Source organism: Akebia trifoliata, chromosome 4 (assembly GCF_017979445.1).
Source record: "Akebia trifoliata isolate Shusen 1 chromosome 4, ASM1797944v1, whole genome shotgun sequence".
Taxonomy (NCBI): domain Eukaryota; kingdom Viridiplantae; phylum Streptophyta; class Magnoliopsida; order Ranunculales; family Lardizabalaceae; genus Akebia; species Akebia trifoliata.
In genome coordinates this window covers 30,235,361-30,307,449 of record NC_141378.1, presented here as the reverse complement: position 1 = coordinate 30,307,449, position 72,089 = coordinate 30,235,361, and the positions used below count along the sequence as shown (strand labels likewise).

Below are 72,089 nucleotides of genomic sequence, written 5' to 3'. Positions count from 1 at the left end.
TGGATTTTTACGACTATATCGTTCCTAATCGAGACATGATATTCCAATCCTTTATTAGTTCTAGTTCCTGATTTTGTGATTAGTCGATACAATACTACGGTGGGTTGACCATTTATCCAACTTAGGTTGGCCATTTGATGTGATCGTAAGTAGTGAGTCTCTTTTCAATTTGTCAGAACGTTCGACTACTCTAGATTGTTATTGATCACTGACTAATCAACTTCATCTATACTTATTAGGTGTGCATGTGATTCCCATTATACATCCCCATTCATGACTACCTTTACATTACAAGGTCATTGGTAAAAGTAAAGAGGAATAAACCCAGATTCCAGTTGTAATTCCACTCTCATATGCGTCCCATACCACATATGAGATTGGTTGTCCTTACCATACATCCCAGGATAACTCGTCACTTTTAATGACATGACAGACTATCCCTTTATGTATTCACAAGCTCTTTAACAACTCACAAAATAGCTATATATATGATTTTTTTAAGAACAAAAGAAATATTAACATTATAAGGTTGAAAATGGATATTTAGTTCCATACCATGCAACAATAGCCCACCGACCTAAATTAAATAATAGAACTGAAAGTAAACCAACACCATGCGCTAGCAGAAAGTAAATAAACATGCATCCAAAAGTAACTTATTTTGGATATCCATTCATCAATCCACACATAACAACACACTATAAAATGTAGACATCACCCCTCGGGTATGACTCTAACATTTTACCATTTCACACATTTTCCCATTTTTTCGGTATTCTCAATTTTTAACTTTTCGAAACACAAACTACTTTTTTGGTGTTTGTCAAAACAACGTAATTTCTTTAATATTAATCATTTTCAAACTTTAAAATTTATTTTTTCACAATTTAATTGAAAACTATTGCAATTAGTGTCAAACGGAGTTCTAAAAATGCTCAAAATTCAAAATGTCAAAATAGTGTTGTTAGTAGCTGGCAGTGGAACCGCCATTCCTGTCATCAAAACTAGTAGTCTGTGTGAAAATTTTGATTTTTATCCAATTTTTGGGTTTCTTCGTTGATTCTTTGATCCATTTTCCCACCCACAATTCAATTGTTAAAAATACGATAAAAAGACATCAAACATGAAAGTCTTGCATGAATTTGAAACAAATGAAAAGAAATCTACGATTTAGAATAACATTGAAATTTTGATAAAAGCCCTAAATACAATTTTTTAAATCTACGATTACCAATAAGAATTGAAAGTCCCCTACTGAAATTCATGATTGTCGAAAATGATAAGTAAACACGAAAGTTGATGATTGACAGTGCAGAACTCGAGGGTGGATGAACTTAGGTGGGAGACAAACGACGATTGGTAAAGATTTTGATGACATCACTTTTTTCCTTTTGATGATAGAGGATGAATCTAACTCTAACTCGATGAAGCCTTGAAGTAGGATGCGTTGGAGTCTACCTGAAGTATGTGACTGGTCTTTGATGGAGAATAGGGAAGAAGAAAGATAACGACGATCAAAGGCCGTGGAAATTTAGGGCTTGTCGTCGCCCACAACTTTCTCTTCTATGACGAGGCTCAATGACGGGTCGTTTGCGACGGATCTAGAAAAGAAGAGAGAAGAAATCCTGGGTTCTCAAATGGTTGGGGTTTGATTATTCGGAGAAGAAGAGAATGAAATAAAAGAAAGTCAACTTTCTTTTACAAAAGGCTAATGGCATTTTTGGTAATTTATTTTATTAGTTTCGATTTTTTATGGTAGCTCAACTTAGAAATCAACCAATAAGTACTCTATTCTTTATCGTTTTTCCTAGCAGATCTAATGATGCGGTCAGATTTTATAAATTCTCGATCTAATGAAAATTCACATTTTTAGGTCCGTCCGACACAAAAATCGAGGATTCTGTAACTTTTTTGTTGGAACTCGAATTTAAGTGTGCTTACAAGTTTAAGAATGTTTTTCGATCATTTTAAATCCAATGACAAAGTTAATTTTTGTCAAAAGTAAATAGAACAAAATTTGAGAATTTTTATCCTGAGTTCCACTTTCAGAATTTTCTCAAAATTTAACTATTAAAATTTTCTCAAGATACGAATTAAAAACTTGGGGTATTAGACACACATTTTTTTGTGAAAATTATTTTGAGATGTAGACAAGCTAGAATAATGCATAATGAAACAAATGATTGACTATTGGTTTTTGAAATATTTTGAAAAATATGGAAAAACGTTTTATACAAAAATGATAGAAAATCATTTCGCAATTTTTTTTGTTTGAAATATTTGTATTGGAGATATTTTGAAAATCATGTAAAATTTTTTTTATGAGAATTGTAATACCCCAAATTTTTAACTCGTATTTCAAATAAACAAATTGGTAATATTTTGAGAAAAATTCCAAAATAGAAACTTAGAGTAAAATACTCGGATATTATTATGTTCATTTTCAAGGAAAACTGACTTCGCCATTAGATTCAAAATGGTCAGAATATATACTTTAGCTTGTAAGCAAGTTCGAAAGAAAAAATTATAAAATCCTCGAATTTTGCATCGAGTGGTATCAAAAATAGTGAAATTTCATTAAAGTAAGAATCAGGAAAATTCGATGACACCGTTAGGTCCGCAATGAATAATTATTCGAAATGGAATACTCAATTGTCATTTTTCAAGTCTGAATAGTCAGGTTACCGTCGAAAATAAAAACTAAAGAAAAATACCATCCAGCTCTTTATAAAAGAACTAAACCCTTCTTTTATTTCATTTCCTTCTCTCCAACTCACAAAAAATCAGCCCATTTCCTTCACTAAGGGTTTCAACCCATTCTTACCGAGATCCCTCGTAATCAAGTCCGTGTTGATCACCGACAAAGAAGGAAAAGTTGTTGGCATTATCGAGCTCTACGTTCTCACCCCATTTAACCTTCATTTCCTTTTCTTTCTCTTGGGTCATCACCAAAGATCAGCAAAGGGATTTTTTATTCTACCCACTTAGAGTTCCATCCAATTTGAAGAAGAGTAGTTCATCGTTGTTGTCGAAGGAAGGACACCTCCATTGAGAGTTCGCAACCAATCCGATTCATTTTGCAGCCAAGTTCAACCAATTTCGAAGTCCCGAATCGCCGATCCTTGATTTTCAAGCTAGCTTATCATGTCCAATAACCACAACTAGTAAGGGACTCTCAATTCTTATTAGTAGCCATAGATTTTGAAAATGTGCATTTACGTTTTTAACAAAACTTATTATTTATTTTTAAATCGTAGAAATATTTTGTTTGATTTTTAATTCATGATTAGAATTAGAGATTTGATGTGTTTTTATCAAGTTTAAATGTTAAATTCGTGGGTGGGTCGAGAGATTTGAAGAATGGAAGAGAAAACCCCAAAAAAATGATTGAAAAATCAAAAGTTCCTACAATTGTTCAATGCTGTTGGCAGGAGCTGGCGGTGCCACCACCAGAATCAAGCTTTTACCACTGACAACCACTGTTAGAAATTTTTAATCAAAACTGACTTTTGACTTTTGGGTTGATTTCCTCAAAACTTATACACGTTTTCCATTTACTTTAAGTTCTTAGGTTTTATCCCCCATTTCAGAACAATGGGAATGGTTTCAAGATCCAAATCTTAAAGGATCAAAATCCGAATTTTGATTTCAAGAACAAAACGTAAATTTCGACGTTTTCGACAAATTTTCAAAAGTTAATATCTTTTACGTTACTTTGAATTGGGCTATAAAAATTATATGGTGTCAAATCTTGTGCTCAATGCTTTCTTTTCTAAAAACTTGTTTTTAATTTCGAAGACTTTGACAAATTGAGTTTTCGACACTTAGCCAAATTTTCACCAGTTTTTCCAATTTTGATAGTTTGACTTCGAACACTTATTGGGATCCCGTTTTAACAAAAATTTGATAGTTTTTCAATTGAAGGATTAAAGTAAATTTGAAAACTTGAAAAAGAAAGGTTTAGTTTGAAAAGATAAAAAATAAAAATATTGAAAAAATAGGTAAGGGATGAAATGGTAAAATGTTAGAATCACATCCGAGGGGTGATGTTTACATTTTACATTGTATATTGTGTGTAGGTTGGTGAAGGGATATCCAAGGATAATGATTGGTTGCATGTTTATTTAAATTTTGTCAACGCAAAAGCCCTAAGTTCTATTACTTATTTTAGGCTGGGTATTAATTCTTAACCTTGTATAATTAATTTCTCTTTTATTTTCAAATAAAAATGATATATATATATATATAGACGTAACTATTTTGAAAGTTGTTAAAGAGTCTGTGAATGCCTGAAGGGATAGTACATCATATCATTTAAAATGGTGTACTATCTAGGATGTACGGTAGGGACTACCAAGCTCATACGTGGTATGAGACACTTATGAGAATGGAGTCACAATTGGAATCCGGGTTCATTCCTCTCTATCTTTACCAGTGAACTTGTATTGCAAACGTGGTCGTATATGAATGAAGTTGTATATTTAGGAATCACATGCACGCCTGATAGGCATAGACGAATATGATTAATTAGTGATCACTAACAATCTAATAGTAGTCAACTCTCTAATTCTACTATTCCACCATCGTGTATAATGTAGCTATTATTTCATTTTGAAATATAAACTGAAAAACATGCTCGTCATTTCAATGTTGTTAATTATATTTGTATAAAAATGAAAAAGTATAGTGAGTATTGATGATTGATGTTATATGAACTTTTAAACTGTTTAGTTGTTCATCCCTAGCTATATGTACCAGTTCATATTTTATTTTGTAAAGCTTTGCATGTTTTAAAATATTCAGTATGCTTACTCGATCATGTTTAGGAAAAGTTCTTAGTAGGAATTGGTTGTGGACTTATTGGGTAACCATTGTTACTCACCCTTTCCTCTTTTTTTTTTTTTGTTTTAGAGCTTACAGTCATCGAGGCAGGCGCGGAGTCAGTAAGTATGGAGTACCTGGTCAGTTAGATCGACGATCATAGTCTGTTGCATGATGAATACTAGGGCTACACTCTTTAGTGTTGTCAGTTTCATCCAGGATGTATATAAATTTTAGGGTCAAGTGTTAGGTTTATGTTAGAGTGAGTATTTTTTATAATCCTGTTTATTATTAAACTTCCGCACTCTGATCTAGTCATGTGTTAGATATTTTAGTCTTCCGTTGTTATTTCGTGTTTGCGTTTTTATATGCAGGATTTGTTGTATATTAGATATTTAGGTTTTCGAGTTCCATGGAACACTAACATAAAAAGAGGGAACCATGTCCAAATTTCAAGGTGCCACCTAATACCTTGAGGTTTGACCTTAGGATTTGTGTTAGCATTTGGCGGGACGCCTCAAGAATGAACGATATTTATTTTTGTATTATTTCATTATTATTTTATTTTTTTGAAAAACCCCCCAGTAGAGTACGAAAAAAAAGTTGAAAAATCAATTAGAAAAGCAATGCTTTACCAGAAGCTGCTGCAACATGATGTTGCAGAATCACTATGCAACAAAAATTGGTAAAGCCGAGGTGTTCCAATATTTTTCTTAGAAGAAACATTTAAAAAAAAAAAACACACATTTTTTTTTGTTGAAGTTGACACTTTTTTTTCTAAAGCTCCCTAATGTTAAAAAATGCAAAAAATGCCACTTGAAGTTTCATTTTCGGTTCTAGTTGAAATTTTTTTAAAAATTAATCTTTTTTTAATTATTAATTTAACTAGATTTTTTTTGTTTAAAATAACTTCCCCAATATTATATCTGGTATTACATATCCTAATACCTTTAGTGCAATGTGTTCCTCCAAAATATCAATTTAAATTCACTCAATCTATAGTTTTTAGATCCTGACGCTTTATCATTTATAAATAACATTACTCAAGGGATCTCTAATTTAATATATATATATATATATATATATATATATATATAATATATATATATATATATGGATAATTAATCCATGGCTTGGGAAAACAAGATACGAATTGAATGCAGATCCATGATGAGTCATTCTTCATGAGTCAACGGATCCCAATTCTCTCATTATAATACCAGCATACTATAGTCTAACATGACATGTTGGGTTGAATATTATTTGCTTAATGGATCTGATTAAAAAGGATAGCATCAAATTTTTGTATCTATAAACACAGCAAATTTGCTCCTATTATAACGCGTGTGTTGGACCGTACCTTTTGTGTGTGCATATATTTTTTAAATAATGCAAGAGACCTCTAATAATCAAACTCATTTTCTTCTTTATGGCTTCGTTGAAACGACCGGATTAGTTGGGTCAAAAGCCACCTTGTTTGGCAACCTTACCATATTCATATAAACAATGGAGTTGTTCGTGTTCAAATTACTTACTAAGAAAAATTATTCATTGACGGAAAAAAATTATAATAAAAAATAATTTAAAAAATAAGTTGGATTGGGGAAGAGCCATCAAATTGGACTCATCAATATGTTAAGAAAGTTTGTGGTCCAGGCTCAAATCAAATAATATAACCATTAATGTGGCAAATTGCATTTCTTCTAGATCAAATAAATGTAAAGTTATACTAATTCATGCTATTTATTTTCTTTCTTTTTTTATTTGGAAAATTTTTCTTGTAAGCCTTCTAATACCTTCTTTTGAGGGAGGGGGGGTAGGGTATTAGACCACTCATTGTATTTGTGAGTGGGTTTTTTCTGATCTCTCACCATTGGATAAACCACGATCAAGCTAAGGTGCTCTGACCGTCCTATAAGGAAAACTCTCCGATGCTTAAATCAATTTTTAACCTAACAAAGTAACAATTTAAATTTTGTCTTTTACAATTTTTGAAATGCAATTTATAGACTGCAACTTCCTTTCCAACGTCTTATTAAATTTGAAATATTTCATTAATGGAATGCTATCCTTGCAATTGCATAACCACTTGCTAATTTAGGAAAGAAATCATTCAAAGATCCTCTTTTCTAAACTAAATATATTCACCCTCATTATACCAAAAATCACAATTAAGAATAATTATTAATCATTCTTAAAGAATTTGGAACAGTTATAAACAATTTTCAAATGGGGTATTCCTAATATTTAGGAACACTTAGTAATTGTTCCTCATTGCGGTTTTAAAACATTCCTAAATTTATTGTGGTAAGGTTTCCAACCTATTTTAAAATTATATCACACAAATAGTTTATTTGAAAATAAACCTATAAAAGATCGTCAAGAGAAAACACTCCATAAGCATTCAGCATTCTTACAAATATTATAAAAAAAAAAAAAAAAAAAAAAAAACTTATACAATCGAAGCAGGGCATTTAAAGTCTAATTGTTTAAATAATAACCAAGAAAAAAATTCTTGGACTTCCCATCACAACATCCATTCTTTCGTCAATCGTAAAAATAAACTTGAAAAGCAATGTAATAAAATCTAGTCAACACTTAAAACGAATAAAAGACAAATCACAAATTAATACATGAAAATTTTCAAGAGTTGTTGAGGACCTTACAATTTGTGTTCTAGACACATTCCCAATACCTCGAACAATCCCCCATATCAAGACAAAAAACCTGGGTCAATGAATCGTTGAGGATATCATAGGAATTGACTTCACCTTGGTTGGAAAGTAATGTTTTTTACTTTGTCCTGCAATATTATACAACTAATTAAGTAAGAATTTAAAGTTACTTTAAATTCCTAGAAACATAAATATAAGATGATGAACCCACCATATGTGAAGACATGCTCTACTCGGGATAGATCTATTATTTCTTGTATGGACTTCTATCCATACTGCAGCCCTAGTAGTCGTGGGGTGGGGGCATTATCCTTTCTTTCGCATTTCTATATTTGTATGAACTTCATATTATTAGATTAATGTGGACAAAAAATTGTAGTTTATGTTATAAACAAATACCAATTCGTACCAGTTTTTCTTCCACTCTTGTGTGGCCATGCCTGCCACTTGTATGATAAATCTTTAGAGGCTTCCACACCTCAACATTTTTTCCCATTGTACTATAGTCTTGGGATTCGAATTATGTTCCATAAAAGCTCCCCCAATTTTCAGGTCTAACTCTTGAAGGACGATTGTTCAATCTTTCATTACGAGTTTTACAACGATTGAGATACATTTTCCTCAATGTTGTGTTGTATTTTCTAAACCTTTCACACATGCTTTTAAGTATTTAGTTTTGTAGGTTTGAGGAATAATAAACTCATCCCGCAAGAAATGTTAAAATTAAATTATATCACCATAGGAAAATAAAATGAATCTATATGACAAATCCCTATAATAGTTCCCAAAGTTATTCATGTTACCAATAACTTATCTTACTATACATTACTACATGAAAAAATATTTTACCTGTAGGAGTTTCCAAAGTTCTTCTTTCTTTCTTTCTTTTTAGCACTGCACTCTAGTCCTTGACGGAAATAGGGACATGGGTGCAAACAAGTTCTCCATATCTTGTAGCTAACTTGTGGGAATGATCACTCACAGATAAACTAAAATCACTTAAGGTAATTAAAGGTTTGTCCAATGACATTGAGGAAGTTTTAACACATTCAAAATGCATGTTAGATAAATAATAATATTTAAACTAATGCATATAATTATTATAGTATGAAACAGTTGTATTTACTTGCATGTTCATAATTTCCAATATTTTTCTCAACCATTGAAACAACAATTCTTGCTCTTAACTCTTATATAGAAAATTCTGAACTCCAACTTGTTTATATGACCTTGGCTGAACTCAAGAACATAAATAAAATCAGGAGTAGAATGAATAAACTAAACTATAATAGGCAACTGAGAAGGTGATTACGATTTCTAAAGAGAGAAAATTTCTTGTAGAAAGAGAAATTGTTTTAGTAAGATAATCAATCAAAGAGAGACTTTCGAAGATGATTCAGATTGATTTCTGTTATTGAAAAAGATAAAATAATTATCTTGAGCAACCCGTGTCTTGATTCTCTTGATCTTTCGAATCTTTTAACCCTAATACGTATTTTGTGTTTATTGTTAGAGAGGGTTCTTATAACGTCATAAAATTTTATTACGTATATCGAGGATTTAAGTAAACTATATTGACCTATTTTTCTATTTAATTTTTATTAAAAATAAATTATGATATTGTCGATCTAAAATAAGAATTTTCTAGAAAGAGAATTTGACAAATGAAATGTACAATTCAATGAACCATATTATGATTATGATCGAAGAATTAGAACATTTAGTCAAAGTAGATAAAACTCAAATTTTATATGAAGCTTTTTGATCAAATGGATGTTACCATTGAGTTCAAAAGCATCGAAAAACATAATTTAAACTATTAGCATACTTAAATTCAAGTTTGATATGATAAGTTATGAAAATATTAATTTTATCAAGAAAACTTAGGGCTTAAGTATTTTGGTTAGTAAAAGAAAATCAATGAGGAATTTCAAAAATCCGAGATATACTATTTGAATTAGTCTAATGTAACAAACATAATGGAGAAAAGAAAAATATATGGAGAGAATAATATTATTTAATTAATTTTTTATATTATTAAAATGTTAAAAGAAATATTTTTTCAAAAATTGGGCTTAAATGTAATTATTTATATAATAGGGATTGATTTGATATTATTAAATTGTTAAAGGGTGATACATAATTAATATACATATAAATATTATATAATATAATATTCCAATATATTATAAATTATAAATGTGTTAACAATTTAGATGCCCAAGTATTCATTTTATATATTATAATATTATTATATATTATAACCTTACATGATGTTCATTCATACCTACGAGAGGAAAATAAAAATAGAGACGAGTGGGTTTTGATAGTGCATTCGTGTACATTACCTTTGATTGAGATTTAAATGTGTTTCGGATGTGAATTAAGATCCAACACTGAAGAAAAAAATATCTACGACGTCGAGATTTACTTAGTCACCAGATTATTTTGTCGAATCATTGAGAAAATTAATTACAAAAAATATTTAATGTCCTAGGGACGTATAAAACCCAGGTACGAAAGTAGAAAACTTATAATTTTAAATTCGTAGTATAGTTTTCGATGAAAACTATATTATTTTAATTTTGATAGTTAGCTTCAAATTTATTATGATTTAAATTCAAAATCCTTGCATCGAATTGCAGAATAATTCGTTTTATATATTTTCTCTGATATTTTAATATTGTTAAATAAAAATAAATGAATTTGGGAAAATATAACTAGAAAATCAATTTGTTTAACAAATTGATTTTCAAAGTAATTTTCGTAGTGTGTTCATTTTAAAAATTGTTAAGACCCCCTGTTTTGAAACTGTATTTCATTGAGTGATAATCTACTAAAATAATAAAATGTTTAAGTTTAAATTTGAAATCGAGAATGTAGGTCTCGATTGGTTGAAATCGAGAATGAGATTCTTAATTGTATTTACTTGTGTTGAGGAATTTCTAAGTTTAGGGTGCTTTTGAGCACAATGTAATAGAGCATGTGATGCAATTAGGATGATAACCATGAGAAGATGTACTTGCATGTTTTCTACTTTATGATTTACTACTTTCGATATACTGTTGCATGTTCTCGATTGGTTGAAATCGAGAATGTAGGTCTCGATTGGTTGAAATCGAGAATGAGATTCTTAATTGTATTTACTTGTGTTGAGGAATTTCTAAGTTTAGGGTGCTTTTGAGCACAATGTAATAGAGCATGTGATGCAATTAGGATGATAACCATGAGACGATGTACCTGCATGTTTTCTACTTTATGATTTACTACTTTCGATATACTGTTGCATGTTTATAATTCTAGAATACCTGGGAAGGTCTTCACACTTGCAAATTTATTTTAATTTATTATTTTTATTATCCATTAAATGTATAATGAATGACTACAAGATTAATTGGTAGTTCTTTTCGAAAGTAATTAATTAATTTAGAATAATATGAGTTTGATATTCTCTCTGATAGTATGAGATACCACTTTAGAATACTATTGTACCTACTATTCGGGAAATTCCTATCTTATCTTTATTAGAAAAAATTAAATTATATTGTAAAAATAATTTGTATATGACTAAATTGATTGAGGACACATGCATACCATAGAGATATGATGAAGTTGTCAAATAATCAGTTACAGTCTATAGTAGTCAAATTATTGATCTCCATTAAAGATTAACAGTCAACTTGAGTCGGAAAACACGACCAACTAATTATAGTAAATTGTCAAATCGACCATAAAATTAAGAAGTGACGGTGAGTTCCATACTAGTTAAGTACTAGAGTAGTGATATATAGATTGGTACTTTTGTATCTATCATGTGCTTCATCATTCTTATCAAATACACTACCAAGATTGATATTCTTAGACATGTTTGTGTTTCTTTTGTTTTATTATGAGATGGAGATATGTCGTTACTATTTTATCAAAGATTAGCCTATCTCGAGTGTTATTTATTTTTAATTATTTATTTAAAAAATTGAATTATTTATAATATATTAGATTATTTATCCATTCATATTAAGATTATTAATTTAAAATATGAGTTTACTATTGAGTAATTTCCTTATTACTTATCTTACCAATAAAACATTTCAGATATCCTAATTATTGAGATGCCTATTTCTTATAGGGAACATTATATAAAGGGATTGTAAGATCAAGATGATGAATATTATTTATGTTATATGTGAGCTACGATTAAAGTTTAGTATAGTTAATTCTGTATACATTTGGACTTTTTTATATTTATTAGCACCATGTATGTTGTGTATTCTTGTATGTATTTGTCTAGAGTGTGAGAGTTAATGTTTATGATATGCTAACTATCGATCGATATGAGATGTTTAGTTGATGAATGTATACTTTTGGGTTGTAACTATAGTTATGTTTTTTGAAGTGGTGTATATTCATTATGATATGATGGTTGGAATTGTGACGCCCCGCCAAACGCTAACACAAATCCCAAGGCCAAATCCCAAGGTACTAGGTGACACCTCGAAATTTCGACATGGTCTCCTCTGTTTATGTTAGCGTTTCACGGAACTCAAACCTGATAAACCAATTTATAACAAAACCTGTATATAAAAACGTAGATACAGGAAAATAACAGCGGAAGACTAATTACATCTAACATGTAAGTAGATCAGAGTGCAGAAGATTTATCAATATACAGGCTTACCAAAACACTCTCACTCTAACAGAGGCCTAAACTCTCAAATCCAAAAACTACACACATCCTGGATGAAACTGACAACGCTAAGGGATGTGGCCCTAGTGCTCACCAGGCAATAAACTCTGATCGTCGATCTGATCGACCAGATACTCCTCAATTACTGACTCGACGCCTGCCTCGGTAGCTGCAAGTACTGAAACTAAAAAAAATAGGAAGGAAAGGGTGAGTAACAATGGCTACTCAGTAAGTCCACAGCCAATTCCTACTAATAACCCTTCCTAAGTATGATCGAATAAAGCATACTGAACATTTTAATACATGCAAGGTTTTACAAGATAAAATACGACCAACTGGTACATATAGCCAGGGATGAGCAACTAAACAGTTTTAAAAATTACACATAGCATCAATCATCCATACTCATCATACATTTTTCACTTTATGCAAATACAGTTATTGACAACATTGAAATAATAGACATGCTTCTCATTTATAATTCGAAATATAACAACAGATACATAATACAAATGGTGGAGTATTGGAATTAAAGAGTTGGGATTCACGACTGGATCGCTCCCAGTCGGGACATGATGTTACAACATAAATCTGGCTTTTAGTTCCTGATTTTGTGGCCGGTCGCTGCGCTTACCACACTGGTGACCATTTATCCGGCTCAGGCTGGCCGTTTGACGTGACCGTAAGCAATGGGTCTCTTTTCGATGTGTCAGAACGTTCGACTACTACTAGATTGTTAGTGATCACTGACTAATCATCTTCGTCTATGCCTATCAGGCGTGCATGTGATTCCCAAATGACACTCCACTCGTATACGACCACCTTTACAATACACGTTCACTGGTAAAGATAAGAAAGGAATGAACCCGGATTCCAGTTGTGACTCCACTCTCATACGCGTCCCATACCACGTATGAGTTTGGTGGTCCCTACCGTACATCCCAGGATAGTGCACCCCTCCGGATGATGTGACACACTATCCCTTCAGGCATTCACAAACCCTTTAACAGCTCATAAATTAGTTACGCATGTATATAGTTTTTCATTTAAAATAAAAGAGAAATTAACAGAACAGGGTTGAGAACGGATATCCAGTTCCTACCATGCAACTGTGGCCACCCGGCCTAAAATAAACAACAGTACTCAGCGCAAGCGCTAACATAATCGGAAATAAACATGCAACCCTTTCATTAATAACCTGGATATCCTTTCACCAACCTACACACAACATACAATGTAAAAGGTAGACATCACCCCTCGGGTGTGATTCTGACAATTTACCGTTTCATCCCTTTCCCATTCTTTCAACATTCTCATTTTTCGTCTTTTCAAATCAACCATCCCTTTCCAATCTTTCAAAGTCATTCTTTTGGTCTTTCCATTAAAAACCCTCAAAGTTTATTTAAAAACAAAGTCCCCGATGATGCACGGGGCAAAAGTTGTTAAAAATCATGAAAGCTGGTGAAATTTGGCTAAGTGTCGGAAACTCAATTTTTCAAAGTTTTCGAAATTGAAAACGGGTTTTTCGAAATGAAAGTCTCGATCATGAGATTCGACACCATATAGTTTTTGTAATCTAATTCAAAGAAACGCGAAAGTTATTTCATTTTGAAAACTTGTCGAAAACGTCGAAAATTACGTTTTGTTCTTTAAACCAAAATTCGGATTTTGATCCTTTGAGATTTGGATCTTAAAACCATTCCCATTGTTCCGAAATGGGGGGTAAAACCTTAATTTCATTAAAGAACTTAAAGTAAATGGAAAGTAAAAATTAAATAGGACATTTACTTAAATGTTTTTAATGAAATAAAGGGTGAGAAATAGTGTATAAGGTGTGAGGAAGTCAAGCCAAGAGTCAGAACACTGTTCTGATCAAAACTGTGTCTGTCGGTGGCTGAACCAGGATTCTGTCGGTGGAACCGACAGAATATACATCGGCAGATGTCGATGGGACCGACGGTCCTGCCGACAGAACAAAATTTTCTCGCGTTATTTGGTTTCGTCAGCGGCAGAAGCAACATTCTGTCGGTGGGACCGACAGAATGCCTTCGGTAGGTGCCGGTGGCACCGACCCTTCCCACCTACAGCCTGAACCTTACTCGAACCTTCGAGTTTCCGATCCATGTTTCGGATTCTTCTTCCATTCTTCAAATCATTCAACCCACCCACGATTTTGTCATCAAAATTCGATAAAACATAAATAAAACACCTACTTCTACCATGAATTTGGAATCAAACACCAATTTCTACGATTTAAATGCAAACAATAAATTTTGTTTCAAAACCCTAAATGCACATTGAGAAATCTAAAGTTACCAATAGGAATTGAGAGTCCCCTACTTGTTTGTGAACGCCACGGGTACAAGCTAGCACTACAACTCAAGGTTGGATGGCTCAAGAGTCGAGGTTGGGCTGACTTGGATGCGAAACGAGCGAGGGTTTGCAAGCTATCCGACAATGACGTTCTCCTTCGCTTCTACAATGAAGTATAGACCTAGCTCCTAACTCGATGAAGCCCTCGGACGGAAGATGTGGAGGTTTACTCGAGCTACCCAGCTGGTTTTTGATGGAGGATGGGGAAAACGAACAAGAATGGGTAAGTAAAGATGGTGAAGTTGTAGCTCTCGACGTGGTCGACAACTTTGTCTTCTTCGTCGAGGTTCAACTCGGCTTCGTTCGGGCTAGAACTTGATGGGAATGGGTTGAAACCCTTGGGTTGAGAAGTGGCTACCGTTTGGTTTCCTTGGAAAAGAAGAGAAATGAAATGAAATAAAAGAAATAAGATTTCTTTTATAATAAAGCTGATGGCATACTTGTAATTTTCCCATCATTTCTAACTTCGTTCGTAACTTAACCATTCGGACTCGGAAATTGACAAGTGAATATACCATTTCGAATAATTTTTCACTACAGACCTAATGGTATCATCAAATCTTTCCGATTCTCGCTCTAACGAAATTCCACTATTTTGGGTCCCACTTAATGCGAAATTCGAGGATTTTATAACTTTTTCCTCCGAACTCGAATTCAAAGTTGCTTACAGGCTAATGTATATATTTCGATCCTTTTGAATTTAATGGCGAAGTCGATTTTCCTCAAAATTAATCATAGCAATATTCGAGTATTTTACTCTAAGTCTCTCATTCGATATTTCCCTCCGAATCTCACCATTTACTTTCCTCGAGATATGAGTTGAAAATCCGGGGTGTTACAGGAATGCAGTGGATATATGGATTTTGATTATATAGTTATATTTCTGCAGGTGAAAATTTTTCATAAGTTTAATTTTTAAGGGAAATTTTGTCGAACTTATTTAGAAGAAATTTGTATCGTATTTAAGCTTTGAAGGTCTTGATTTTAATTTTTTTTATTTTTCACTCCACCCTCGTGATTTGGGAAAGTCTAAATCCTAAATCGAGGACGTGACAATTCTCCATGACTGCGTATTTATCTATTTTTTCTTAGAAAAACCTTTTTAAGGATAACGATTTCTCTATTAAAAAGGATTTAAAGGTATTCTCTTAGGGGAAGGATAAGAAATTGGTCTTCATTCTAGAAGATCTTATTCATAAGGAAGTGATCTGTTGGCAGCATTCTTTGGTGGGTTACCTTTTAGGTAAACAACCTTATTTTATTTGTCTGAAATCTACGGTGGAAAGGATCTAGAAAATTAAGGGGCACATGGAGATGATGTCCTTGGAGGAGGATTTTTTCTTGTTCAAATTTAACAATGTGGAAGACTAAAATATGGTTTTAAATTCTATGATCTAGATGGCAGGGGAGAGACCATTGATTATTTGAAAGTGGACTTTGGATTCAAATCCAATTCGAAAGACGATGAAAACTATTCCGATCTGGATTTGACTTCCACATCTACCATTACAATTTTGGGCTTCTGATTCTCTTAGAAAGATTGGAAGTGTAATTGGAAATCACTTGCACATAGATGATGAGACGACCAAAAGATCAAGATTAGGTTATGCTCAACTGTGTAGAAATCGATACGAAATGTTCGTTTCCTTCAACCAATGGGCTAGGAAGGAAGAACAACAAAGTAATTTTTCAAAAGATTGTATTTGAATGGAAGTCGAAGCCGTGTAATCAATGTGAAACATTTTTCATTCGCTAGATTAATGCCCATGGTAGAAACCTGCAACTAAAGTGATAATGAGGGAAGAATGGAGGCAGAAACGAGGAGAAGAGGTGGTCGTGCCAACTACAATTAGGGTAGGTGAGGATCTTTCGAAGGTGATAATGATGGTTAGTAATGTTAATCCTTCTAAAGATTCTAAGGAAGGGAAGTGTGATGTACAAACTACTGATGTTAGTGAGAAGGGGAAAGAGGTGATTCAATGGGAATCTATTCCTCAAAAAGGGAATTCCAACAACATGAAAAAAGGTAAAGAAAAAGAAATTAAAATGAAGAGGAAAGATCTAGAGAACATATTGGAAGTAGAGCTACAAATTATGAAAATAACTAATGCTTTCCATGCCTTGGTGCATATCAGAGGGGTGTGGAAGAACTTGAAGATGATACTCAAGAGCCTTTGACCTCTAATCAGGTGCCATAAGAAGAGGAAGGAGAGATCACGAATCCTAGTATGCAATCTCAGAAAAAGAAGAAGAAAGGGGGAAAAATAAAAAGAATGAGGAGAGTTGATGAAGTTGTGACGAGGTCTACTCAATCTCAAATGACTACCCACGCGGAAGAGGAACCTTCAACCTAGTTATTATGTTAGTCTTAGCTTGAAATGTGCAGGGAATGAATGATTGGAGGAAGAGACAAACTATTTTAAACTTGCTAAGAAGGGAAAAGGTGGAGTTACTAGGATTTTGTGAGACTAAGGTTGAGTCAGCGCTAATACCAAAATATTAGAAAAAAATGTGTAACTTTTGGAAGTTTTTAGATAATTATTAGTCCCATCCATATGGACATATTTTGGTGGGATGGAATCCTCTAAAATTTAAAGTTGATAAACTATTTGAATCTAGATAAATGATACATTGTCAGGTTCAAAGAGTTAGAGATGGCTTCATTTTCCAAATATTTATAGTTTATGTTGATAATTCAAAATGAACCAGAAGAGAACTTTGGGATGATCTGAAGTTGTGGTTTTCTAATCAACCGTGGATAGTGATGGGTGACTTTAACATGGTTTGTTTTCAAAATGAAAAAATTGGAGGAAGACCAACGTCATGTAAAACTATGAGTGAATTCAACAGCTGTAATGATGTTACTAGCCTTCAAGATTTGAAGATAGTTGATAATTGGTTTTCTTGGACCAATAAATCTGTAAAACCTCGAATTTTCAATTCGTATCTCGAGGAAAAAATAAATAGTAGAATTTTAAGAAAATCTTAAAAGTGGGACTTAGGGGTAAAATTTTAGGATGTTTCTGATCATTTTTAATGGAATCTAACCTCACCATTAGATTCAAAATGATCGAAAAATATACTTTAGCCTGAAAGCATGCTCAAATGCGAGTCCGAATATAAAAGTTGCAAAATCCTCGATTACCGGGTCGGACCAGGCTAAAATAGTGACTTTTTGTTAGCGATAGAATTATTAAGATTCGATTATACCATTGGATTCGTAACAAAAAATTATTGAACATGGACTATTTATTTGTCATTTTTGGAGACCAGAAAGTCGAATTATCGTCAAAAATGAAAACGACATCAATTTTAGGGGTCACCTCAGGCAAAAAATGTAAATTTTTATTAGAGACAGAATTTGTAGAAATTGGCTACACCATTAGATCCGGAATGAAAAATTAGGCAAAATAGAGTATTCATTTGTCATTTTTGGAGTCCGGATGATCAAATTATCGTCGATCAAAACAATTAACAAAATACGGATTTTGTCTCAAATTTTATATAAATAAAATTTTAATAATTTCTTTTTCAATTCGTCTTCCCCAACCCGTCCAAACAGCCGAGACTTATAAAAAATAAAAAAATTATTTTTCTTCTTATCTTCCACATCAGATCTCTCACAAACGGTTCGTCGTCGACGACCGCCGCAAAAGGGAAAAAGATCTACAGCTTCGACATTTATAAAATCCACCCAAGAATTCTTCATTTCATCTTTTCTTTCACCCGGTATCATAAAAAAACAACCGTATTTATATACGAAAATTTTGAAACTTTGATCTCGGATTTCATCCTTTTCTGGGTCAAACCGTCTTTTGACGCAGAAGGGAGAAACGTTCGTAGTCTCGACATCTATAAAATCCACCCAACCTTTTTTCGTTTCACTTTCTTTTTCACCCGATATCGTCAAAAATTAGCCGTATTTATATACGGAAATTTTGTAAACTTCGACCTCAAATTTCATCGGTTTCGGGGTCAAACCGTCCTCCGTTGCAGAAGGGAGAAAGGACGATGGCATCGAGATCTTCGAAACCACCAGATCAGATTCAAAAATTAGCCACTTCAATGTTCGATCCGTCTCGATTTCTGTGTCGATCGCCTCGATTTCTACGCACACGCTTCGATCCTTTTGCCTAGACATTGTAAGGAACTCTCAATTTCTATTAGTAATCATAAATTGTGAAAATTGCATTTAGGATTTTATCGAAATTTTTTTTGATATATTTCCAAAATATAGAATTCTTTTGTTATTTAAAAATTCACGCTAGAAATTGCATGTTTGATATGTTTAATTGTAATTTTTAACAAATTATACGTGGGTAGGGTATTTTAACGGGTTATTTCCATCAATTGGGTCGTGTGCACTGCTCGGACCCCGTTTTGATATAAAATTTGTATTCTTTTTCAATATTATTGATAAAAATAAATTCTATTATTAGAAAATGTGATTTAATATTCAATGAACTCATATTGAGTTGATGAATAGCAAAAAATGGATATTTTATTGAAGAGATTGAAAATTGTAAAAATCGGAAAAAGGGAAAAAGGGTATGAAACGGTAAAATGTCAGTCACACCCGAGGGGTGATATCTGCATTTTACATTGTTGTGTTGTGTGTAGGTTGGTGAACAGATATCCAGGGATAATATTGTTGGTTGCATGTTTATTTAAATTTCTGTTAGCGCGAGGCGTTGTTTACCTTTCCGCTATGTTATTTATTTTAGGCCGGGTGGCCACACTTGCATGGTAGGAAACTCGATATCCATTCTCAACCTTGTATTGTTAATTTCTCTTTTGTTTTCAAATGAAAATAATATATATAAGTAACTATTTTGTGAGCTGTTAAAGAGTTTGTGAATACTTGAAGGGATAGTGCGTCATATCATCCGGAGTGGTGTACTATCCTGGGATGTACGGTAGGGACCACCAAACTCATACGTGGTATGGGACGCGTATGAGAGTGGAGTCACAACTGGAATCCAGGTTATTCCTCTCTATCTTTACCAGTGAACTTGTAATGTAAAGGTGGTCGTATACGAATGGTTTGTATATTTGGGAATCACATGCACGCCTGATAGGCATAGACGAAGATGATTAGTCAGTGATCACTAACAATCTATAGTAGTCGAACGTTCTGACACATCGAAAAGAGACCCATTGCTTACGGTTACGTCAAATGGCCAGCCTGAGCCAGATAAATGGTCAACCAAGCGTGGTAAGTGCAACGACCAACCACAAAATCAGGAACTAAAAGCCAGAAAAGAATTGTAACATCATGTCCCGACTGGGAGCGATCCAGTCGTGAATCCCAACTCTCTAATTCCAATACTCCACCATTGTGTATTTTGTATCTGTTGCTTATTTTGATATATAAAATGAAATACATGTTTGATGTTTCCATTTGATTAATTAGATTTATATAAAAAGAGAATGTTATAGTGAGTAATGCTGATTGATGAAATGTGAGTTTTAAAATGTTTAGTTGTTCATCCCTAGCTATATGTACCAGTTAATCGTAGTTCTTCTGTAAAATTTTGTATATTTTAAAATGATTTTAGTATGCTTATTCCTTCATGTTAGAAGAGGTTATTGGAAGAAAGTGTGTTATTCCTTACTGGGTAACCATTGTTACTCACCCTTTCCTTCTCCATTTTTTTAGTTTCAGATCCTAAGCTTGGCGAGGCAGGTATAGAGCACGAGTGAGAATCATCTGGTGGGTCAGATAGACAGTCAGAGTTCGTCACTTGGTGAGTATTGGGGTTATTACCCCTAGTGGTGTCGATTTGTCTGAGAGTAATATAGATTTTGTTCTGAGTGATAGGAATTTTGTTAGAGTGAGGAATTCCTGTATAATCCTGTATATAATTTTTCTTCTTCCGCACTCTGATCTATCGTACATGATTAGACGTATATAGGCTTCCGCTAGTATTATATTTTATTTGTTATATGCAGGATTGTATGTCGTTTATCAGGTGCAGGTTGAACGCCTTGGAATGCTAACATAAACAGAGGAGACCATGCCGAAATTTTGAGGTGCCACCTAGTACCTCGAGATCTGACATGGGGATTTGTGTTAGCGTTTGGCGGGGTGCCACAAAATCAATGGGTGGGCGACGGATTGCTAGTAGGTTGGATAGAGCACCAATAAATTTAGATTGGCTATTTAAATTCCCATTCATGAATTTATGTTATCTATAGGAGGAAGTTTTTGATTATGCACCTATTAAATTCATTTTTCCAGATGGATATGGTGCGCATCCAAATTTTGTTTAAAATTCTTTAACTTGTGGATTGGTCAACCAGTGGTCAAAGAATTGGTGGAGGAAGCATGGAGAATTCTAGTGGGATAGGAATCTGATGTAAAAAATTACAAACAAGTTGAGAACTGTTATGATTGCGTTGAGAGCATGGAACATGGATGTTATCGGGTCGATTAATGACAAGAAGGAAATAGCCAGATTATAGTTGAATGAAGTCCAAAGGGAACAAGAAAATAATCAAATAAATGGATCCTTAGTTGTTAAGGAAAAATAAGGCACTAAAGAAGCATAATGAAGAAATTGAAGATGAAAAGAAATTTTATAGACAAAAGTCTAGAGTGTGATGGCTGAAGGAAAAAGACAGAAATACCAAAAAGAAAGAAGGGATTTTATCAAGTTAGAAAGAATGAAGTTAATCTAAGTTATAATTTAAAATCTATGTTTGTATTTTTATGAAACAAAATGGAGAGTAGATGTTGCTGGAAAATAAAGTAATATAAGGGAAAATTATACTAGGAAAACAAAAGAGATAAAATTATTAGTGATTAAAGTAACCTAGGATTAGCAAATAAAACTGTATTTGAGTTTATCCTTCTTTGCACTCAACCTCAAGGGCTTGGTGTGAGCTTCTTGGGTTAGAAGATATGACATGAAGCTTTTTAAGAAAATACTATAGTTAGGACTCCTTCACTCATTAACATGTGAAGTTCCTACCATCAAATATCTAGTTTAATCATCTTCTATCTTAATCTTATCTAAAATATAAAACATCTAAGTTAATCATATGAGGTGTAGAGATTCATCTAAAGTTTTGATCCATTAGAATTGGATAAAACCTTGAAGTGAATCCTATAAATAATATAAAGAACATGGAAGGATAAAGAAATAATATAAAATTGAAGCTTGGTCCTAGGTTTCCTCCTCTCCCTAATGTGGGAGTTTAGTATATGGTCGTGACAAGGATACAAGAAAAAGTAAAAGAAAAAACACTTGTATTCATAGTAACCAAGATACACTATCTCCTTGAGAAATTACAGAAGTTGCTGAAATAAAACCTCACTAAAAATAAAAATTAATGAGAAAAAGCTAAGGACATTGCGGGTAGAAGAGAGAAAGGACAAGAGCCCAAAGACTTTTTCCTAATTGGAAAAATGATATATTTCTAGACTTGAGGTGTTCTCGAAGGATAAAAAAATAGTTGCCATCACTCTTGCGTATAATCACACGTGTGAAACAAACTAGAGTAATTCTAGGACAATCCAACCGAGGTGGACTATGCCACATTCATAGTTGACTGTGCCAGATTGATCTGGAAACATCCAGATCTCAATTTTTGACTGGCTGTTTGATTTGACTTCTTGATTGTAGTCCACTTTTACTTAGTGATTTCGTGTTCATTTGGATGAGTTGATCATTGACCTATATAGTGAATACACATGATCAGTGTTTCGATATTTACAATTATTTTGTATAATTAAAATTAATTAACATGGTGTAGCATGAAATGTGATAAATTGAGACTTAACATACTTATTTATCTAATCTAATGAAATAAGGATGAAAATTGAGATATATATCTGGAAAAAGTGTGGATAAATCAATGTTTTGAGTCACTAATCACATCTTAAAACTTATCTTTTTCTAGTCCTTTAGAAAATAAATTTGCCACTTTCATAGGCATTCAACTACATTTAGCGAATGCAGCAATCCCTTAAATCGATAGGTACTTCTAGTGGACGAGTTTGACTTATGAGGGGTTGTAGAAAATATACATACAAAATTCGAAATAACTTTTAAAGTAATAATGGTTAAAACAAAAACTTATATTTAAAAGTACAAGTTCTTTAAGATTTGTCAATCATTTGGAAGTAATAATTGGTATGGAGTCTCAACTCTTATTTCTCAATGAAAAAGCTTAGACTGATATTGATGGTTAAGATATGGTGATTTTAATTTAGAAACTTAAGAGATCCGGTTTCCTAAAGTGAGTTTCAACCTTCTAACTAATCTAGAATAATTGGATCACTTAGGGTTTAATTCTAAACTTTGCATCCTATCAAGGGTAGTGAGAAATGTGAATGTTCACTTTAATACCTCAAGGGGCTTTATCTGTGGTATTCCAGCACACTCATGTTTTTATACTTGATAGCTTTCACCTTATTGAAACTCTAAACTTTTCAACTTTGATTATTTTTAATCTTCTTTTATTTTTCATTTCAAGGGATATTTTTCTTTTTCTTACTCTTTTATTTTTTTCTTTTCCTTTATTTTTTCTACTCTTTTTAAGAAAAATAGGTAGTCCTTTTGTTTAATTAAATGATTGCTGCTCAAGACATATTCAACCCAATTTTGTTTTTTTTTTTTCTAATCAGCCAACCAGATGAACAAGGAAGTCAAAGTTCATCAAACCTAATTTTTTTTATATTCTAGATAGAAAGAATGTAACAACAAGCTCACTTAATTCAACCTAGACTCTTGGTAACCTTATTAGAAGTAACTATAAACAAAACGTAACTTTGTTCTAATTTTTGCATCAGAGAAACACGAATGGAGACTTTAGATCAACGCTTCCAACCAAAGACCGATTTAATATTTTTAACTAAGTGTTTTAATAATACAAGCTAAGATCTTGAACAAAATACAACAAAGTTGACAAAATATTTTTTAAAATTTTATGATTTTTGAATAGAAAGTAAAAGAAAATAGATGGACATCCGATCTATACCCCCAAACTTAAACATAATATTGTCCTCAATATTTTAATATGCACATGCAAATGCAAAATTGAAATTGACAAAAGAAAATGAAATGGGTTGGATAACACCTGAAAATGATCTTACAGTCATGTAATATTAACACAATATCTTCTGAAATGAGATAACATACCACTCACCACTATCGCAACGTCTAATCCCTGAAAACACTATGAAAAATACTTTGATCATAGTTTAGGTAATTGGTTCCTAAATTATGTCGGAAAAACACACACTAGTATTTTCAACCTACACTGTGTAAACTAGCACAAGACAAAATAATTATGAAAAAGAAAAGGATTTTTGAAAAATACTGTATAAAGAAACCGTTTTTGAAACAAAACATAAATAATACAATATTCAGATAAAACAAAAACAACTACTTAACAAAGAAAGTTCTAATAGCAAACTATAAATAAACATAATATAAATTTTTAATGAAAACATCTAATCCCTTTGAGATCTACCTCTAGTAGTGACTATCTCAAATTCTCGTATTCTCTCGTGTTATTCAGCTAATCAAATCGTCATTCTAACGTCTTTTGTCCTTTATACAATTTACCCATCCTTTTGAAATTTTTTATAAATGCATTTTACAGGGAACATATAAAACCCTAAATTTCAATTTGTATCTCAAGGAAAATATATAGTGAAAATTTGACAAAATTCTTAAAGTAGGAATTAGGATAAAACTTTAGGATATTTTTTTATTATTTTTAATGAAATATGACCTCACTGTAGGATATAAAATGATCGAAAAAGATACTTTAGTCTGTAAATACGCTTAAATGCGAGTTCGAATAGAAAAGTTACAAAATCCTCGATTTTCGAGTCGGACTAGGCCAAAATAATGACTTTTGCTAGAGCATGAATTTTTAAAATTTGATCAAACAATTGAATTTATAACGAAAAATTATAGAAAATGAACTATTTACTTGTCATTTTTAGAGTCAAAAAAGTCGAAATATCGTCAAAAATGAAAACGACGTCAATTTTAGAGTCTTATTGGGCCAAAAATGTAAATTTTTGTCTAGAGACATAATTTGTAGAATTTGACCACACCATTAGATCCAAAATAAAAAATTTGATAAAATGGAGTATTCATTCATCACTTTTAGAGTCCGGACGGTCAAGTTATTATCGAACGAAACAATAGGTAAAATATCGATTTCGTCCTGCATTTATATAAATAATTTTTTTAAAATAAAAATAATATTCATCATTATTTTCTTCGTTTAAAACCAGTCACCATTTAAAAAACATATTTTTCTTCGATTTTCAATCTCAGATTCATCGCAAACGGGTCGCCGTTAACTTCCGACATTGAAAGAAAAAATGTCTACAACATCGACATCTACAAAATCCACCCAATATCTTTTCGTTTCATCTTCTCTTTCACCTCGTATCATTAAAAATTAGTCGTACGTGATATGAGATTTTCAATTTTTAAACCTCGAATTTCATCAGTTTTGAGGTCAAACCTTCATCTGTCGTAGAAAGGAGAAATGATGACGGCATCGAGATCTTCGAAACCACCGGGTCAGATTCAAAAATTAGTTACCTCGAAGTTCGATCCATCTCAATTTTTGTGTCAATCGTCTTGATTTCCGTCACGTGATTCAATCATCTCGTACAGAGATTGTAAGGACTCTCAATTTCTATTGATAACTGTAGATTGTAAAAACCGTATTTAGGATTTTAATGAAAACTTATGATGTATTTCCAAAAAATATATAGAATTCTTTTTGTTATTTCAAATTCATACAAGAACTTGTATATTTGATATATTTACTTGTATTTTATAATAAACTATACGTGGGTAAGATATTTCATTAGGTTATTCCCGTCAGTTGGGTTCTGTGCACTGGTCGGACCCTACTTTGATATAAGTTTTGTAAATTTTCAATTTAAATGATAAAAATGAATTTTAAAATGTGAAAAAGAATTTGACATCGAAAAATGAATATTTGAGTGAATGAATTCGAAAAATGAATGATGTGTTTAAAAAAGTAAAAAGTGCAAGAATAAAAAAAAAATAAAAAAAGGAAAAGGGGATAAAATGGTAAAATATAAGAATCTTACCCGATGGGTGATGTTTGCATTTTACATTGTAATGTTGTGTGTAGGTTGGTGAAAGGATATCTAGGGATAATGATTGGTTGCATGTTTATTTAAATTCTATTGGTATAGAGGCTCCAAGTTTTGTTATTTATTTTAGGCCGGGTGACCACAGTTGCATGGTAGGAAACTGGATATCCATTCTCAACTTTGTAATGTTAATTTCTTATTTGTTTTCAAAGAAAATTTCTTAATTATTTTCAAAGAGAGGAAATGATATATATATATATATATATATATATATATTATGAACTGTTAAAAAGCTTGTGAATACTTGAAAATATAGTTTGTCATATCATTCGAAGTGATATACTATCCTGGGATGTACTGTAGGGACAACCAAACTCATACGTTGTATGGGACGCGTATGAGAGTGGAATCACAACTGAAATCTGGGTTTATTCCTCTTTATCTTTACCAGTGAACTTGTAATGTAAATGTGGTCATATACGAATGGTTTGAATATTTGAGAATCACATGCATGCTTGATAGGCATAGACGAACGTTCTGACACATCGAAAAGAGACCCATTGCTTACGGTCACGTTAAACGGTAGCCTGTGCCAAATAAATGGTCTTGCAAGTGTGGTAAACAGCGACCAGCCACAAAATTAGGAACTAATACTTTATTATGAAACATCATGTCTCGACTAGGAGTGATCCAGTCGTGAATCCCAATTCTCTAATTCCACTATTCCACTATTATGTATTATGTATATGTTTCCTTATTTTGATATATAAAATGAAATGCATGTTTAATGTTTCCATTTGATTATTAATTAGATTTGTATAAAAAGAAAATGTTATAATGGGTACTATTGATTGATGTAATGTGAGTTTTAAAATGTTTAGTCGCTGACTATATGTATTAGTTTATCATAGTTTCTTCTGTAAAACTTTACATATGTTGAAATGATTTAGTATGTTTATTCATTCATGTTAGGAGAGGTTATTGGTAGAAATTGTTTGTTTCCCTATTAGGTAACCATTGTTACTCACCCTCTCCTTCTCCATTTTTTTAGTTTCAGATTTAGAGCTTGGCGAGGCAGGTATAGAGCACAAGTGAGGATCATTTGGTAGGTTAGATAGATAACCAGAGTCTGTCACCTGGTGAGTATTGGGGTTGTACCCCCTAGTAGTGTCGATTTGTCTAGGAGTATTATAGATTTTGTATTGAGCGTTAGGACTTTTATTAGAGTGAGGAATATTTGTATAATCCTGTATTTTATTTATCTTTCTACACCTTGATCTATCGTATGTTATTGATGTATGTAGGCTTCTGTTAGTATTATATTTTGTATGTATATATATAGGATAGTGTTTGTCGTCTATCAGGTGCAGGTTGAACTCAGGGAATGCTAACATAAACAGTAGAGACCATGCCAAAATTTCGAGGCGCCACCTTGTACCTCAAGATCTGACATGGGGGCTTTGTGTTAGAGTTTGGCAGGACGCCACAGAACGTAGTTTGACCTCATCTAAAAAGGATGTGTCCTTAAAATTTGGACTAGACGATCTAGCTTCACTCATTCCAACCTCATCAAGTTCTTGTCTTGGGCACTTATACGTATGAGGGCTTCTGTGTTCTTCAAAATGCTTTGGTATCGGCTGTCACAAACTTGGGGCACACTTTGCAAAAGATAATGCACTTTTGAATTTCGAAAGTTAGATCATCTCGCCTTGGGGTGCTAACATTGCCATTGGTACTCCCATACACCTCTTAAGAATCTGACAGACTTGTAGACGCCCCATTTTTGTATTTACCTGATTAATCAACTCGTCAACCCAATCGCGATGATTCCCAATGATGGATGATTGTTCTAATGTTTTATTTATTACTAGATATGTTTTAGAAATTCAGATGAAGTATCTAAAACTAACAAAACTGTAAAAATCACGCTAAGCTAGGAAAATATAACTCCAAAAGTCTAGAAATCATCATTTTTCAGATAAAAAGAAGCTTCACGATAAAAATCACTAAAAAATGATCAAATTACCAAAATACCCCTAACCTTAAAACATCCCTAGAGGCTACGTTAAGCTTAAGAAAATACTTTCAAACACATAAAACAACAAATCGAAATCAAATAAATCATTTCGTCAATTTTCACAAAATTCGACAAAATTACGAAAATACCCCTCATAAAGTTCACGACCATTTCGCATAACAAATTTCATAAATGACACAAACCAATATTCCCATTGAATTTCTTACGAAAAATCTATTACAAAACATCCTGGAACATTAAAAAATGACTTAAAACGCAAAAAGTCATTTCCGAGGATAAAACGATAATTTTACAATTTTAATAATTAAAAATTTCGAAATTAATAATGAAAACATTAATTAATGTAAAGTGAAATCCTAATTAAAATTAAATTTTTTTAAATCAAGTCAATTAAGTAGGACTTAAGTCAAAATCCTAAAATCTAGTCAATCAAGTAAGACTTAAGTCAAAATCCTAAAATCTAGTCAATTAAGTGAGACTTAAGTCAAAACCCTAAAATGAAGTCAATCAAGTAAGACTTAAGTTAAAACCCTAATCAATCTAATAAGACCAAAGTCAAACCCTAACCCTAATAGAATTCTAATTAAACTATAAAATTATCCAAAAGAAACATAATCTAACTCTAACTCTATCTAAAACGCTTTTAAAAAAATCTATAAATAGGGGTCTCCACACCCTAATCTCGTATGAAAAAGAAAATCCTAGAAAAAGTAGGTCAAGAAGCCTCCCTAACCTTTTCAAAACCTTGATTTTTAAGCCCTAACTTTTGTTCAAAAAATACTCAAAAACCCTTTCAAAACACCTAGAAATCCATAAAAAAAATTAAAAAAACTCACAGATCTAAGAAGAAGATACCTCAACTTGGAGATCAGAAGTAGATCCGGTGATAGGAGAATAGCAAGGAAATACATACGAGGATACTCTCCGTTAGTGTTGAAGGAATCGTTGTAATCCGCAAGGTAACTTATTATTATTATTATTCACTATTTTTAGTATATTTTGCAATGTAATCGTTTTTGGGAAGTAGTAGAGACCGACGTTTGCCGGGCGGGGTTGGTGCCTAACACCTTCCAACCCCCGTAACATGATCTCCGAACCTAGTTTCTTTTGTAGATTAGTTTTCCTTATCTGTTTATAGTCAATGTTCGGTTCCTAGACCGTAATAACTAGGTGGCGACTCCCAAACCTCGGAAATCAAAAGCGGATCCGCACACCCAGCGGATCGAGGGCGCTTTCAGTGGCGACTCCGCTGGGGATTATTGAGGATCAAATTTGAAAAGCTCTAAGTATGGGAACATTGCCAAGACGACCTAGTTATTTTTAGTTTCTTTATTTTTAACTGTTTATTTATATGTTTATTTTGTTTTCATTATTCTTGTTGGCTTAATTAGTAATCATTTGTTTAGACTTTAAATATTTGATTTTGGCATGTTATTTTCTATGGTTCAATCAGGATCACTTGGGAGACCCTAAATAATTCAAATGTTTGGTTTCATTGAAGATGGAATGATGGTGGTTGGGATGAGAGCTATGGACTTTTTAGAAAAAATTTGGATGCAATTTTTTTGGCACGTTACTATGCATGTGTGGCGAGTTTTGAAGATAAATTATTTGTAACTAATGTGCTAAGAAACAAGAAAAATTGTTTCTTTAAAGTTGTTCGTGATGAAGAGGGGATTCCAAGAAAAAAATTGCAAAAAAAAAAAAAAAAAAAAAACAGCATACCGGACTGGTGTGCCATTAGCAAAACGTGAATTTTTTCCTTTCTCTATCTTCTTCTCCATGTAGAAAAGAATGGACAGCCAAGAGAGAGAGAGAGAGAGACGTCTCTCTCCTCTTTCTCTCTACCATCTCTCCAGCTTCACAATCCCTTTACCATCTCTCTACTCTCACATCTCCCCAATCGCCTCAGCTTGTAGAGACCACCCAGACCTCCTCTATCGCTACATGAACTATACTGCGTTCTCTCTCTGCCCCTTCGATCGTGACCTCCCCAAAACCCATATCTTCTCCCCCCTAAAACCCATTTTGAAATAGCATTCTATTTCTGGTTTTGTTATTTTTTGTCTCTTTTCTTCTATCGAGTCAGGAACTCAATTCAGATCTATTCTACAAGCATCTAAAATGTCTTTCCCACCCGTTCATGTGAATTTGAACGGAAGAGAACGCATTTGAGTAATGGAACTAAAGTTAAATCAAGGGCATTTAAGATCTTTGTAGGATACGGTACTTGAGAAGATCTGGCTTATGAAGGTTGTCGTCATTCGATCTTGAAGCATTCCTCGATTCCAATCGAAGTGATACCAATCAAACAATCTGATTTGAGGAACAATGACTTCTATTGGAGAGAGAAGGGAGCAACAGAGAGTATAGAATTCTCATTTACTCGATTCTTGACTCCATATCTAGCTAATTATGAAGGCTGGTCTATGTTTGTGGATTGTGATTTTCTTTATCTTGCAGACATCAAGGAATTAACAGAACTAATTGATGAGAAATTTGCATTAATGCATGTTCATCTGATTACACGCCAAAGGAAAGTACTAAGATGGGTGGAGTGGTGCAGACTGTATATCCAAAGAAGAATTGGTCTTCGATGGTTCTGTATAATTGTAGTCATCCAAAGAACAAGATTTTGACACGTAAGGTTGTAAATTTTGAAACAAGTGCTTTTCTTCATAGATTGATGTGGCTGGATGAAGTGGAAATTGGGTCTATTCCATTTGTTTGGAATTTGCTTGGGAACAAAAAAAAAAAAAAGATAAAAATTGTGAGTGTTGTGAGCTGTGTATGCTGCAAGTTGATACATAAAAATGAAAAAAAACTAAAAATAAAAAAAGTTTCCAAGTTGTGTGTTTCTGGCAGGAACACATATGGAAAAAAAAAGGTTGAGGTGTTGGCAGCATGTTGTGGCTGCAACATGTTGATAAAAAAAAATAAAAAAAACAAAAGAGTGAACTAAGATGAGGTGAAGTGTATTTGCTATCAGTAATGTTAAATTTTTTTGTGGCAGCACATTAAAAAACAAAAAGTAGAGTTTTGGGTTGTTAATGTTGCTGGCAGCAACATGAATTTTTTTGTTTTTTCTTTTTCTTTTAATTTTGTTTTTCGTTTTATAAATTTAAAAAAAAAAACAAAAAAGGGAATGGACTAGTCTTTCTAGCTTAGTAAGGTTCTTTTCTTACTAACAGTCATTAACCCTGCCACGTGGCACCTGAAAAATGATCCAATGCCACGTGTTTATGGCGGATGAAATTCTATAAAAAAGGAAAAATTCAAAAAAATCTTTAAAAATTAATTTTCAAATTTTGGTTTTCAATTTGATTTCATAACCGCTTATTTTCAAAACATTGGACCAAAGTAAAAAAATGTGAATTTCATTTTTGGATCCAAATTTTTCTATCAAATCTAGAAGGTTATGGTATTGGATTATCGATGAGATGGCTATATTGGCTTAATGACTTTTAGTAAAATTTGAAACCTTATGAGTTATTCAAGTTAGCCGATGTTCTCCAAAGATTTGCTATGCATGTCTTTCAAAAGAAAAAAAAATTGTTCATCGCTCCTTATCTTTACAACTATCAATCTATTCTCAATTCAATATTCTTTGAGAATCTCAATTTATTTAGGGTTGCCCAAAGCATCCTTGATTGGACTATAAACAAAAGAAAAAAAAAGGTTTGTTGTTATGATAGGTCGATGATTAGTTATGGTTATGCTATCCTTGTTGATTGTCTATCTAACATACCATGATCATGATAGATATATTTTGATGTGTATGCTTTGATCTTAATCTTGATGTGATGAATTGTATTGGTAATATTCATATGATATTCATGTTGTGATGGTTTGATTTGGCCCACGGGCCCATTTGCTTGAAAAAGGGCCCAGGGCACACTCCACCCTCTTTTGCACACATCACTAGCACATTTATCGCTTTGCATGTCCCATATAGGCAACGAAGCACTAGTGCGTGGCCCGGTCTCTTCGGAGATGCGACGTCATTCATGAAAACCACAACTCCAGTCACGTACCTTAGGGTATATAAAACTGGGGCATCAGTACCGTTTAATCAGGTGACTCTGAATGGTATATCGATGCACCCAAGCTGGAGCAATCTGAGCCTTTGACCTATTGTAAACCGCACAGTCACATGTCCTGATTGCCAACGTAGTACTAATCTGTAGTCGGTTCCCTCGTGGGATGCTAAATCATTTATGAAAGCTACAACCCTAGACTTGTACCTAGACGATATATCAAAGGTAATCCAAGTTCATCAATTGCACTTCTTGATCAAAATCAGTGCCTAAGCAAGATCCTGCCCTGCTGTACCCTACTGTACGAGAGGGATAGACAACGTTTATTTTAGACGAGAGGTATTTAGTGGGCCCTTGCTCAGCATCGTGTACCACCTCTCAACTAGGGATTAAACTGGTTGTTTTTTTATTTCAGAGATTTGAGTTGGAGTCTTAGATTATCACCTATACAGTATATCAAACCAAGTCACTACGTATCGAGAGGTATATAGGTGTACTTGGGCAAGGGTTGCTAGATAAAAATGCATTGCACGTAATAAGCTTAGAGTCTAGAAACCTCCACTGTAAGTCACGACTCGAACTTATTGTGGGTGTTCCCGGGTTGTTTATTGAATGGGACCTTATGAATGATGAATGTATGTATGTAAATGATGAGATCAGAATGTATGGTTGTCTTCGAGAATTAAAATTTTTATCTAACCTGACTTGAGATTAAAATGGGTGCACCAACCCAATAAAAAGTCCATTTTAAAACTTGGCAATGGTTCATAAAGACCTAGTCCATCTCGATCCAACAATCATGATGGGCCAGACCATTTAAATCAAAATGAAATTCAAATTCTTTACTAATTTGGGTTTCAACCCATTTTAAAAGAAGAAGAATATTTTCTGAAAGAAGAATATTTTCCAAAAAAAATGTTTTCCAAAAGAAAAGGAAATGAAGGAAAAATGATTTGCAAAAGACTTATTTTTGCATGGAAAATTTGTGAAAAAAGGATTTTTACAAAAAATATATTTTTTTAAAAAATATATTTTTTTCATTGACCTTGAAAAATTATTAAATTACAAAAAATAATCAGATTTGTGAAGGTTTTATATTTAATGAAAACATTATTTGTCAATAATTTTCAAGAGTGCAATAAAATTATTTTCCTTCTGAATAATCATTACATGAGTGAATTATTTAATGGATTGGTACACAGAATTCAATAAAACCTTAGGATTCATTTAAAATGTTATCAATGTGATAATCCACATTTGATGGGGTTACAAGGTTACCATTGTACCTAAGCTCAATCGTCCATCGTCTAACTAGGGTTGTAAGTCCGGTCAATTAGAACAAACGTCAATATCAAGTCAACAGTTAGAAATGACCTCAGAATTTCTCAACATCGCCCAGTTGTTCCCTAAAGATCATAGTGCTTCAATCCTACCAGTTGTAAGCAATATCTCAGTCCTCAATCCTAATCAAGCTCGTGTGGGTACTTGTCTTGAGTTTTCATGAGTCATTTGGGTTAGCTTGAGTTCTTTTTTCAGAAAGGTCATGTCTTCTTTAGGTTGAATCTATCCCTTTTATTTCTATGAGTCGAGTTCGTTTGCTAAGTTTAGAACGACGTCTGTCGCCCCATTTGAATAAAGAAATTTTTTAATTAAAATTGTTTTAAATAGAGTTATAGTTTAATTAGAATTATTTTAAATAGAGTTATTGTTTAATTAGAATTCTATTAGGATTTTGACTTTTAGTCTTACTTAATTGACTTTAGTCTTACTTGATTAACTTTAAGATTTTGACTTTAGTCTTACTTGATTGACTTTAATTTTGACTTTAGTCTTATTTGATTGACTTTAATTTTCATTAAGATTTCACTTTACATTAATTAATATTTTTATTATTAATTTCGTAATTTTTAATTATTAAAATTGTAAAATTATCGTTTTACCCTCGGAGAGGACTTTTTGCGTTTTAAGTCGTTTTTCAATGTTTGTAGAATGTTTTGGAATCAATTTTTCGTAAGGAATTCAATGGGAATATTAGTTTGTGTCATTTATGAAATTTTTTGTGCGACATCATTGTGAACTTTATAAGGGGTATTTTCATAATTTTGTCGAATTTTGTAAAAATTGGCGAAATGATTTATTTGGTTTCGATTTATTGTTTTATGTGTTTGAAAGGATTTTCCTAAGTATAATGTGGGCTCTAGGGATGTTTTGAAGTTAGGGTATTTTGGTAATTTGGTCATTTTTTAGTGATTTTTATCGAAAAGCTTCTTTTTGTCGGTAAGATGATGATTTTTATATTTTTGGGGTTATATTTTTTAGCGTAACGTGGTTTCTATAGTTTTGTTAGTTTGAGATACCTCATCCGAATTTCTGAAACATATCTAGTAACAAATAAAGCATTGGAATAAACATCCATCATTGGCAACCATTGCAATCGGGTTGACGAGTTGATTAATCAGGTGAATGCAAAAAATGGGGTGTCTACAGATGCCCCTCTTTGGCAGAGGGTTGAAGCAGACTAGATAGCAAATCTATTTTGATAGATAGTGCGATATCCGAATGCCAAAGCTAGTGACAGTTCATTTTGCAGCCTGATTTAACATTTCATCTGGATGTTCGAATCCTTGAGGGTAAAACTCTCCCCAAACTAAGAAGTTGTCAGGTCCTTGAGCGAGAACCCTCACTGACAGTATTAGATCCTTGAATTTTACAAAATTCTCCTTGACTAATGACACAAATGTGCAAGTGTGTGCACTTAAAATCTGACATAAATCTCAGAGGATCTAAGTGAAAACTGAGTAAAATCTGAGAAAACCCTCGGCAACAACTGGCTGAGTATAATCCTAACTGAGAATAATCCGAGCAAACCCTCGGCGGCAATTGGCTGAGCATAATCCGAGCAAACCCTCAATAGTAATTGAGCAAAATCTAAGATAACCCTTGGCGGCAACTAAGACAAATCCAAGTTAATCCTTAGCGACAACTGAGGAAAATCCAAGTTAACCCTTGGCGGCAACTAGGAAAAATTCGAAGCTAACCCTTGGTGGCAACTGAGCAAAATCCAAGCTAACCCTTGGCGGCAACTGAGCAAAATCCAAGATAACCCTTGGCTGCAACTGAGCAAAATCCCGAGAAACCCTCGGTGGTATTTGAGCATAATTCTGAGAAACCCTCGACGGTATCTGAGCATAATTCTTAGAAAACCCTCGACGACATCTGAGCATAATTCCAAGAAACCCTCGGCAGCATCTATGCATAATTTTGAGAAACCTCGACGGTATCTAAGCGTAATTTCTAGAAAAACCTTAGCCGCATCTGAGCATAATTCCAAAAAAATGCTCGGTGGCATCTGAGCATAATTCTAAGAAACCCTCGGCAGCATCTGCGCATAATTCTGAGAAACCCTCGACAGTATCTGAGCATAATTCTGAGAAAACCCTCGACGGCATCTGAGCATAATTCCGAGAAACCCTCGGTGATATGAGCATAATTCTGAGAAAACACTTGGCGGCATCTGAGCATTTTTCCGAGAAACCCTCGGCGGTATCTGAGTATAATTCTGAGAAACCCTTGGCAGTATCTACGCATAATTTCGAGAAACCCTCGACAGTATCTGAGCATAATTCTGAGAAAACCCTCGGCAGCATCTGAGCATAATTCTGAGAAACGCTCGACGGTATTTGAGCATAATTATGAGAAAACCCTCGGTGGCACTGGCTGAGTAAAAGTGGGAAGAAAGGAGTGAATCTGGGAAATAATGATTGAAAATGAATCTAGAACAAAATGATTGAATCTAGGAATGAATAGATCTAGGAAAGAATGATTGAAAATGAATATGGAAAAAAGTGATTGAATCTGGGAATGAATAGATCTAGGAAAGAATGATTGAAAATGAATATGGAAAAAAATGATTGAATCTGGGAGTTAATAGATCTGGGAAAAGATGATTGAATCTGGGAAAGAAAGAATGTCCTATCTCCTATTCTAGGTAAAAGGGTAATAATTAATCTTTGGGAAAAATCAAATATGAAATCAGAAATGCTTCTGTTTGAACCTCAAAGTTTTTCAAAATTTTATGAATTTTAACTTCTTTTTAACCTCATGGGTTTTCAAAAAAATGCTATCACGAGGGTAATCTTAAATTAAGGGTTCTCATTATCTTTTAAGATTATCATTGATCAGGCTAGAAATCAAAAATGCGCCTAGGTTGATAGGAAACATTGTATTGACCACATCTTGTAAAAAAACAAAAAAAATGCCCCTAGTATAAGGGGAAACTAAATATTCAGAGAAGAAAGAAAATGCCCCTTGTATGAATGTTTGAAATATTTGATTACCACAAGCGCAATAGATATTCAACTTATAATTTCGACATTTTATATTGAAGATTTTGAGTCAGGCTCATGAGAACAAGATGTTTCCTTTAGAGAGTCATCATGGAAATCACCCTTCTCTCCTTTGGTTCACTTGGGGAAGTAAATATTTTCAGATCAATCGTAGACAAGATACTTGTGGCTTCTGAGTCAGTGCCTGGTTTAAGTTAAGTATTGAACTTGATTATTCAGACTTCTGATGTTTCAGCTCAGACCACTCTTAGTTTTTTAACTCCCCAAAGATTTTTTCACTTTTCTTTATTGCTGTAACTTTTACCTAGATTACCATTTCAGGTTTTCAAACTAGCGAGAATGTTCTAGCTTTTGCCTAGATCGCCTTTTCAGGTTTTCAAACTAGCGAACTTTTTTCTTTTTTTTTCTTTGCTCTGATTATTGCCAAAACCGTCCTTTCGAATTTTCAACCTTGTGAGCTTGCCTTAATTTTTTCCTAAGTCGCCCTTTTTCGAGTTTTCAACCTAGCAGGCTTTATTTTTTCTTTCTTTTTCTTTTTCTTCTGAACTTCTAGAGTTACTGTCTGGTCATGCTTTGCTACCTTCCTTAACTTTTTCACACGGTACTTAGGAAGACTTTTATAAGTAGGCTTAGGACTGGGTATAAAAAGAAAATGAATTTTAAGGCTTAAAAACCCGAATGCCCATTGTGTGACATTTCTTTTAAAAATTTTCTTTGAACTTTCTTCCCTATATATTTATTTTTATTTTGTGTAGGGAAATATATATATTTTTTTATTTTAATGTGGTTGGGCCTGAAGTAACTTCTCAGGTTGCCTACGTACCCCAGAATTTTGGGATCAGACCAAACTGTAGTTCGAATTCTTCCCTCCTTTAGGCTAGGTGACCGAGTTGAGAAATAAAAAGGCATAATTTTTTTTTGAAAAGACTGTAAAGGGGTTGAGAAAGGATATATTGAACTGAGTAATAGGAGAATTGATTCGACCACAGATGGCCTCCTTAAATGGAGTACAATTTAATTTGGTCAAGGTTGGTTGGTTCTGGTAATTCGATTCCATCATAATCTTGAAGTCTGAGAGCTTTTCCTGGTAATATTTCCTTGATGATGAACGGACCTCCCCAATTTGGTTTGAACTTCCCTCTATGGTCAAGATAGGTGCCCGATTTTCTTTGAGTACCAAATTTCCGACTTGTAAGTGACGGGCCTTGATCTTTTTGTCAAATGCATGAGCGATTTTTCTTTGATAAGCTTGCACATGGTACAAAGTTCTTAGTTGTTTTTCTTTTATCAAATTTAATTTTTCTTACCGTTGACGAACCCAATTTGCTTCTGACAATTGACTTTCCAACAAAACCCTAAGAGTTGGGATTTTCATTTCGACTGGCAAGATTGCTTCTATGCCATACACTAAGGAGTAAGGAGTAACTCCAGTAGAGGATCGAATTGAAGTTCGATATGCCCATAGTGCAAGTGGTAGTTTTTCTGATCAATCTCGATGTGATTGACACATTTTCCTGATGATTGTCTTTAGATTCTTATTGACCGCTTCAACTGTTTCATTGGTCTGAGGACGGTAAAGAGATGATTTTTGGTTTGAGATTTTGAACTTCGAACACAATGTACTAACTTCGACTTTGAAGTGTGATCCATTATCAGAAATCAGTTCCGAAGGTACCTCGACCGACTGATGATGTTCGTTTGGATAAATTTTGCAACTGCAGACGTAATGAAGACAGCATAAGAGGCAGCTTCGACCCACTTAGTAAAATAATCAATAGCAACTAGAATGTATTCATGCCCGTTTGATGCTTTAGCGATATTTTATCAATAATGTCAATTCCCCAAATTGAAAATGACCACGATGAAGTTAGACCAACTAATTGAGAAGGTGGCACAGTATGAGGTTTGCATGTATTTGGCATTTGTGACAGGTCTTGACTATGTGATGACAATCTGTTTCCATCGTGGGCCAGTAGTACCCTTGTCTCATAATTTTTTTAGCTAACATTTTCCCAGTCATGTGAGGACCACAGTCCCCTGAATGTAGTTCAACCATTATCTGTTTAGCTTGATCTTCATCAACGTATGACAAATGAATCCCATCATAAGACTTTTTGTATAAACTTCCTACGCATAGGATGAATTGAGATGCTAATCTTAGTAAGGTTTGTCGTTCCTTCCTCGATGCTTCTTCTGGGAATTCTTGTTTTTCCAACACTCTTTTTATATTTGTTTACCATGGCTTCCCATCGGGTAGTCGAGTAGCAATGTTGATCTGATGGCAATATGCAGGTTTGTCTTTGACTTCGACAGTGATCGGTCTCAATTCCATGCCAGGGGGCAAATGGATCATTGAAGAGAGAGTGACTAAAGAGTCAGCAAATCTATTATCTTCCTTTGATAGGTGTTAGAACAGGATAGCTTTAAACTTATTCACTAAGTTTAACAGATACTCATGATAGGACTTCAACTTTTCATCCCTAGTTTCCATTCTTCCAACGACTAATGTATGACCAAGGTTGAATCCCTGAATACTTCAATTTCTGTGATACCCAAATTCAAAGCAGCTTCGAGTCCAACAATGCATGCCTCATATTCTGCTGTATTATTGGTGTTGGAGAAAGGTAACTTAATTACGATAGGAATATGGCATTCTTCAGGAGAAAGAAAGACTATCCCTATTCCATACCCATTCTGATTGGTGGCCCCATCAAAGTATAGCTACCACGTTTGATTCTGCAGTTCTTCTTCAACATGCAAGATATTCTCATGTGGGAACTGATCAACAAGCCGTGTTCCTTCTACTACCTGGTGATCTGCTAAGTATTCTGCCACAACTCTTCCCTTGATAGATTTCTGCATAACATGCTTGATGTCAAATTCTGATATCAACAACAATCATCGTGCGGTTCTCTCTGTCAGTACCGGTTTCTCGAAGAGATATTTGAAAAGATCCATCCGAGATAATAAGATAACTGAATGAGATAGCATATAGTGTCGGAGTCTTTGAGTAGCCCATACTAGTGCCAAACAAGTTTTTTCTAGGACTGAATACTTTCAATCATACTCTAACATCTTTTTGTTGATGTAATAGATAACCCTTTCTTCGCGAGTATCTTTGTCATACTATGTAAGCATGTATCTCATAGCTTCTTCTATGACTGACAGATAAAGAAGAAGTGGTTCACCTGGTGTAGGTGGAACCAAAATAGACGGGTTTAAGAGATACTCCTTGACTTGGTCGAAAGACTTTTGACATTGCTAATTCCAAACTGCTGGTTCATTCTTTTTAAGAAACTTGAAAATAGGTTCGCAGATGTTGGTGAGTTGAGCGATAAATCTACTGACATATTGGAATCTCCTAAAAAAACCACGGATCTACTTTTCAATCTCAGGCGGTGGCATCTCTTGGATAGCTTTAATCTTCATAGGGTCCACTTCGATCCCTCTTTGACTGACCACAAATCCCAACAATTTTTCAAAAGTTACTCCAAATACACATTTCTACGGGTTGAGACAGAGTTGGTATTTTTGAATTCTTGTAAGATATTTCTCTAATGAAGCAACATGCCCCAGTCGTTCCTTAGATTTGACTACCATATCATCTACATAGACTTCGACTTCCTTGTGTACCATGTAATGCAGTAAAGTCGTGGCTGCTCTTTGATAAGTGGCTCTAGCGTTCTTCAAACCAAAAGGCATAATCTTGTAGCAAAAACTTCCCCACTGTGTGATGAACGACGTTTTTTGTATATCCCGAGTATCCATTTTTATCTGATTATAACCCGAAAAACCATCCATGAAGGACAACAAATCGTGCCCTACCGTATTATCTACTAAAATATCTATGTGTGGTAAAGGAAAATTGTCTTTTGGACTTGCTTTGTTTAGGTATCTGAAATCCACACATATTCTGACTTTTCCATCCTTTTTAAGTATCGGGACAACATTAGCAATCTATTCAGGGTACTCCACTACTTAAAAAAATCCAGCGTTAATCTATTTTGTACCTTTTTCTTTAATCTTTAGAGTCCATTCCGGCTTCATACGTCAAAGTTTCTATTTGATTGGTCGAGCATCAAGATATAATGGAATCCGATGTTGAACAATATCTGTGCTTACTCCCGGCATGTTCTCATAAGACCACACGAACACGTCTTTGAATATTCTGATCAAGTCTACTATCCCCTTGCATTCATCGGAAGATAAGGTGATCCCAATCCGAATCTTTTGAGGACTTTCTTTTGTTCCGAGGTTGATAACCTCTACTTCCTCTATAGAGGTTGAGCCCAACGTTCATTTTCTTGTTCAAGTAATTTGATTATTTTAGGAGGAGGTTCTTCGTCAGAAGACTCTCCCTCTGAAGCTAGATTATTAGTTAAATTATTATTGCACTCAGGGTAATCAAAAATTTCTTTCATTTCATTAAAAAGAGATGGGGTAACAGGACTCATTGCAGACTTGATAGACTCACTTGACTCAACAAAAATAATAGACTTACCTGACTCAACAGAAATACTAGACATGTTAGACTGAATAGGATTGATAGAACCAGCCTAGACATGTAGCACAGGACTCATTACATGATAATGAGAAAGAGACCCAACCGCGGGTTTGATTACAAACTGAATATTTGGGATCCCCTTCTCTAATGACAACACTAGGACGTTGTGATCTTCAATGAATAGCTGATCAATATTGAAGGAGTCCAGATTAAGTTTCCCATCTTTAGCTTCCTTTTCTTCAACTTCTGTGCTTGATTCCTTTTTAGGCTATTCCATGTCAAAGAAAATTTCAAATCCCGGCAAACGAGTACCTGTAATATGATTAATGAACAGCTCTGGGAACCCACAATAACGGAAATCTTCTCCTTCTTTCACGAAATAACCATTAAGGGTTGATAAGGCTTCATTTTAATTAGATCTGTAGTGCGTCCTTATCTTTTTGCAATTGTCTTATCCCGCTTTGTCTTCCAGTATTGGGACCAATCTTCTTTAGTAGGCTTATAACCTAGCCTGAATGTGTCGATGACTTCTTTAATCACTAGTGCCTTTTTAATACCCTGTTGCTTACGACCTAAGCCCATACCTGGAAAAAATCTCATTTTTTTGAACATATTGGCCATGTAGTAGTTAAAGGTGTTCTCAAGAGGGAAATATTCTTTCACTGAGTGATCCCATTGGACTAGGCATATCTTTTCAAATTCAAACCCACTGAGCTCTACCCCCTGTTGTTCTGGTTGAATCTCAAGTAACGATTCATTCTTGTTTTCGGTATTATTTACAATCCCCACAATCTCAGCATCTCCATGAAGGGTAATTACTAGTCCATCTTTGATGAACTTAACTTTCTGGTGTAGCATGGAAGGTATGGCTTTGATCTGGTGTAACCATGGTCTTCCTAACAGTAAATTGAAAGAGGACTGGATATCAATAACCTGAAAATTTCACAGGAAATTCAACTATGCCTGTAGACAATCGAAGGTGCAAAATTCCTAGTACATCCCTTTTCGTGTTATCATATGCCCTAACACCTTGATTAGTGGGCTTGAGATCTTCAACTTTAAATCCAAGGCAAGTAGCAGTCTTTAGAGGGTAAACATTCAATGCACTTCCATTATCAATTAAAACCAGAGGTACTCTCATCCCATTACAGTGGCTTGCTCCCTCTTTTGGGAGATTTGAGTTCGAGAAGGATAAGATATTCTCTACCTAAGTTGCCCCTACTATACTGGCCTACTGATATGGAGAAGTATCAAGGGAGACTTGGGTTGTACTTAATGTTTTGAGAACAGCCTCCCTATAGGCAGTGGAAGCCATTAGTATATCCCAAACCGAGATATTGGCCCCTGATTTCTTCAATTGATCACAGCGTTATCTTCTTCGATATTTTCTTTGATAGGATATTCTCTTTCTTTTCTTGTCAAGGCTGCAGGGTTATCAACATAGAGTTCTTGTGGCTTAAAAACTCTTTCCCCTCAAGTCATATGTCTAACTTCGTCACAGGAGAGGGAGAAAGGCTCATCTTCTTCAGTCAACAAGTATGGATCTTCATCTGTCTGTATTGAGGTGGGGATAGACAGTATGTATCATCCGAGGTTAGATCAAATGGTTCATAATTTGTAGTGAAAACCTCATCAGTGAAAGTTATCCCGACAAGGGGGTAACTAGGCGATTTAACTTAGATTGGATAGATGAGAGAGACGGGATCAAATAGTAATGGGGTGTGGGAAATCATGTTTAGGGTTGGTGGAGGTTGATAGGTGGGTAGTGGATTAGTGGTGACATTTGGTGATGTTGGACTAGGGATTGTGATCTTTTTGTTTTCATTAAAGTTTTGAATGGCATGACGCAAGGTGATACATCGATCAGTGTGATGGCCAAAATTTTCATAGAACACGCAAAACAAGTTAGAGTTGTGTCCTGCTAACAAGGGATTTGGTAAAGGTCAGGGTTGGATAGGGGTAAGAAGCCCTTTTTACATTAATTTGTGAATAGGTACAGTGAGACTCATCCCTAGATTGGTAAACTGACGTGGAGTTCGAGGTTGACTTGGGTGAACCTGGTTATTAGTCCGGACTGGGGGTTGAGCTGGGGTAGCTGACGTGTTGGCTATGTAAACATGGTTGGTACTAGGTTTGGGAATATAGGGTTTCTTAGACTTGTTATCAAAGGGGTTAGAAAGAACCCTCGAGGCAAAAACATTCAGGAGTTGGCTTCCGGCTTGTAACAAGGACTCAAAAGTAGGGAGATATTGGGCCACTAGGTGTTGAGCATATCCTTCAGAGAGGTTCCTTAGGATAATCACTACTTGTTCCTTCTCCGAAGGTCTATCCCACATTTGGGTAGCTTTGGCCCTCCAACGACCAATGAAATCAGTGAATGTCTCCCCATTTTTCTATTCAGTCGCTTCCAAATCCCTTCTTGAAGTCTCAATCTCAGTACTATATTTATACTGATACCAGAAAGCTTTTGACATGTTCTCCCATGTACCTACTATAGTAGGGTCTTGACACATCAACCATCGCAGAGCTGACCCGGATAGAGTTAATTGAAATATCAATGTTGTTCTTCGCTGAACCCCATAGTGCGCATGTTAGTAACATATACTTTAAGATGCGTTTTTGCACAACCTACCCCTATGAACTTGTCCATTTCAGGCATTACAAACTACTCTGGCAAATGAATTCTAGGGATACGGTTCAGGGCTTCAATGCGTGCTGCAATTTCATTGATACCCTTTATACTCTTCATAGCTGACTCCAGTTGAGACATTTTGTTGGCTAACACTGGATTCTCATTAACATACTCTTCGTCTCCGTCGAGTTCGAAGACTTCATGTGAACGTTTCTCTTCTACCTTCTTTCCTTATGAGATCTGTTATAATACTTCTACTTTGCTTCTTATACTGTTGATTTCATTGGAAAGGCTGCCAAGATCTTACGGATCTCTGTGAGCTCAGATTCTGAAGCCATCTCTGTTTGTTGACCTGGTGCTGTTGCTCATTCTAACCGACTAGACTTACGACTCTAACTAGGCGGTAGACGCTTGAGTTTGGGCGCAATGATAATCTTATATGACCCCATCAAAGATAGATTTAATCAATTTCAGTGTTACCCCCTTGATAACATTTTAATGAGTCATTTTATTGAAGTTTGTGCACCAATTCATTAATTAATCCATTCACGCAATGATTATTCAAAAATGAAATAAATATTTATTCAATGGAAAATAGCTTTATTGAAAATGACTGATAAAAGAAACGTTCTCGTTACAATATCTTTCAACAAATCTGACTTAAACTATTTTTTACATGGACGCTTGGCTTTGTCTTGATGGTCATCAGGATTGCTATCAGGCTTGATCCTTTTGGCTCTAACAACTGACTCTTTGAATTCTGCTGATCCGTTTGAATACCCTAAGGTGCATTTGTTCCAAGCCTTCTCAATGAGATGCCCTAACTTTTTAGTTAATGGCTCGGGAAGGAAGAATGCTTTGTGCTAAAGTAAAGATAATTCTATGGGTACATCGTACTGCTCTGGAATCAATACAGGTTGGTAGAAAGACATTTCTTCTAAACCGATCAGACGGACATAGTAGGATCCTTTGGTTCCTAGAATAGGGGGATCAGTCATCCACCAAGGACATCTTAAATCGATATGACGGGCAAGGCGAGAGTCTAACCATTTGCTCCAAGCCTTGACTGAGTTGTGATGCACTAGCAGGTTTATTTTGGAAAAGTGTTTTGGCCCATACTCGAGATTTGAAGGAACATCTACAATTTTGAGACAGTCATAAAGTCACATATAGAGTAAGTGGGGACTTCTTTTGAAGCTTTCCCGCTCACCATTCTTTATGGCATTTAGATCCGAGAAAGTTTCTATTAGGATAAGAGGTACAGGGTTGGCTTTCCTTGAGAGTTGGGATGCTATATATATGAAGGACTCAGGGACAGTCTGACTGTCACTTTTGGAGGTCAGCATGTATTGGGCTAGGATTCCTAGGCACAATCGATAGTCTCTAGTGGCTCGTCAGGCTTCGGGTTTTACATTGACGGGATGACTGCGAGAACGATACGGACCCAGTAAAGGTACTAAGTCCAATCTTCCATTATGGACTAGGGCCTTGGCTTCTTCTTTTGAAATGTTCAGTCGTGTGGCAAGATCACCAAAATATTCTGTCTTCAATGAGGGCCTGACTAGAGGTTCTGAAGTGGATATCCCTATAATGCCACAATAATCCTCATGAGTGGGCCATAAGTGCAATATGAAACATGTGAAGATAGGGGTTCCAACTCCTACCCATACGTAAGAGGTTCCAGTCAATTTCAAACTCGTGGAAGTAAAGAGAATACTTCAACATGAATCTCCCAAAATTAATCTTCTCTACAGGGTGCATACCTATGATGGTTGTTTTGACTAACTGGTCGATCGGGTTATTACCTATGATTAGCATCCTGATTTGACACAAAAATGGTATTTTAGTACACTTCCAAGGTCTATGTAAAATATATTACTTTTTCTTTGAAAAATCTTGTTCTTATGGAAATCATTTTCTGGAAAATACTTTTTCTTGGAAAATATTTTTTTCTAGAGAACACTTCTATTGGATAATACTTTTTTTTTGTAAATCATTTTTCTTCTTTGAAAATGGGTTGAAACCCGAATTTAGAAAAGAATTTGATTTTCATTTTAATTTAAATGGCCAACCCATCATGATTGTTGGGTCAAGATGGACCGGGTCATTATGAATTATTGCAAGAAATGGACTCTTTATTGGGTCGGTGCACCCATTTTAATCAGGTAAAACAAAAACTTTAATCTTCGAGGACAACCATACATTCTGATCTCATCAATAACATACATTCTGATATCATCATTCACATACATTCATCAATCACAAAGTACCATTTAATAAACAACCTGGGAATACCCACGATAAGTTCGAGTCGTGACCTACAGGGGAGGTTTCTAGACTCTAAGCTTACTACAAGCAATGCATTTTTATCTGGCCACCCTTGCCCAAGTACAGCTATATATCTTTCGAGCGTACTCAATCAGACAGTACGTTGTGACTTGGTTTGATATACCGTATAGGTAAGAATCCAAAACTTCAACTCACTTCTCTGAAGCCAAAAATAGTCAATTTAATCCTCAGATCAGAGGTGGCACGCGATGCTTGAGCAAAAACACTCTTAAATCACCTCTTTTCTGGAATAGACGTAGTCTATCCACCTGGTACAGTAGTACATCGGAGCAGGATCTCTCTTAGGCACTGGTTTTGACCAAGAAGTGCAACTGATGTACTTGGATTCTCTTTGATATACCTATGGTACTAGTCAAGAGTTGTAGCTTTCATAAATGGTTTGACATCCCACGAGGGGACCGACCACGTACTAGTACTATATTGGCAAACGGGACATGTGACTGTGTGGCTCACAATAGGTCAAAGGCTCAGGTCGTTCTAGCTTGGGTGCATCGATATACCTTTCAGAATCACCTAATCAGACGGTACTGATGTCCCAGTTTGATATACCCTAAGGTACGTGACTGGAGTTGTGGTTTTCATGAATGACGTCGCATCTCCGAAGAGACCGGGCCACACACTAGTGCCATGTTGGCTATATAGGACGTGCAAGCGTGCAAAGTAGTAAACGTGCTATAGTTGTGTGTGCAAAATAGGGTGGGGTATGCCCGGGGCCTTTTCAAACAAATGGGCCCATGGGCCTAATTATTTCATCACCACATTGATTCCATCGAAATTTTAATCAAACCAATCACATCAACATTAGGATCAAAATAAGCAATTCCCACATATGTATCAATCAAGATTACGGCAATCAATGGGTACACCACACAGATTTATAATTAGAGTCAAGCACATTATTTGATCCAAAAGATTTTTTCTTTTATGGTCCAATTAGGGGTTATTTTGGGTGATTTTAAGAAAATTGGGATTTCAATGAAAATTAAATTGAGGCTAAAATGATGGTTGTATGGTTAAGGAGCATAAACCCTTTTTTTTTTCTTTTTTTTTACAAAAAAAAAATATTAATTAAAACACAGCCCATAAAAAAATCTATTGCCAAACCAGCTTGTTTGCAATTAAACAAATATCAAAATGTGGTATGCTGTCGACAAGTATTGGTGTGATGATAGAGCGAAAAAAAAAACCTTAACATTATTGCCACAAAGAACCAAAAATTCGAATCGCCCCAAAAATCAAAACGTTACTTTCAAAAACCCCTTTTTTACAAATACTCCGAATCAACATTAAAACCGTTGACCTTAATGGAAAAAAAATTAGTTAAAGCAGTCTAAACATCTCAACAAATCAACGAGTGAAAAAAAAAAACAAATCAGAAGAATAATGTTTCAAACCAAATACCGATAAAAAACCCTTGACAAAAAAATATATACGAGAAGGCGAATAAAGCGCAAATGGAGAGGGAGAGAGGGAATTGCGGTCATAGAACTCGAAGGGGCATTAATCATAGATATAGATCAAGACCTATTGAAGATTTCTCCTTAATTTCTTCGGCTAAAGAAGTTGTTGTACATGCAATCGTTGTACTCTCTCTCACGATCTAAAATAAAACAGAATTTTAAAAGCGACAAATAAAAAAAAATTAAAAAAAGACATTCAGATCCGCCACCATCAATGTTCTGTTAAAGTTCGAAATAGACACAGAAACACTAATGGAACCCATTCCATTGGCCATGGTTTTCGTTCACCTCTATTACCGATTACAAAATTTCCCATGATTGATCGAAACACAGCAACGTTCTTGGTTCAGATTCGAAACACACAAATCAAATTTTCAAAGGGAAATCCACAAATCCTATTTTTTTTTTTATTATTTAAAGATTGAGATCCTACTCTTCTACGCTGAGTCACAAGTCCATCGCCGATCAAAACAACAACCTTGAACTCTTTCTTCGACAAACGAGAGAAAAATCAATTTTCTCTTGATTAAATCGTTTGAACTCTAGTCGGTTTCAAGAAGAGCTAATGGTTCTACAATCTAAATTGAAAGAAATTAGTGATTTTATGTGGAATTTCAAGTCAAACGGACTGACTTCAATTGATCGAACAGAGAGACCGGGTTAGTCTCTATTGAAAAAACGATGAAACCAGGTGCAAAGCCTTTTAAGAAGATGGTGTGGGAAGAAAAAAAAAATATTTTTTATGCACGACGCACCACTTACGTCAGCACGTTGCTGCTGTTAAAGGGCCGTGAAAAAAAAAAACTAATAAAAAACTTTTATTCGTGCCCCCAACTAAACCTTGCAGTAAACAGAACCTAATTTTTTTTTTTTATTATTTGTTATTGACGGACAGAACAACAGTCGCTTATTACAAAAAATAAACAAAACAAAATTTTATTATTATTAGTTTTTTATTATTTTTTTTGTTTTTTTTTAGAAAAAACATTGTCAAACAACATATCAAACATACCTAAAATAAATAAAAAATCTACACACGTAATAAAAACATGGTCCAATAATCATTACCCCTTCCTTAATAAAACCATCTTGAAATCTCTTATTATTTGGGGTCTTTTCAAATAACCCTTGGTTGAACCATAAGAAATCATATGCCAAATCAAGGCACTCAAAATCGAATTGAATGATATTAATAGAGGATAATACCGACCCAATAATCCAAATAATACAAATGGGTCATTACCCATGTCATTAACCTTCGATATCCTACATTATTTAGGTCATTATGAAGGACCCCAAATTGAACCATAACAAAGATGTGCCAAACAAAAATATTCAACATCTCAATCAATGATCAACCATAGAGCCAGAAGAATAATAAAAATAAAAATAAATAAATAACTCAACAAAAAATAAACTAAAAAACTAGGTCCCACTGGCAATGTTCCATACTTGGGGCTTTTCAAGTCTGATCTTCAATGGTCTCCGGTGGAGTCGCCACTGAAAGCGCCCTCAATCCGCGGGATGCACGGATCCGTTTTTGACCTTTGAGGTTTGGGAGTCGCCACCTAGTTATTGCGGTCTAGGAACCGAATATCGACTTAAAACTGATAAAAAGAAACAACTAATCTACTACAAAAAAAATATACTGAGTCCGAGGATCACATTACGGGGTTGGAAGGTGTTAGGCACCAACCCCGCTCGACAAACGCCGGTCTCTACTAATTCCCAAATGAGACTATACTGCTAAAAAGACCTAACCGTTAAAAGAATAAGAAATATATACCTTTACGAAAATAACAGCCTTGTTTCCTTAGATCTGGTAGAATAGTTCTCCGTACAACACACCTCACTTCGTTCTGTCATCGGATTGGCTTCAGATTTCCAAGACGAGGTACTTTCTTCTTAGATCTAAATTTTCTGACTAGGTTTTTAAGTGTTTTTGAAGAGCTTCTACGTGTTTTTTGAGCTAAAGTTAGGGTATGGATGTTAGGTAAGGAGTTAGGACTTCAAAATTAGGGTTTATGGGAGGTTAGGGAAGCTTTTTGACCTACGTTTCTTAAGGTTTATTTTTTCATACGAAAATAGGTTGTAGGGACCCTTATTTATAGATTTTTTTAAAGTACTTTTTAGATAGAGTTAGTATTTAATTATAATTGTTTTAGGTAGAGTTATATTTTAATTAGAATTGTTTTAAATAGAGTTATAGTTTAAATAGAATTGTTTAAAATTGAGTTATTGTTTAATTAGAATTCTATTAGGGGTTTGACTTTTAGTCTCAGTTAATTGACTTTAAGATTTTAACTTTAGTCTTACTTGATTGACTTTAAGATTTTGAGTTTAGTCTTACTTGATTGACTTTAATTTTGACTTTAGTCTTACTTGATTGACTTTAAGATTGACTTTAGTCTTACTTGATTGACTTTAATTTTAATTAGGATTTCACTTTACATTAATTAATGTTTTAATTATTAATTTCATAATTTTTAATTATTAAAATTGTAAAATTATCGTTTTACCCTCGGAGATGACTTTTTGAGTTTTAAGTCATTTTTCAATGTTCCAGGATGTTTTGGAATCGAGTTTTCCTAAGAAATTCAATGGGAATATTAGTTTGTGTCATTTGTGAAATTTTTTATGCGACATCGTCGTGAACTTTATGAGGGGCATTTTCGTAATTATGTCAAATTTCGTGAAAATTGGCGAAATAATTTATTTGATTTCGATTTGTTGTTTTATGTGTTTGAAAGGGTTTTCTTAAGTATAATGTGGGCTCTAGGATGTTTTGAGATTAGGGGTATTTTGGTAATTTGGTAATTTTTTAGTGATTTTAATCATAAAACTTCTTTTTATCGGCAAGATGATGATTTCTATGTTTTTAGGGTTATATTTTCTTAGCGTAACGTGGTTTCTACAGTTTTGTTAGTTCGAGATACATCATCCGAATTTCTGAAACATATCTAGTAACAAATAAAGCATTAGAATAAACATCCATCATTGAGAACTGTTGCAATTGGGTTGACAAGTTGATTAATCATGCGAATGCAAAAATGGGGTGTCTACACATGTCAATGTTGTCCTCACTGCATCTCAAGTTGCAAAGTTCATCAAAGAAAGTTCCATAAGTCAATACAGAGTACCTTTGGAATTAGTCTCTGATAATGGGTCACATTTTAAAGTTGAGGATTACTCTATATTCAAAGTTCAGGATCCGATATGAGAAATCATCCTCATACAATCCTTAGACTAATGGAGCAATTGAAGCAGCTAATAAGAGTCTTAAGGTAATCATTAAGAAAATGTGTCAATCACACTAGGATTGTTCAGATAAGCTACCATTACACTACAGGGGTACAGAAGTAGTCTTACCCGTTGAAATCTCGTATCTCAAGGTCTTAATAGAAAAAGGTCTGAAGAATTAAACTTGATTGAAGAAAAACAACTTAGTATTTTATACCACGTGCAAACTTATCAGAGAAGAGTCACTTGCACGTTTGACAAGAAGGTCAAAGTTTACCACTTACAAGTCAAAGATTTAACCATCAAACTTCAAAGAAAATTGACCACCCCTCTTCGACTATAGGAGGAAGTCTGAACTTAATTGGAGAGATTCATCCATTAATAAGGAAACATTACTTTGAAAAACCATCAGTTTTCAAAGAGAATCGAGTACTTATCTTTGACCTTAGAGAGAAGTTCAAACCAAATTGGGGAGGTCCATTCATCATCAAAGAAATATTACCTGGAAAAGTTATCAGACTTAAAGATCATGATGGAATCGAATTACCAGAACCAACCAACCTTGACTAGATCAAGCAGTACTACATTTAAGGAGGCCATCTTCGGTCGAATCGATTTCCTGTTACCTAGTTCAAAAGTTCAATATCTCTTTTCTCAGCCCTTTGCTGCCTTTTTCAAAAAATAAAGAAAAAAAAAATACTTTTTTCTTTGTCAGCCCGATCACCTAACCTAGGGGAAGGGAAATCCGAACTACGTTTTGGTCTGATCCCAAAAGTCTGGGGTACGTAGGCAACCTGAGAAGTTACTTCAGGCCCGACCACATTAAAATAAAAAAATATATTTCCCTACAAAAAAATAATAATAAAAGAAATATATTGTCAAATAAGGAAGAAAGTTCAAAGAAAAAGAAAGAAATGCCACACAAAGGGCATTCGGGTTTCTAAGCCTTAAAATTCCTTTATTTTTATACCTAGTCCTAAGCTTACCCATGAAAGTCCTCCTAAGTACCGTGTGAAAAAGTTAAGGAATGTAGTAAAGCATGATTAGACAGTAATTCCAGAAGTTCAAAAGGGAAGAAAAAGAAAAAAAAAAGAAAGAGAAAAAAAATGAGGCCTATTAAGTTGAAAACCCAAAAAGGGCGACTTAGGCAAAAATTAAGGCAAGCTCGCAAGGTTGAAAATCTGAAAGGACGACTTTTGCAACAATTAGAGCAAGGAAAAAATAAAAGAAAACTCGCTAAATTGAAAACCTGAAAATGCGATCTAGGTAAAAGTTAGAGCAAGCTCGCTAGATCGAAAACCTGAAAAGACGATTTAGGCAAAAGTTAAAGCAACACAGAAAAATAGAAGAAAATCTCAGGAGGTTCAAGTTGAGATATCTGAAGTCCGAATAATTAAGTTCAACACTTAGTTTAAACAAGATAAATACTCAGAAGCCACAAATAACTTGTCTACGATTGATCTGAAAATTTTTGCTTCCCCAAGTGAATCAAGAGGGAGAAGGGTGAATTCCATAATGAGTCTCAAAAGGAAATGTTTTGCTCTCTTGAGCCTGACTCAAAATTTTCAATCAAAATTAAAAGTTAAATCTTTATTGCGCTTGTGGTTATCAAATATTTCAAACCTTCATACAAGGGACATTTTCTTTCTTCTTTGATATGTAGTTTCCCCCTTAGACTAGGGGCATTTTTTTTACAAAATGTGTTTAATACAATGTTTCTTGTTAAACTAGGCACATTTTGTTGTCAAACTTGATCAATGTTAATCCTAAAGGATAATGGGAACCCCAAATTTAAGGTTACCTCTTGATAGTAATTTTTTTGAAAACCCCTGAGGTATAAAGAAGTTAAAAATTTCATAAAATTTTTGAAAAACCTTGAGATTCAAACAGAAGCGTTTCTGATCTCATATTTGGTTTTGCCCAGAGATTAATTCATTTCCTTTTCATATAGAATAGGAGATAGGGCATTCTTTTTTTTCTAGATTCATTAATTCCTTCCCAGATTTATTCATTATTTCCCAAATTCATCTATTCTTTCCCAGATTTATTCATTCTTCCTCAAATTCATCTACTCTCTCCTACATTTATTCATTTTGCTCAGATGCCACTGAGGGTTATCTCGGATTTGCTCAGATACTGCCGAGGGTTATCTTAGATTTTGCTCAGTTACCACCAAGGGTTTTCTTGGATTTTGCTCAGATGCCGCCAAGGGTTATCACGGATTTTACTCAGTTACCGCCAAGGATTTTCTTGGATTTTACTCAAATGCCCCCGAGGGTTATCTCAGATTTTTCTTAGATGCCACCGAGGGTTATATCAGATTTTGCTCGGTTGCTGCAAAGGGTTTTCTTGGATTTTGCTTAGATGTCGCCGAGGGTTATCTCAGATTTTGCTCAGATACCGTCGAGGGTTATCTCGGATTTTGCTCAATTGTCGCCAAGGGTTTTCTTGGGTTTTGCTCAATTGCCGTCCAGGATTTTCTTGGATTTTGCTCAAATGCCGCCGAGGGTTATCTCAGATTTTTCTCAGATGTCTCCGAGGGTTATTTCGGATTTTGCTCAGTTACCGCCGAGGGTTATCTCGGATTTTTCTCAGATGCCGCCGAGGGTTATCTTGGATTTTACTCAGTTACCGCCAAGGATTTTCTTAGATTTTGCTCAGATGGCGTAGAGGATTATCTCGGATTTTGCTTAGTTGCCGTCCAGGGCTTTTTAAGATTTTGCTCAGTTGCCGCCTAGGGTTTTTTTGGATTTTGCTTAGATGCCGCCGAGAGTTATCTCAAATTTTGCTCAGATGCCGTCGAGGGTATCTCGGATTTTGCTTAGTTGTCGCCAAGGGTTTTCTTGGATTTTGCTTAGATGCTACAAAGGGTTATCTCGGATTTTGCTCAGATACTGTCGAGGGTTATCTCGGATTTTGCTCAATTGCCGCCAAGGGTTTTCTTGGATTTTGTTTAGATGCCGTAGAGGGTTATCTCGGATTTTTCTCAGTTGCCGCCAAGGGTTTTATTGGATTTTGCTCAGATACCGTCGAGGGTTATCTCGGATTTTGCTCAGATATCACCGAGGGTTATCTTGAATTTTGCTCAGTTGCCGCCAAGGGTTTTCTTGGACCAGCTCAAATGCCGTCGAGGGTTATCTCAGATTTTGCTCAGATGCCGCCGAAGGTTATCTCGGGTTTTGCTCAGTTGTTGTCAAGGATTTTCTTGGATTTTGCCCAGTTGCCACCGAGGATTTTCTCAGATTTTTCTTAGATGCTGCCAATGGTTTTCTTGGATTTTGCTCAGTTGCCACCAAAGGTTTTCTTGGATTTTGCTCAGTTACTATTGAGGGTTATCTCGGATTTTGCTCAGATTATACTCAAATTATGCTCAGTTTTTACTCAGACCACATGAGATTTATCTCAAATGCACGTACTTGCACATTTGTTTCGTTAGTCAAGGATAATTTTCTAATAATTCAAGGATCTAACGCTGTCAATGAGAGCTCGCGCTCAAAGACTTGACATTTTTTAGTTCGGGGAGAGCTTGCCCTCAAGGAACTGAACATCTAGACGAATTGCTAAATCATGCTGCAAAATGAACTGTCACTAGCTTTGGCATTCAGATATCGTACTATCTACCAAAATAGATTTGTTATCTAGTTTGCTTCAACCCTCTGCCAAAGAGGGGCATCTGTAGACACTTCATTTTTGTATTCACCTGATTAATCAACTTGTTAACCCGATCGTGATGATTCCCAATGATGGATGATTGTTCCAATGCTTTATTTATTACTAGATATATTTTAGAAATTTAGATGAGGTATCTCAAACTAACAAAACTGTAGAAATCACGCTAAGCTAGGAAAATATAACCTTAAAAGCCTAAAATCATCATTTTTCAGATGAAAAGAAGCTTCACGATAAAAATTATTAAAAAATGATCAAATTATCAAAATACCCCTAATCTTAAAACATCCCTAAAGCCTACGTTACGCTTAGGAAAATTCTTTCAAACACATAAAACAACAAATCGAAATCAAATAAACCAGTTTGTTAATTTTCACAAAATTCGACAAAATTATGAAAATGCCCCTCATAAAGTTCACCATCATTTCGCACAATAAATTTCATAAATGATACAAACCAATATTTCCATTGAATTCCTTATGAAAAATCGATTCCAAAACATCTTGGAACATTGAAAAATGACTTAAAACACAAAAAAATTCTCTCCGAGGGCAAAACGGTAATTTTACAATTTTAATAATTAAAAATTTCGAAATTAATAATTAAAATATTAAGTAATGTAAAGTGAAATCATAATTAAAATTAAATTTTTTTAAGTCAAGTCAATCAAGTAAGACTTAAGTCAAAATCCTAAAATTTAATCAATCAAGTGAGACTTAAGTGAAAATCCTAAAATCTAGTCAATCAAGTGAGACTTAAGTCAAAACCCTAAAATCAAGTAAGACTTAAGTCAAAGCCCTAAATTCTAGTCAATCAAGTGAGACTTAAGTCAAAACCCTAATCAATCTAATAAGACCAAAGTCAAACCCTAACCCTAATAGAATTCTAATTAAACTCTAAAACTATCTAAAAGAAATATAATCTGACTCTAACTCTATCTAAAAAACTCTTAAAAAATTTATAAATAGGGATCTCCACACCCTAATCTCGTATGAAAAAGAAAACCCTTAGAAAAAATAGGTCAAGTAGCCTCCCCAATCTTCCCAAAACCCTGATTTTGAAGTCCTAACCCCTTACCTATCATCCAAACCCCAACTTTTGTTCAAAAAACACCCAAAAACCCTTCCAAAACACCTAGAAATCCAGTTTACAATGTAATCATTTTTGGGAAGTAGTAGAGACTGGCGTTTGCTGGGCGGGGTTGGTGCCTAACACCTTCCAACCCCCGCAACATGATTTCCCGACCTAGTTTCTTTTGTAGATTAATTTTTCTTATCTGTTTAGAGTCGATGTTCGGTTCCTAGACCGTAATAACTAGGTGGCGACTCCCAAACCTCAAAGTCAAAAGCTGATCCGCACACCCGCGGATCGAGGGCGCTTTCAGATTAAGTGTGGGAAAACTAGCGAGCGACCCTTATTTGACTTGACGCCGGCATCAATTAAAGTTTCTAAGCTGAGACACACGCAAAAAGTAGCATCCTTGGTCTAGATCACGTGCATGATGTACATGTGCTTTGCAAAAAGTAAAGTATTGTTTTACGTCCCCAAGATGTTAGATGTCACCCATCGCTAACAAAGATACTGATTAGCACGAAAGCTCTCCGATAATAATCCTCCACTCCTCTTGCTAATGCATTGTGAATCAAGACCCAATCATGTGACAAAGAATTCAAATGAATGACGTATCTAGCAAGTTCCATCCTTGACTTCCGTAATTCCTAATGTCACATTGATATCTTTAAAATCAATGATAAACGTGATGCCACAAAACTCAATGGTAAGCGACGGAACAGTGGGATTTATCGAAATAATAGAAGTGCAACATTCTTTCACAATTTCTTGTAATAAACTTTAGAATTGATGTAGAGCAAATTGTTCCATCACGATGGTTTCGCGAAACCATAATCCATTGATGCCTTGAAAGTAGGGACTGAAAACATATTCCTCAAAAATTGTTCATTTGGAAGAAGTCAAAGGTACTACTACAATCTTGAGGAAAAAACGATCGATTATTGAAAATCTGATGATGATTGGTTATCAGATGATTGCGACCGAGTGAATGTCAACTACGACGCAGTGAATGTGATAAATTTGCAAACGTAGTAAGTGCGGGTTGATCACAAGTTAATGCTGACTGCGTTGATCACTTCAGATTTGCATAAACATAGCTGAGAAAAAAAATTTGTAAAATGGAACTTTAATGGTTATGGATTTGGAAAATTTTGAAAATGGAGAAGGAGAAGATGAGTTAGAGATTAGGACTTGTTATTTGATTTTATGGTGTATGGCAACTTCCCAAAATACCATTGAGTCAAAAGAAAATCCTAAAATGCTAAGAAATTAAATTATAAAATGAAAGGAACACTAATTAGCTAAAAGAAATAATCTAAAAATATTGAAAAAAAAAAAAGAAATATTAAGGAAAAATACAAATTCCTAAGTTTTGGATGGAAAGATAGCTGAGAATATTGCTTAACGTAATAAGGGATCAGCTCGTCACTTTTTAGCATGTAGAGCTTGGGTGTATCAAGTATGCTGTCCTAATTCATCTATGACTATTTGAAAAGGGCCAACAAGGGGAAAACTTATCTATAAGTAGACCATTCCTGTCTACTAAGTTTTGTGCAACGCTAAACATATGAGACTAATTATTGGGGTTCTAATCCGATCAACATCATCATCTTTTGTTCCTAAGTAATCTAACACGTTTTGAAGACATCGAATTCAAGGGTTCCTAGAAAAGATCATCAAGAAATCTTCAAGAGGGTTCATATCATTCAAGAGGGTTCATATCATTTGGTATCAGAGCACCAAGATTGCTGGAAAAACTGAATCATCATTAAGAGAATTCTTTGAAGATTGGGTTACGTGCCATTCAAATTGGAGATCAAGAGAGTCCACAATCGGATTAGAGATTCGACGGGGTAGATCTTGCTTCCCAACAAAGTTCATAACAAATCAAAAACCAAAAGGTTGCTAGATAATCCAGGTTATAGAATTCTAACCCATTCTTGTGATGTTTTGATGTTTAAAAAAAAAAAAAACTCATGAATCTCTTGCTACAATTTCAACAACAACCAAGTGTTGTTAAGGAATTTTTTTTATCTTCTTGGCTGAATTCTTGATTTCTGATTTTTTGCATTCAATATAAAGATTACAAAAAAAAAAAAAATCATCTGCTGGAATTTAATTTCAATGTATTTGCAATTCAACTACATCATGAGTCACAACGATCCTGCTGAAATTTTAGAATAGCCTTTGTAAAGTAAGTTCTTGATGTGGCTGTTATCATTTGCTATTGTTGTTGTGTTGTTTTGTTGTCTTGTTGCTATTCTTTAATGCTGTTCGGACGTCTTCTTGCATGAACTCGTTCATGTTTGCTGATTCTGCAGCAACCTTGCCATTAGATTCTGATTTTCAAATGTGTTTTTGTTGGTTTGTCATCTTCGAATGCCACCATTACATGTTATTCGTTTATCTGTTTTGCTGAATTACAAAACGATGTTCTAATTTCATTCTTAATATAAAACAGAAAAAAAAACAACTTGCTTAAATTCAACAATCATCAAGAACACATAAATTGCTGGATTTTCTTGTTGTTTTTCACAATGAGTTCTTGCTAATTTTTTTGCTGAATCTCCAACAATAATAGATCTGAATAAGAACGATTCAGATCAGCAATAATAACGTTTTAAGATACATTGTTATTCAGCTCAACAATATCGTTTCTTCTGAATTTTTTTTCGAACAACCACAATATGTATATATATTTGCTGAAATTTACACGTTGGTGATCAATAGGATTTAACGTTTCTTTTGGTGATTCATAACGATTTGTTGCTCAATTCTTAAAAAAAATGAGAAAACGTTGAATTGCTCTTTTTGAATTTCTGTTATGTGTATATATATAATTGCTTCTTGCTTCTTGCTGCATCTCAACAATTTGTTGCTGGTTCATAACTATTTGTTGGTGCATATAAATTTTTTTTTGAATTTGTTGCTACATTTACGACAACAACAAGGTTTTTGAATCTTTAACACGATTTCTCTCTTGCTGAAAATTCAATCATAACGTTCTCAGTTTTTAGCCATTATAAAGAAAAACGTCTCTTTAACAAGGACTGATTTATAATGTTCTGTTGAAGAAACAATGTCTTTATAAAGAAGATTCTTATCATTTGTTCCCAACAATCTTTAAATGGGCAAACATTTTTTTTTCTTGCATGAACTCGACCTTACATGCTGATTTGCATTCTTGGTTCTTTTTAAATTGTTCTGTCTTGCTAGCCTTGATAATTTTGTTGTAATTCGACCTTAAATTCTGATTCGAAGTATATATAGGGCTTGTTTTGGGTTATGAGTGGTTAAAAAAAAAAACACAACAACGTATTGAAATCATGAGTAAAGAAGGAGGAGATTCACATGAGACCGACATGAAATTATTCATTAAGACTGTTCATGACCAATTCAAATTGTTGAATACACAGTCGGACAATATGGAATCCTCGTATGAATCTAAACCATATTGAAGACAGTAAATTATCGATGGGATAAGAAAGTTGATCTCAAGGGAGATAACAATATGGGTAATATAAAGATGACGATTCCGACTTTTTAAGGAAAGAATGATCCTGAAATATATTTATAGTAGGAAAGAAAGGTTGAGCACGAATTTGATTATCACAATTATTCTGAGAAGAAGAAAGTAAAGCTAGCCGCTGTAGAATTTGCAAACTATGCTAGTATATGGTGGGATCAATTGGTGATCAATAGGCGTAGAAATGGTGAGAGACCTATTCGGTCATGGGATGACATGAAGTCAGTGATGCATAAAAGGTTTATACCTAACTATTACTATAGAGATTTGTATATAAAATTGCAATGGCTGGTCCAAGGTTCCATGAGTGTTGAGGATTATTATAAAGAAATGGAAATTACCATGATTCGAGCAAACATAGAGGAAGATAGAGAAGCAACTATGGCTAGATTCATTGTCGGATTGAAAAAGGAGATTGTTGATGTGGTTGAGTTGCACCATTATGTGGAGATGGAAGAGTTACTGCACAAAGCCATTAAAGTGGAAAAGCAAATCAAGTCTAGAAAATTCATATCTGGATCATCTTCTAAATGTCCACGGAGACCAAATTCGAAGGACAACAAGATTCCTTTCAAACCAAAAGAAGAAGCAAGGTCGATAAATTTAGTTTCTATCCCTAAAGATAAACCCGAAACAAGATCTCTAACTAAGACACGTGAAATTAAGTGTTTTCGGTGCCAAGGATCTTTTATAAGCATGAAGGATTTCTCTTCAAGAAAGATAAATTGTGCGTGCCTATTTGTTCTGTTCGTGAGTTACTTGTAAGGGAAAGTCATGGGAGAGGTTTAATGGGTCATTTTGGTGTTCTAAAAACTTTAGATATATTACGTGAGCATTTTTATTGGCCTCATATGAAGCATGACGTGCAATCTGTTTGTGACAAGTACATTACATGTAGGCAAGTAAAGTCTAAAATTAGACTGCATGGGTTGTATACTCCTTTGCCTGTACCTAATCAGCCTTGGATTGATATTTCTATGGATTTTATTTTAGGATTGCCAATGACTCAAAATGGTAAAGATAGTATATTTGTTGTTGTTGATAGGTTTAGTAAGATGACCCATTTTATTGCATGTACTAAAACTAATGACGCAACACATATTGCTGATTTGTTCTTTAAAGAAGTAAATCGATTGCATGGGTTACCTAAGTTGTTTTTGGCGCACTTTATGGAGTAAATTAGGAACTAAATTTCTATTTTCTACTGTTGCACATCCTCAAATGGATGGTCAAACTGAAGTAGTCAATAGGACACTCACTACTTTGTTGCGTGTTATCATTCAAAAAAATTTAAAATAATGGGAGAAGTGTTTACCACATATTGAGTTTGCAAATAATAAGACTATTCATTCTACTACTTCATTTTCACCATTTGAGATTGTTTATGGTTTTAATCCTTTAATGCCTATGGATATTTTACCTTTGCCTACTAATGCACATGCTAATCTTGATGGTAAGAAAAAGGCAAATTTTGTTAAAGATTTACAAGCCAGAGTTCGAGCCAACATTGACAAGAAGAATGTGTAATATGCTAAACAAGCTAATAAGGGCCAATTGAAAGTTGTTTTTCACCCTGGAGATTGGGTTTGGATGCACTTGCGTAAGGAGCGGTTTCCTACCCAAAAGAAGTCAAAATTATAGCCTCGAGGAGATGGACCATTTCAAGTCTTGGAACGAATCAATGATAACCCCTACAAACTAGATTTGCCAAGTGACTATGGTAATGTTAGTGCAACTTTTAATGTTGCTGATTTATCCTTGTTTGATGTAGGTGATTTGAGGATGAATCTTTTCAAAGAGGGGGAGAATAATGGAGATCGAGTTACTGACCAAATAACTCAAGTTGATGTTACCAAGTCTTCTCAAGAACCATTGCAAGGAATTGGCGGTCCGATGACTAGGGCAAGGACAAATAGAATGAAAGAGGCATTGCAAGGCTTGATTATGGAAGTACAATACAAAGAAGCCATTCTAAAATATTTTAATCTTCAATTTGGAGATATCAAAGCTTCACCAAGGATGGTCAACCATCTTTTTATGAAAGAGGTCATTTTGGAAATTCAAGTTGGAAGCAAGGGTTAATTGGAAATTTTATGTTCTAATTGTCCTTAGTGTTGGTCTTTTATTTCCTAAGGACTAGTTAGGCCTAATCTTGCTTTAATTTGTCTATAAAAAGGGCACCTCATGTTGTATTTAAGTCACAATTGACAATTTACATTTTATGAGAATTGAAGATTCTTCAAGAAGTTTGCCTTATGCTCATGTATTTTTGTTTTAAGTTCTTTATGAGTTCTTGATCGAGTGCATGAATCTTCGATTTATCAAAAGAGTGATCATCCTTTGTACATCTCTAGAATGGGGTTTCAAGGACTTAGTTTCCTTGGGGTTCTAATCCGAACATCATTATCTTTTGTTCCTAAGTAATCTAAGACATTTTGAAGACATCGAATTCAAAGGTTCCTAGAAGAGATCATCAAGAGATCTTCTAGAGGGTTCATATCATTCAAAAGGGTTCACATCACAGCCCTTCCTGCTCATCTGGAAACTCTCGCAAAGTATCATCCCGCTTGGATAGCGAAGTAAGCAATCAAAGGGCTGACATTAGCGAGCACTCATAGCGTCCTTGCTTTCTCGATATCAGTAATTAAGGATCTCTCCTCCTTCTGGTAGGTGCGTGCAAGCAATAAAAGGAATATCATTCCCTTAATAAGCTGTCTACGGCAATCTCTCTGTAGCAAGAAGCCCTGTGAAAGCCATCTCATAGGTGATTACGTCCTGGGAAAACGATAGAAAAAAGCCTTTATTTTGTAAGCCGTAGCTTTTTTTAAAGAAAAAGTAAAATATCGACTTTCATTCCACTTTAAAATATAGTAAGGTAGCGAAGTTCAGAGGAGTGGCAGGCAAGCAAGAAGTTCATCCATTGATTTGGACGGGTGAACGAAGAAAGACTACTCTAGCTCAAGACCCCGGCCCCTCATCTCGGCAGAGGAGAACCCCACCCAGCCCCGCCTTGCTCTTGCTTTGTTCGGATGGCTGGAAGGACTCATTTCAGACGGAGCAGCCAATAAAGGTCTTTATCAAGGACAGTCAGATCGAGGCAAGGGTTCATCCATCCAAGAATTGGAGGAGCTCAAAATCCTTCTTTTATTGCAGGCCGATGGACGCAGAATGGACAAGAGATGCATAGGATGCTAGGTTCATTAAGTGTGTGTGACGATATGATGTATCAAAGGGCATGAAGTTGTGTACTAGGGCATTGTTGGGCAGGGCTGGAAGCATGGGGCAGTGGAGAATAGGAAGGTTTTTTATTGACTCGTCGTAGTGATTGGGATGGATGGGTCCTGCTGGTCAAGGTATGGTATTGGGTACATCGTGGTGATAGGTTCGTGATGGATAGAGATGCTTTGTGGCCCTGGTTCTGGCCCCTTGGACTGTATGGGGTCATGGGCATTAATTCATAGATGATCGTAAATTAGGATTGCACCGATGGTTGGAATTTACTGATATTTTTTTAAGTTTTCGGAAAAAGCTATGGGAAGTTCGGATGGGCAATTAGCTTCGTTTTGCTACCACACCATGGCATCAGGTATGGGTTGTGATGGATCTACAGGCATGGAAACTTGGATCAGAGGAGCGTGCGGGAGCGAGAAAGCTAGCATAGGGAAGGCCCATGTGAAACGTTCTGTACCCACTGCCAAATCGGATTTAGAAAAGCTCAAACTATAGATTCAGAGCCTAAGCCGGTGAATGAGAATGAGACGAAGGCGAAGCGAAGGTAGAAGCTGCTGAAGTAAGCGCGAGCCTAACGCGCTACGGCTTAACTTGACTAAACCCCGCTTGTTGCGGAAAAACGTAAGCGCGAGCTAACGCTACCTTTATAGTAAGTACTCTTAGCCCCGCTTGTTGCTACCACTGGCTTTGCTCGTTGCCCATACTAGAGAAGGGAGTAGACTGAACGAGCTAGGGATGATCGAACCTCGGAGCTCTTTGCGCCGAGCATTTCAGCCTCTTTACTTCGCTACGCTCAGCGGCTCGTAAATAACCAATTTCTTTTTTGTTGGGAGAATAGTTCCAATGGTAGAACAATGGTCTCCAAAACCACAGGTTAAGGGTTCGAATCCCTCTTCTCCTGATCCTACTTTGTGGAGGTCCCTCTTCTGAATTCCTCTGGGGGGAGTTCGCAACCAAAGAATTGGACCCGACCCCTTTTTCTGTTATGGCCGAAGCCCTACCCTACAGCTAGAGCTAAATAGTTATAAAACCATGAGAGAACTCAAACTAGTTATAGCTACTGGCTATTCTAAAGAGCGTGCTCCCCAATAGCCCCGAGAACTAAATTCCCCCTTAAAAAAAAGTTCGGCTAGGGTTGAAGCTAAAGATATCTCTTGCAGCAGCAGCCACCGCCAATATAGTTCACGCTTTGAATATTCTACAAGATCGGCTGTCGAAAGCAGTTGTTACGAAGGCAACCAGGTTTCACCATGTATGGGCTCCATTATGGATGTTGCAGGTTTGGGCCTGGGAACGATTCCCTGCCCTAAACTCCTCTCCAACGTGCCCCAAACCACCGGCATCTCCAATCATCTTCCTTAGGTATGAAGGAAAATGCAGTTGAACTGTCGTCCCTGAGATATTTTTATTTGTTACTAGATCTGTTTCAGAAATTCGGATGAGGTATTTTAAGTAAGGAAAACTTTAAAAACTACGCTACGCTAGGAAAATATGACCCAAAACATAGAAATCGTCATTTTGAGATAAAACGAAACTTTATGAGAAAAATAACTAAAAAATGACCAAATTATCAAAATACCCCTAACATCAAAACATCCTTAAAACCTATATTACGCTTAGGAAAATGCTTTAAACACATAAAACAACAAATTAAAATTAAATAAATTATTTCGTCAATTTTCACAAATTTGGCAAAATTACGAAAACGTCCTCATAGGACCAATATCATTTCACATTAAAAACCCATAACTAACATAAACCGATAATCCCATTGAATTTCTTAAAAAAAACTAATTTTAAAACATCTCTAAACATTGAAAAATAACTTCTCTCAACGCAAAAGTCCTCTTTGAGGGCAAAACAGTAATTTTCTAATCTAAAAAATTTTAAATATTGAAATTAATAATTAAAATATTAATTAATGTAAAGTGAAATTTTAATAAATTAAATTAAAAATTTAAACAAATAAAACCAATTAATTAAGCCCATGGATCAAATTTTGAGTGGTGACCCATTTATTTAAGTGGGGCCCACATAATATTTATTAAAAGACCCCTCCATCTAGGGTCCCAAAAAATTAAAAATATAATTAGGAGGGTTCCCCAAAAAGTAAAAAAATCTTCATTGTACGTAAGATTTAAAATCATAATTAAACAACTTAGTCTTATCTTGAAAAAACCTTAAATCCCTAATTCAAAACCCTAATTAAACAACTTAACCTTATCTTGTAGAAACCTTGCCAAACTGAAAAACATAAAAAAAAACTCTATAAAAATGAGCTTCCACAACCTAAACTCGTAGGTCAAGAAAAACCCTAGGAAAGAAAGGTCAAAAACTCTCTCTGGTTTTTCTAAATCTGAAGCTCCAAGTCCCTACTTAACACCCAAACCTCATTTTTTTATTAAAAAACACTTAGAAATCCTCAAAAAACACCTAGAACATCCAAAATATATTGAAATAAAGGAGAAGAATACCTCATCTTGGAGATGGGAAGCGGATCTAGTGATGGAGAAGAAAGTAGGAAGACTCATACAGAGAATGTACTCCGCCAATTTTGAGGGAATCGACCGTCACAATCACTCAGGTAAATTAGGTTTTTTTTTTTTAAATTTTTAGGTCATTTTTAATAATGTAATTTTTGAAAAAAGTAGAAACTAACATTTATTGTTTATCTGTTTAGAATCATGATTTGAATCCTACACCGTAAAACTAGGTGACGACTCCCAAAACACCATAAAAACGGATCGAGAGCGCTTTCAGTGATGACTTTACTAGGGACAGTTTGAGGATAAAATTGAAAATTTCCAAATATTGGTGCCTTGCAAGATCGATTTAGTTATTTTTTTTATTTGTTTATTATTCATTCATTTTTTTGTATATTTTATTATTTTTGTTTTTTTGACTTGATTATGGATCATTTGATTTGATTTTGGGTGTTATATTTTGGAATTTTATTTTTTATGATTCAATGGGGCTCATTTGTGATGACCCTAAATAATTCAAGATTTCAAGAGGTTAATGACTTGAGGAAGAAATATGGTGGTTGAGATGAGGAGCTACTTTTTTTAAAGAAAAAAAAAAAAAATTTTAAGAAAAAATAAAAATATTTGTTTGAAAGTCATTGTTAATATACATGGTGTGCTGATAAAGATTTGCTTTTTTTGCGTGATGAGAAAAGACATTTTTTTTAAAAAAAAATCGCAAAAAAACAAAATAAAACAAAAAACACCACTAGTATGCTTGGTGTGCTGCTAGTGAAAAAAATGTTTTTCTTATTTATTTTATCTTCTTCTCCATATGTGCAAAGAAGAGGACAGCAAGAAGAGAGGAATGTCTCTCTCCTTCATCTCTCTCTCTCTCTCTCTCTCAATCGAAATTGATAAAAAAAAACAAAAACTGGAGAAAGAAAAGAAAATAAAGATTTGCCTACTTCACCGACCATCCATCATCGTCTTCACTTCACCTCCTTGTTCAACCAAACCAGCCATTACGTCCTTATTACCTCTGTTTTACAGCACCCCAAACCTTACGTTCTTCCCCATGTTTTAGCAATCCCAACACAACAGCTCCACAACATTTTTTTTTAATGTTTTCAGCCATTCAAATGGCCCCAACCGAATTCCATTATAGTCCTCTTTATCATGGTTTTGATCCCCCTAAGCACTTATCTCATACTTGTTTAGCAACCCCATTAAGCCACTCTTCTACCTTCGTTTTTGGCAGCCATAAAATCACCTCTTTTATCCTTATTTTCAAACATTAAAAGTAGCCCTTATTATCACCTCTACTGCTATATTTGCAAAAGAGAATCTATTAAATCATGTTGCGAGTATGATTCTTCACAGGGTTGGGAGGAGTGGCTTCAAGCGCTTCCACGAGCATTGGTTGCCGGGTTTATGAAGACTGGCATAACATTTCAGGAAAAGGGAGGAGAGACTTCTGGGACAACAACTACATTTGTTGTGATTAACGGGTAGACTTGACTATTGCGTTTAATTTGACAGTTTGATTTCTTCTAAATGATTCTGCTCAGATGCCAATTTCGATATAATAGAGAGAAAAAGATCTTTGTTACTCATATAATTTTAAAGAAGAGAATTCGATCCAAAATAAGAAGAATACATTTTTTAAAGAAAAATCCGAATTCGATTTTTATTTTTATTTATTTTTTTCAAATTTTAAATAAAATTCAATTTTCCTCTTTTAATAAGAAAACACATTTTTTTTTAAAAACCCAAATTCTACTTTTTTTAAGTTCTTTTTTTATAAAACAGAATTCAATTTTTTTTTTAAGTTCTTTTTGTTTTGTTGAAGAAAAAAACAAAATTCAATTTTTTTAAATAAAAATAATAATAATTATAAAACAAGAGTCTTTTTGTGTTGTTCATGTTAAAAAAAAAAAGATGAAAAAAAAAAAAAAAAGATGTCTATATTTTGTGATCTGATTTGGCCCACGGGCCCATTTATTTAAAAAATATCTGGGGCACACCCCACCCTATTTTGTACACACCACTAGCACATTTATTTTGTTGCATTGCACGCTTACATGTCCCTTATAGCCAACGTGGTACTAGTGCCTAGCCTGGTCTCCTCTTGAGATGTAACGTCATTCATGAAAACCACAACTCCAGTCACGTACCTTTATAGTATATAAAAGGGGGGCATCAGTACCGTCTGATCAGGTGACCCTGAAAGGTATATCGATGCAACCACGTTGGAGCGACCTGAGCCTTTGTCCAATTGTAAGCCATAAAGTCACATGTCATGATTGCCAACATAGTACTATCACGTGGTTTGTCTCCTTATGGGATGCTAAATCATTTATGAAAGCTATAACCTTAGACTCGTACCTATACGGTATATCAAAGCTAATCTAAGTTGTACCAATTGCACTTCTTGGTCAAAATCAGTGCCTAAGCAAGATCTTACCCTGTTGTACCTCGTGTACGATGAGAGGTGACTTAAAAGTACCTTTGTTTAGCATCGTGTGCTACCTCTTAATTAGGGATTAAACTGACTTCTTTCGACTTCAAAGATTTGAGTTAGAGTCTTAGATTATCACTTTGAATATTTATACGGTATATTAAACCAAGTCACCACGTACCGTTTGATTGAGTACGCTCGAGAGGTATATAGGTGCACTTGGAGAAGGGGGCCAAATAAATTGCATTGTACATAGTAAACCTAGAGCTTAGAAACTTCTCGATAGGTCACAACTCGAACTTATCATGGGTGTTCCAGGGTTGCTTTTTGAGAAAGGGACTTTTCAAATGTTGAGATCAGAAAATTACAATTTTAATCCTCGAGATGATCAAACATTTGTTTAATTTAACTTAATGCTATCATGTCATTGGGTGCACTAACCCAATAAAGAATCCATTTTAAACGTGGTAATGATTCATAATGATCCAATCACGATGGGTCGGACCATTCAAATCAAAATGGTATTCAAACATTTTTCTAATTCGGGTCCCAACCAAATTTTAAAAAAGAAAAATGTTTTTCCAGAGGAAAAGAAAATGATTTTTATAAAAGTTCTATTTTTTGCAAGGACATTGGAAAATTATTGAAATATGTTTTTCTAAAAAGAAATGACTTGCAAAAAAATAGTTTAGATCAGATTTGTTGAAAGTTGTTATTTAATGAAAACATTATTTGTCAATAATTTTCAATAGTTCAAGAAAATTATTTTCCTTTTGAATAATCATTGCATTAATGAATTGTTTAATGGATTGGTGCATAGAATTCAATAAAATCTCAGGATTCATTAAAATGTTATCAAGGGGGTAATATTAGATTTGATTAAATTCACCTTTGATTAGGTTTCAAGGTTATCATTGCGGCTAAACTTAATTGTCCACCGCCTAACTAGGGTCGTAAGTCAAGTTGATTAGGATAAAATGTCAGCACCAAGTCAATCGTCGGAAAAATCCTCAGAATATCTCAACATTGCCTAGTTGTTCCCTGAAGATCACAATGCCTCAGTTTACTGGTTATAAGCAATATCCCGAGTCCACAGTCCGTAATCAAGCCTATTGTGGGTACTTGTCTTGAGTTATCATGAGTCATGTGGGTTAACTCGAATCCAATTTTTTATCAATTCAGCAAGGTCATGTTTTCTTTTAGATTGAGTCTATCCTTTTTATTTCTGTGAATCGAATTAGTTTTTCGAGTCTACAATGGTGTCTGTCGCCCCATTTGAATAAAAGAAATTTGTGAATACCTCAAGCGCATTAACGAATTAACACTTCAATGATATATTTCTCTTCTAAACAAGAAGATAAAGGTCGCGTTTAACCTTTAATCAAGAGGGCAAAAGTTGTTGACTTTAGAACAAAAAACATTTCCCCAGAAATTCAGATGGAACCATCACATCCCCTAGAGCAACACGAAGGGATAATGAATTTACTCAGAAATTTTAAAAGACCTGTTCGTGTGATCCTATGAGGATATGTTAGGTGCAAGTTTGGGTGTTATCCGACACAGAATAGATACTCGTTCAATGAAACGAAAATATCAATGAGATCTAAAAAGATGTTACAAAATGTATCAATGTTGTCCTCACTACATCTTGAATTGCAAAGTTCATCTTAGCAAATATCATCAGTCGATACAAGGTACCTTTACAATTGATTTCTAATAACGGGCCACACTTCAAAGTCAAGGATTTCTCTATGTTCCAAGTTCAAGATCCGATATCACAAATCATCTCTTTACCGTCCTCAGACTAGTGGAGCAGTGTTAAAATAACCAATAAAATTCTTAAGACAATCATCATGAAGATGTATCAATCACATAGAGATTGATTTGAAAAATTGTCATTTGCACTCTACGCATATCTTACCTTGATACAATCTTCTACAAGAGCTACTCCATACTTTCTAGTGTATGGTATGGAAGCGGTCTTACCAATTGAAATGAAAATCCCATATCTCAAGGTCTTAATGGAAAGTTAGTTGTTAGAGACAGACTAGGTTCGTTGGCGATATGATGAAGTAGACCTGATTAAAGAAAAATTACTGAGAAATTTGTACCACGTGTAGTATTAGACAAGAGTTGTTCACACGTTTGACAAGAAGGTTAAACTTCAGCACTTACAAGTCAAGGATTTAACAATCAGACTTCAAAGAAAATTGAGCACCCCTCCTCGACCATAGGAGAGGAAGTTTAAACTTAATTAGAGAAATTCATTCATCAACAAAGAAACACTACTTGGAAAAACCATCAAACTTCAAAGAAAAGTGAGCACTCCTCATTGACCGTAGGAGGAAGTCTAAATCCAATTGGAAAGATTCATTCCTCAAAGAAATATTACCTGGAAAAGGTGTCAAACTTCAAGATCATGATGAAATTGAACTACCAGAATTAACAAACATTGACCAGATCAAGCGAGACTACTACATTTAAGGAGGCCATCTTCAGCCGAATAAATTTTCCTACTACCCAGTTGATATGAACCCTCTTGGAATAAAACCTCCTCTTGATGATTTCTTCTAGGAATCTTTTAATTCCAAGGCTTCAAATTTTCTATATTTGTGTAGAAACCAAAGTTAATGATGATTAACTTAGAACCTTAAGGAAACTATGTCCTCAAAACCCCAATCTTGATGTTGATCGGATTAGAACCCTAAGGAATCTAAGTCCTTGGAACCCCAACCTTGAGACGTCATAATGGTTGATCACTCCTTTGATAAGTCAAAGATCCATGCACTGCTTCAAGAACTCAAGCAAAAACTCATACAAGGACTCAAACAAGATCATATGAAGACATAACGAACTTCTTAAATAAACTTTAAAAAAACTCATAAAATGTAAATTATAAATAGTGTCCAAATTACAACATGAGATGCCCTTTTATAGATCAATTAGATCAAGATTGGGGTCTAATTAGTCTTTAGAAAATAAAAGATCAAAACTAAGGACAATTAGAATATCAAACTCTTAATTAACCCTTGCAACCAATCTGTTCTTACAAATCAATCTCTTACATTAAAAGATAGTTGACCATCCTTGGTGAAACTTTGACATCTCTATATTTAGTCTTAGAATCTTCTAGAACGGCCTCTTTGTATTGTACTTCCACAATCAAGCCTTGTAATGTCTCTTTCATCCGCTTTGTCCTTGCCCTAGCCAATTCCTTGCAATGGTTTTTGAGAAGACTTGGGAACATCAACTCGATCTTCATTACTAGTTCAACATCTCCTTTCTCAGTCCTTTGCAACCTTTAAAAAAATTATATAATAAAAAAATAAATGCCTTTTTTCTTTCTCAACCTGATCACCTAACCTAGGGCAAGGAAAATTCAAACTACATTCTTGGTCTGATCTCAAAATTCAAGGATGTGCTATATCGAAAATGTACAAAATATAGTAAATATCGTAAAGGCAGATGTAGTAGGGGTCGTGAACCAGACGGTACATAACTTGATTTTGGAAGATATGGCATTCTAAGTTGTAGAGTTGGTTGTCTTTCATATCGAGCCCTTGAAGTAGTACATCAGGCTACAAGCGGACAATTCCATCGTGCTATGAGCGGACAATTCCGAAGAAATGGTAAGATATGGGTAAGAGTTCTCGCAGATCTCCCTATTACCGGGAAACCTACAGAAGTGAGAATGGGAAGAGGAAAAGGAAATCCTACGGGTTGGATTGCTCGTGTGTCCACGGGACAAATCCCATTTGAAATGGATGGTGTCAGTTTGTCAAATGCTCGACAAGCCGCTACATTAGCGGCGCATAAACCATGTTCGTCAACCAAGTTTGTTCAGTGGTCGTAACGTAATTGGTTAGTGGGGAAAAACCGGGCCGGGACTCAAAATAATTAGGCGAAGTGTTTGTTGTGTTTGTTCCTGAACGACGGAAGTGGAAAGACACTAAGGGAGAGGGATATACTCCTTTATTTTTGTAATCGCCGAAATTGTACGACGAACCTTCTTGTTCCAGGCGTACGACCCTGATACTGGACGGTTTTTATCTTCCGGCCCGGTTTGGAAAGTGATATGATAGTAGTAAGAATAAGAAAGAGAAGAGCTAAGATTCAGGAAAGGATGACCTGAGGGTATTAGTTCCATTTTAGAAATGGGAGTCGTTTTTTTTTCTCCCCGGCCTCGTCGTGATTGCCTTCCTTTAGCCGCCCAGCAGAACAAGCGCCCCTTCGGATCATCAGTTCAATGTTGAATGATGAGGATATTAAATAGAGGAGTTGATCTCCGGGAAGGGAAGCTTTATGGGAGAAAGGAGGAAAAGTATGTATGTAGAAAGGGATCAGTCTCTATCCATCCATCCGGATACTCACGTAGGCTACCAAGTAAGTCAATTCAGGTAGTGTATAAATAACAATGAAGCAAGCCAACAAGCTCAAACATGAACAGTTGGTTGGCGAGCTAGCTGCATTTCTTCTGAGTCGACCCGCGCACGGGCAGGCAGCGGAGGTAAGATCGACTAACGGGCCACATACGTACATCAGCCGCATGTGTATGGTGCTGTTAGCAGGTGGGGGCAGCATTGCTGTTCCTAGTCTCTATTAGCAGCGAGCCTACTGAGTTCCCGGGGTCGGGCTGAGGCAGCCCACGGGGCCTGCATGGCGCAGCAGCCTAACCCCAATCCCAGGGTGGGAACTCTTAGGAGGGTGCCCTAGCCGCCCTTCTCTATTTTGAGGGATCCCTCATATTAATGATTCCAGGCTTCCTTGCCATTGCAGGTCCTTCTCCTAGAGCGGAGACGGCCCTCTTTTTGGTTTTGTTCGTTCACCGCGGCACGAAAGAATGAAGAAGCTAGAATAACTCAGAAAGAGAATGGCGCCTAGCCGTTGAGAGCGTCTGTTGTCTTTGTAGAGGAACAGTACGATCTTGGACTGGCCCCCTTCGCATGACCTAGAAAGAAAAAGAAGTCCGTGCTACTATAAGGCCTCTAAACTCCTCCCTCAGGACACTGTTGCGTTGCCATGGGGACGGGGTAGCCCCGACTTCCATAGGTCCTTGGTTCGACCTCCTAATGAGAATTGAGGTCCTTGCGCGGGCGTCTCATCCCTAAGACTTGCTCTGTATGGACTGTCTTGTGGTTCCTCGAGTGGTAGCCACAAAGAGGAATGCCATCAACTAAGGCGTTATTAGTCACTAACCACTCGCTTGTTGGCCACTCGGGCTTCGCGTTTCAAGTTCGTTATCCTAACCGTCTCCTCTGCTCCACCGGGAGCCTGGCCCCTTCTTCTATCTTTTCTACTGCCTTGCTCCTCGGCTCCCTACTGCTCCAGCCGCTCGCTGTAATAGCTTGCTTCTCGGGTGGCTCGCACCCCGGGTGGTGCGGCTGAGCCAGAGTGGGCTCAGCAGTCGGC

General features: G+C 35.0%; 1 pseudogene; it reads left to right on the top strand.

Moving 5' to 3' along the window:
- Window positions 1-16,347: 16,347 nt before the first annotated feature.
- Window positions 16,348-65,734, top strand: LOC147404701 (protein CDI-like; annotated as a pseudogene).
- The last annotated feature ends 6,355 nt before the right edge of the window (window positions 65,735-72,089 follow it).